This window comes from Macaca thibetana, chromosome 12 (assembly GCF_024542745.1).
Source record: "Macaca thibetana thibetana isolate TM-01 chromosome 12, ASM2454274v1, whole genome shotgun sequence".
Classification (NCBI taxonomy): domain Eukaryota; kingdom Metazoa; phylum Chordata; class Mammalia; order Primates; family Cercopithecidae; genus Macaca; species Macaca thibetana.
Window position 1 is genome coordinate 38,672,592 of NC_065589.1, and position 72,089 is coordinate 38,744,680.

At 38.9% G+C, this 72,089-nt stretch overlaps 1 protein-coding gene across 1 annotated transcript; it reads right to left on the reverse strand.

Annotated features, from left to right (window-relative positions):
- Nucleotides 1-9,552: 9,552 nt before the first annotated feature.
- ICOS (inducible T cell costimulator) lies at nucleotides 9,553-34,945 on the reverse strand. The gene is made up of 5 exons (XM_050750913.1): nucleotides 34,807-34,945; nucleotides 15,155-15,490; nucleotides 14,336-14,442; nucleotides 13,237-13,321; nucleotides 9,553-11,561 (listed from the first exon to the last, which is right to left on the reverse strand). The coding sequence occupies exons 1-5, from the start codon at nucleotides 34,862-34,864 to the stop codon at nucleotides 11,548-11,550; spliced, it is 600 nt and encodes a 199-aa protein (XP_050606870.1). The 5' UTR covers nucleotides 34,865-34,945; the 3' UTR covers nucleotides 9,553-11,547.
- Between the last annotated feature and the right edge of the window lie 37,144 nt (nucleotides 34,946-72,089).

A 72,089-nucleotide genomic window follows, 5' to 3' on the forward strand; every position in this document is an offset into this window, starting at 1 on the left:
AAGCATTCAGCACGGGAGAAAAATGGAGGCCAGAGACTTAGCCAGTCTAGTCCTCCCATGTTCCTCTGCCTGCTTTTATCCTAGTAGTGCTGGCAGCTATGGTTCCCAGATTGAGGGTGGGTCTGCATCTCCCAGTTCAGCAACTCAAATGTTCATCTCCTTTGGCATCACCCTCACAGACACACCCAGAAACAATACTTTGCAACCTTCAATCCAATCAAGTTGACACTCCATATTAACTATCATGGGACCGTCATTACTGTACTAGTTTCCTGTTGCTGCTGTAACAAATTACCATAAATTTGACTAAAAACAACACAGATTTATTAACTTCTAGTTCTAGAAGGCAGAAGTCAGCAATAGGCCTCGTTGGGCTAAAATCAAGGTGTCAGCAGAGCTGCATTTCTTCTCGAGGCTCCGGGGGTCAATCCATTTCCTTGCTTTTTCTGACATTGTCTGCATTCCTTGCCTCATAGCCCCCTTCCAACAATCACATCCCTCCAACCCCTACTTTCATCGTGACATCTCCTTCGTGACTCTCCTGCCTCCCTCTTTTCCTTGTAAGGAGCCTTGTGATTACACTGGGCACACTCAGATAATCCAGGTTAACTTCAAGATCCTTAACTTAATCACATCTGCAAAGTCCTTTTGCTATGTAAGGTAATATACTCACAGGTTCCAGAATTAGAATGTGGACCTCTGTAGGGCGGCATTATTTTACCTAAAACAGCTCTCTTTGTTATTTAAAGTTCTGATCTTCAGCTGGAAGGCCTGCCTAAGAAACATGGTGAAAGCAACAAATACTGATTCACCTACTTGTTCCTAAAATGATGTAATTCTTACTTCAGTCTTACATGAAATATGCCAAGTTGCATCTGAGAAATTAAAGGTCAGGTGAAGCTCCCCGAATTTGCTAAGATCCCCCACCAAAGCTGTAAATATGCAAAGACCCCTGCCTCACAAACTCTAAGAGTATATATACTTGCTCCTGTTAACTGTTCTGACAGAGTTGAAGAGCTCCCTTGGCCCAAGGTATTAAAGCTTTCCAATCAAGGGTCTCAACCTTCATGTATTGTTTTGCTCTAGAAATGGCCCAATGGCTGTCGCCTGCCATTTGGTTAAAGAAGAGTAAGTAATAATGGGTCAAAGGGTGGGAACCTTCCTTGAATAGAGTTCCCTACTCATAAAATATGAGGAAAATGAGATTCTTATTATTATTATTTTTGAGACAGAGTTTCACTCTTTTTGCCCAGGCTGGAGTGCAATGGCATGATCTTGGCTCACTGTAACCTCCGCCTCCAGGGTTCAAGCGATTCTCCTGCCTCAGCCTCCCATGTAGCTGGGATGACAGGTACTTGCCACCACACCCAGCTGATTTTTTGTATTTTTAGTAGAGATGGAGTTTCACCACGTTGGCCAGGATGGTCTCGATCTCTTGACCTCGTGATTCACCCACCTCGGCCTCCCAAAGTGGAGTGCAGTGGTCAGTCTCAGCTCAATGTAACCCCCACCTGCTGGGTTCAAGCAATTCTCCTGCCTCAGCCTCCAGAGTAGCTGGGATTACAGGCACCTGCCGCCATGCCCGACTAATTTTTGTATTTTTAGTAGAGACGGGGTTTCACCATGTTGACCAGGCTATTCTCAAACTCCTGACCTCAAGTGATCCACCCTCCTTAGCCTCTCACAGTGCTAGGATTACAGGCGTGAGCCACTGTGCCCAGCCAATTATCCTGTCTTACATGTGTACATCCTGGTACTACCCTATTTCCATCTATCAAAGTCTTATTCATCCTTTAAGGTTCAATTCACATATAGCTTATTAATTAAAGATTTCTACCTCTCTTGTATCTCCCAGTCTGTCAATACCATATAACAATTTTCACTTGGCCTAGGTTCTTACTCTGTTCAATATTGTCTTTTATCTCTACGAAATTATAGTTCCTTGAAGGCATTAATCAGGATTTGCACTGATTTTGCCAGACAAAGCAAAAAAAAAAAACTTTATTTCACAGTGATGGGGACCCATTGACACCAAGGGCAAGGAAGGCTTCTGGCTAATGTGGCAACTGGGTCTTTTCTTAACATGGGTTTAAACTATACTGATGCTTTTATTCCCCATGGCATCTAGTAGAGTGCCTTGCACACAATAGACTTATTTTTTCCCTTGAATATATAAGAAAATGCTAGGTAAGAGTATGGGAGAAAAGTTTATCATATGGAGGAAAGTTTATTTTGTGTTTCTTTACAATGAGAATTAGAACCAAAGAGCAGTATCACAAGGAAACGGGCTTCAGCTCAACATAATGAAGAGCTTTCCAATATTTGGAGTTGTTCTAAAGCAGAATGAGTCACCACAGGAGAGTGAGCTCTCTGACACTCACTGCACTCAAGCAAAAGCTGAAGGACCCTTTTCCAGGATTTCTACAGAGACAATTCAGACATTGACTAGGAGGTTAGACTAGACTCAATGACATATACCTTTCCTTGCTCTCTGAGTATTTATTGGCAGTTGACCACCTAAACTCTTGATTGTCCTAGACTCATGTTGTCCATTTGTATTTTCTATATTTATTGCCTCAAGCCTGGTCTGCCCTGAACTGTGCATTGACTGGTCCCTAACTTTCTTGTTCCCCTATATTTTTCAGTTACTCAGACTGACCCAGAATATTTCATCAACAGGTGAACTATAAGCAACCAGACATGAAGCAACAGCCATCAAGAAATAGTAAAGCAGAAGTAATTATGCCATGAGAAAACCTGTTACATATTTTCACCTGGACGAGGAGCTGATACTAACCATGGGCAGGCTCAGAGCTCAAGATGGGCCATACTACAATTGGTGGTTAGGTAAGCAGATTTTACCTGCTGGAGTTGAAGTGTCCGAGTAAAATATACAGTCTGATAAGACTGAAGTAGGGCTCTGAAGCTTTGTTGACTGACAAAAAACACTTCTCTTACTCAGAATGCTTATCAGAAGAAACCCTAGGTGAAGGTTAGTGCTGGCACATTCTTTCTTGACTGATGATGATAATTGCACAACTCTCAGGTCTTAGGCAAAAGAGTGAGTAGTAGAGCTGCAAATAAACTAAAAGGATTTAGCAGGTATGAAAGGATAGGATCTGGGTCCCAGAACTCAGGGATCTAGTCCTCATTCCCATGAATGCTTTTATTGAAGCAACAGTTGTTGACCAGAGCTTCTCATGTATGACAAGAACTTGGAGCATGAAGGGCATTACAGAAGTGTCTCTTGTGTCAGGAATGGAGTGGGGAGTTGGGAGAACATTGGTCTTGGAGATCAGACAAGCCTGGAGGTGAAGCAAGTCTTGGAGAAGAGGGAGAAGATTCTCCCACCATTGGCTCTCATCCACTTGCTGACCACCCAGAATCTTTCCCCTGCTTCCCCCTTTATCCTCTTCACAGCCTCCCACAGTGGGTAGAGAAAAATGGGAGATAAGAGAGGACAGTGAATATTTAGGGAGTGAACAAAAAGCACGTGAAGTCAGATTGGGTAGAATAAAGCATGTGGAGAAAGAGATAAGCAAGAGTTTCTGTTCTGCTTCTGACACTGACTAGGAGTATACCCACAGGTAAATCATTGCCCTTCTAGAAACTATCTATGATGTTGGACTGGGGATCCTTGGAGAGTCTGTGGTTGAGGAGCCTCTGTTCTGCTGAGCTTTATAAATACTTTTCCTTGTGATGAGATTTAAGGTCTCAAACCTTGGCTTATTCACATACTGATTATTCCAGACAGTTGAAAATCTGGACAGTTGAATTTCTGTAACGTTTTGCTTGAAATCCAGGATTCCACATAATTGTTTCTTTAGAGTAATAGAGTGGAGTTGGAGAAGAGTGGGAAGGTATTTTGATTATTTTAAATTACTCCTTTGATCCTCACATACTAATAGGATTAACTCTCAAAACCCTGTTTGGGAACTGTTAGGTGGACCCAAGCTTCGACTGGAAGGCAGGCAATGGTTCCCATATTTCTCATGTTCATTCACTTGGGTTTCTTTATGTGAAAAGAGGAGTACTTCCCAGAAATAGCCATTTTTGTTGACTGTTGCTAGGAAATAAATTCAGACACCATAGCATTTAACATATACCATGGGATGGAGGAAATTAGAAGATAGCCACCCTGATTTCCATTAGAGGGGAAACTCTGACTCAAAATAATTTAATTTAGGCTAGCCCACTTCCCATATAAATAAAGTGAAAAAGCATTAAATGTTAATGCCAACTTATTTTAGGATTTTGAAAAGCTTGCCAGATAAAGCAAAACACACACACACACACACACACACACAACTTTATTTCACAGTGATGGGGACACAATGACACCAAGGGCAGGGCAGGCTCCTGGCTCAGTGAGGCAATTCAGTCTTTTCTCAACATGGGTTTAGACTGTACTGATGCTCAAGTATAGTTTGTTCTTCAAGGCCAGAGTGCTTACTTTGATTGACTCACTAGCCAAGAAACCAATGGGGCTGCAGCTCCTTTTGGTGAAGGTAATGAAAAGGAAACTGGAATTGAAGTAATTGAGTTCACTATTATCCCCAGGACTAATGTCCACACTCCCTGTTTTCCTCTACCCCAGCACCTACATTACTAAGAGTAATGAGCTTCAGCTGCCCAGTGGGCTGGAGTCTAAAGCTCTCCTCATGACTGTCAGACTCAGACTTAGCACATGGCCCACTAGACAAATAAAGAACCTAAAAATATCTAGAAATGGGAACTTTCTCAAGAAGGGGTATGGAGTTTCAGAACAAGAGGCTTAGAGAAGAAGGTGGGGAGTCCTAAATATAGAAGCCCAGGTTGGGAGTGGAAGGAAGGGTACATAGGGGTTTCTCCATCCCCACCCCACCCAAAGCCTCCGTTTCAAGGTGACTTTCTCATGAAACTCAAGGTGTAAGGTAGTAGATAATGTTATTTGCTAGAAATCAAATTCAGGGTGAGAAGTGTAATACTTCCCAGGATGGTCTGATAAAATGATTGTGCACATTGGAACCATGAACATGTGAGGAAAGTGGCAAGAAGACATTTAGAGGATGCCTTGCAGTTAGGAGACAGTGGTAGGCTGAATAAGGCCCCCCAAAATATATGCAGGTCCTACAAACAAACATATATGGCCAAAGGGACTTTGCAGATATGATTAGTTGAGGATCTTGAAATGGAATTATCTTGGATTAGTTGATAAATGTAATCACAAATGTGCTTAGAAGAGGGTAACAGAGGGAGATTCAACTACAGAAGAGGAGAAAGCAATCACTATGGCAGCAGGGATCAGAGCAATGTGGCCAAAACCAAGGAATGTTGGCAGTCACGCCAGTGTGGAAAAGACGAGAAAATGGATTCTTCCCTGGAGCCTCCAGAAGGACTGGCCCTGCCAACACTCTGACTTCAGCCCAGTGGAACTAATTTTACACTTCTGGCCTTCAGAACTGTAAGAAAATAAATTTGTACTGTTTTAAGCCACTGACTTTTGGTAATTTGTTATAACAACCCTAGATAAACAATACAGGGATGATGTAAATGAGGAAGGGAGAGAGCATACTATTTTATTAGCTGCTTCAATTAGGAAAATGTGGAGAAGAGATAAAAGAGATGTTCAGACTGATAAGATAAAGGCTTTAGGAGAAGTCAAACAAGGAGATGTTGTTTCAAGGGCTACCTCCAGGTCTGTAGAGGTATTGATAATGAGAAGAAAGGATTTTATTTAATGAAATTTTGCAGCTGGGCATAGTGACTTATGCCTATAATCTCAGCACTCTGGGAGGCTGAGATGGGAGGATTGCTTGAGGCCAGGAGTTCAAGACCAGCCTGTGCAACATAGCGAGACTCCATCTCTACAAAAAGATTTCAAAAATTAGCCAAGTATGGTGGCATGTGTCTGTGGTCCTAGCTACTCTGGAGGCTGAGGTGGGAGGATCACTTGAGCTCAGGCGTTCAAGACTGCAAGTGAGCTATGATCACGCCACTGCACTCCATCCTGTGCAACAGAGCAAGATCCTTCTCTATTTTAAAAAATGAAAGAAAGAAAAAAAGTTTGTTTTTCTGTGCTTTTAAAATGAAACTCATACCCATTCTGGCATGTGCTCAAAAGACTAGGAAAAGATAGGCTTCTCAGTTACAATGTGTTTCTGATGGACCATCATTTCTTTGAATGGAACTCCAAGTAAACTCAGAGGTACCTGGATTTTATACTAGGGATTTTGTGCTAATTTATATGCCATTTTGGAATTCAGCCTCAAGAGGACATTTTCATCATGACTCCAAATAATTGGAAAAATGACGGAAAAGAATGTCACATTCATTAAGCGTCAGCAATAATTGTTTTGGATTATCACCATAAAACCATAAAGAAAAAACAGAAAGAGACCATATTAAGGAGAAATCACATTTTAGAATTCAATATTTTTGTCAAAAAAATATTGTACTTATATGCTATTATAGTATTTATGAACACTGAAGATTAAAACTTCTCCCATATGAAGCTAGAACTTACTTGTTAATCTGTCTCAATGGAGACTCTTTCTTAAGGAGAAAAGAGGTCAATGGCAGACATCCATGGTTTAGTTGAAGGCTTTGGTCAACTGCACTCCCAGAGACTAGGTTCCCAGTGAACCTGCCTGACCACAACTTCTAGCTTCTTGAAAATGAAAAAATGTATAGCAAGCACCATGAAAGAGCCTAAGGGATCTTTTAGTCATGATTAGGGCATGTTCCTGAAATGAGACACAAGAATGGGTAGATTTGGAAAGACTAAAAAAGTGAGAGGATTGGTATTAGAGTTATTGACAGATTTGATGATAGCCTGTCTCACTGCCTTAGAAATATGGCAAGGCAGTAAAGAGTTAAGATTCATACATTGAATTCCTAAGCACTAATCAGCAAGGTAGAGAGGGAAATAAAACATGGCATAAAGTGAAAAACACCAAAGTATAGCTTGCCTTTTTGTGGGAAAGACTTGGAGAATTCACCATCTTCCTCATTTTACTGAGAACACAGACCCTGGAGGAAGGGATTAAATGTTGACACTAATACATTCATCCTCATAGAAAATTCCAGATTCCTCAGTTACTTATTTTCGTCAAACAAAGGTTGATTAGCAACTAGGCTGAGTACAGCCTGTCTTCTGTGGCGCCAAGAGAAATCGTATCCCCCAAGCAAAAAGGAAAACAATGGAGTGAGTTGGAAATGAGAAAGAAAAGAAAACATGGTCCCCTTTTGTGACGAATGTGGACTTCACAAAGAAAAAGACGCAACAAGGCAGAGAACATTAGTTGTCAGAAGCGGAGACTCCTACAGAAGGAGGTGAGACCATGGGAAGACTATAGGTCCCAGGGTCCTGATGTAGAATGGGGATGGAGCAGAAGGAGCCGGCCATATTGTGGTGCAATTCAGTCAAATTCTCCACAGAAATACTTAGTAATTTAAAAAATTAAGTGAAGAGGGCTAATGAAGGGATTGTTTCAAAAGTGTGGAAGGAGTTAAGGGATAAACAAGGAAGGATGAAGCACCAGGGAACTGTGGAAAACCCTTTATTTCCCCAAGGCTTGGAGGGGCAAGGGAGGTGTCTTAGTTTGAGCTCTTCTAGAAACAAGTACTGAGACAAGAATTCCAGGGTGAAAAGTTTACATAGTAGGCGAAGAAAACGCCAGTAGGGACACAGGAAAATGAGACAGGGAAGGAACATCTACCATTAACGTGCATCTAGCCAGTGATCACAGTAGGCAATGGAACTCACCACCACAGCACACTGTGGGATGCGGTACAAAGCATAAGCCATAGGATCATCCACTCTAGCCCAAAGATCCACTGTGACCCTGAGCAGGCCCAGGCAAGGTATGGAGAGCATCCTCAAGAAGGAATGACCCAGCCTGGAGTGTTGGAGCCCAAACAGGGTGAAAAGGGAATCCATGGCGTGGGAGAGCCCAGCAAGAGGAGATACAGTGCCACCTGGGCAAAGTGGGTAACAGGAAAGGGGAGCCTGGAATGAGAAGTCAGAGCAGAGGCAGAGAGAGGAGAGAACCATGTGGGGAAAGAGTGAGGAAGAAGATGGGAGGTGAATTTCATACTAGGGGATTGATTAAATAATGAATGTAGTAAGGATCTAAGAGTGAGCTTTCTCACTGTCAGAAGAAGGATAAATAAAAGAAACGGATAAGTCTGGAATGAATCACCATGTAGTATTGCATCGGAATTAATGGCTTGGGTGTGAACTCATGGATTTCTTGGTAGGATACACAAATATATAGGCAGACTAATGTGTATGTGGATACATATAAACACACATTTACATCTACTTATACATATCATATATAAATACATATTTGTATTCACACATACACATATATGCACACACATTTACATCTGCATTTATATTTTACATATATTTATCTATCTATCTGGATAGATATCTATCCCCAGTTCTGTCCACCCATGGGACCTAGGAGCAGTGAGATTCCAATAGCAATGGGCAGGACTAATGCCTAGGTCTTGGCTTCTAAAACCATCTCTCAAAGAAACTGGGGGTCTTGGAGAAGCAGCTGATTCCAGCACTGGGACAGTGAAAGCTCAAGCTGAGGCTGGACTAGCTCGTTCTGCCAGAAAGCAAAAGAGTGCTGAAAGAACATTGGGGACACGGTGCAACAACACAAGACCCAGTTGAAATGAACTCCTGCTGGCCAAGGATGGGGCAATTTCAGTATGAAAACAGAATAATGACAGTAACAAATTTTTATCTATTGAATAAAGCAGGATGCCATGATGCCATACCGATATAAATGAATAAATAAATTAAAATTTTCAGAAGGAACAGAAGATTTACAAAGTTTCAAAATACTTTCCCATAAAATATTTATTAAAATATAAAGGGGACAAGAGTTACTTTGCAGTGGAGAAGATTGACACACACCACCTTAGTCAAGTGATTACAGTGAACATTATCAGTAATGTAACAAATCAGAACTGTGGGCTGCCTGATAGGAGGCCAATAAGCCAGTGCAATGTCACTTCTGTGTTATTTCTGCCAAAGATGAAGAACCTGATTTTAATCATGAAGAAACATCAGACTGACCCAAACAAGGGATGTTCTACAAAACAACTGCTTCTAATCTTCAAATGTGTCAAGGCCATGAAGTCTAAACTGAGAAACTGTCCAGACTGGACATTACAGAGACATATCAACTAAATGCACAGGGCTAATGTTGAAGGCGCTCTGAGGATTGGATGGTAGCAATGTATCAATGTTAATTTTCTGAAGGCTATATTATAGTTAGGAAGGACGGTGTTCTTGTTTGTAAAAAACACCATTCAGAAGTGACAGGACATTCGATCAGAAACTTACTCAGGAAAAGAATAGTCCTTTTGCTGTGCTTCCAACTGTTTTATAGGTTTGTGGCTATTTCAAAATTAAAAAAAAAAAAAGAAAATGAAGAAAGCAACTGTTCCAAGCAATATAACTATCTTCAAGTACAATATCAACTTTGTACATGCTAGCTAAGGTAATCAATTCCCTACTCCCCCCAAGAAAACACAGTGAGGTATTTCCAGTTGCTGAATATCAAATGTTTATTCTTTCCCTTCTTACTACTGCTAAAATCTCTTTGATAAGTGACTCCTCTTAAAACCGGATTTGATTTCACAGAAATTTTGTCCTTTAATAATTCATCTTGAAACGTCTCATGCTGGGGATGAGGATGTGTCAAGGCATAGCTTGGACAACCAGGCCAGGTTGGCTACCGTGAAGGCTCTCCTCCCCATACCTCAGCCCACACACAGAAACCTGCAAACAACTCAGGGAACACCTGTGCAAAGCCAGCAGGTTGTCCAAGTCAGCTGAAAACAGAACACCATACTAGATTCAAATTACAAGTTCAGTACTGTACTGTACACATCCAGCATTACACATGCTTAAGATAATATAAGTATGCATAATGACACATTAGGTCTCACTTGTAAACTATAAGCACACAGTTACAAAATGTTAAACTACAACATAATCCCAATTTACCTAAAGTTACAAATGTTGTTGCGTACACATTGGCTGCTTCAGAAGCCTTGGGCATGCAGACAGGAAGTAGAGAAAATATTCCAGCTAAGAATAATCACATTCCATGTATTTAAGAATCTTTCTAGCCAAATCACCTTCTAAAGAAGGCTATCTTGAAGGGCCAGGGCCAATTTCCAGGCTGTGTGGTTTTAGGAGAGGGAATTGTGCCCTGAAACATATGTGCTCTTCACAGATCCTGGAATTATGAATGCAGGTAGACCCACTGTGATTCCCAGGGTGACTTCAGCCTCTGAGAGCAAGAATACCTAGTGGCCCCTGGCTCAGGGGAGTCTCTCAACCCTGGAATCCCACCCAGATCTGGAGGGCTGCTCCAGGCTGATGGGGACCATTTTGACCTGTCAAGCCCAGAGGCACCATGGGTATAGTCTGACAGCAACCTACAGTAACTGCAGCTTTCAGGCTAAATGAATATTCTGCTCTACCCCAGGAGAATGCTTGCCCATTAAAGATGATTTTGTTTGCAATTTTAATACGATCTACAAAAAGAGCTAAACTTATAATTAATAGCACCATGAAAACATAGATAATGGTAGAAAATAGGATAATAAAATAAATTTGTTTTCAATTCTGGGCAATGTTTCCCACCACTTACATGAAAAAGTAAACCATTTTAACTGAATTTGAGAAAAGAATATGTCTTTCTGGAGCAAAAATATTCTTGTAGGGAGAAGACAGGCAAATATATTCATTATGAATTTTATATACATATGTGTGTATATATGTATGCACAGATATATAAAACTATTGAGCAGCACAGGAAAGAATGTAAGACATAGCTCTCTATTGAGAGCGGCTGTTGGGCTGTCAAGCAGTCATGTAGAAGTATTTTTAAAAAGAAAACTGAGGGCACAAGAAAGCATCTAAAGTCTTGGTAAAATGGTCAACTGGGGTTCAGCAATTGAAGGAGAGTACTGCGTATGTACTAATGTACAGTTCACATCAACATCTCAGAAATAAAATAGCTCCAGCTTTGTAGCATCTCCCTTGACTGTGTGATTAAAAGAGGAATTCTCATCCCTACAGAAAGAAGAGGTAGTATGATAGTGAAATGCGGACAGATGCTGGTCCTTGGCTGCTCGTTTGCTTTGCAGATTCAGTACCCCTGGCATCTTTAAAACATATTTTTGTAAATGTATTTGTTTTACTGGCTGGTGCACTGCTAGGAGCAGATGTGGAGACAGGGATTCCACTCCCAGTGAGGTCTATTTGTTGAGCACACAGGAGCTGGGCCTTCTCTAAAGCTGGTTTCAAGAGGGTGTTTGTTTTGAGAGGATTCGGCAGTACCAAGGCAGTCTGTTAAAATCCCCATTGACTGATACAGTCACTTGTCCAGATTGAACAAAACACCAGCAGAAGATGTATGTAGTTAAATCAAGTCAGACTCTCTGTGGTCCAGGAAATAAGAGAATCTTGCACTTCAAGTTGTGGAAAACTGGCCAACGTTGTTCATGCCTGGATGCCAGAGTTCCAGATTATACGGTCACATCTGTAACAAAAATTTAGCATAAATTCTCTAAATGCTCTCCATGTGTGAGTTCCCTACAAGAAGCTTTCCCCCTTTCCATTGCCTTTCATACACACACACACACACACACACACACACACACACACCATGCAACCTTGTCTTTATGCTCCAAGACCCAGCACCAGTTCCCCATTTCCAAAGAAGTTTAACTCCTGACTTCTATAACAGACATTATCTGAACTCATCACTTTGAAACTGTCCACCTCTGATTTCAGCTGCTGCTGGGGCAGAAAGCTCTGCAAGGGCTAACTGTTCTAGCACAACAGCCCCACTGCATTTCACTGCTTTTCTGCCCCGGACTTTCGCTGAAGACTCATCCCAAGTAGGCTCATCCCAAATAGAGGCACAGCTCAGGGATGCGGGAAAGCTAATGCCCCCCGCAGGCAACCCCAAATCAGTGAGGATGGAGCCAGTGGTTGCCATCCTTCAGGAGAATAGTTCTGGGCAGCATCTGTACACTTCTCAGAGGTCCAGTGAAGTCAGGCCTCTGTGGCCTGGAGTTGAGACCTTGATAATAACATGCCCTTCATTTGCTTCTCTTTGTTAGCTGTCTCACTCTCCCTGTCCCCTCACCCCTTCTTCCTGGGATCACCTCCCAAATAAACTACTTGCACCCAAGTCCTTATTCAGGTTCTGCTTGTGGGGATCCACACAGACAGAACACATTAAGCAAAGAGATCAAGAGATCATATTTTTTCAACAGCAAAGTAATGAAATACAAGCTCTTTGCAAGTGTCAAAGCTATGGTATTAACTATCTAGGGAACCAAAAGAATCACTGAACACTTTGGGCAACAATTTCTGTCATCTAAAAAATGAATGTGAACTCAAGGAGCCTTTTTAGCTCCCAAACCATGCTATAATTCCATGACAATGCAAGCTATGTGTGTCCCCTTTAGACAGTCTGTAGCCACTGAGGGGTGGAAAAATGCAGTGTCTTCTGTCTCATTACACATCGCACATCATTCCAACCTCAAGGGTATAAGACATGAATTTTCCACAATGGAAGCTTCAAACTTTCTGGGTGCTCCTCAAACTTGGCAACTTTCCGTTTTCTGACTCTTAACACAAAAGATCAAATTCCCACGTTACTGAGACTTCTAAAGCCATTCCAGTTCTCTAAACTTGCACACTCTTGACATCAAAATAACCAAATATCTTCAGCAATTTCTCCTTCTTCCCTCTAGCAGCACCAGCACAGATCTCTTTTCCTAATCTCAGTCCAAAATTAGCATACGTCTGTCCAAATTCCCCAGAGTGCCTCACTCAGTAACTCACACTTCACTGATGATCAATAAACTCTCATCGAATGACTGAATAAAACCTTCAACAAAAAACACTTAGAACCATCCCAACTTTTGAAACATCAGTTGGAAGATTGCCTTGATACAATGGTGGCTTATGAACTGTTTGTGTGTTTAGTTTCAGTAGTGACTTACAAACCTATTGCTTGTTTGTTTTCAATATACTGCAGAAAATATAAATCTAGTTAAAGTGAAAAATCCAGATTTTCACAGAAAATACTAGAATTAGGCCTTGGAGATGTTTTCCTTTCTTAAAAAAAAAAAAAAAATTAACATTGCAGGCTTACTGTGAAGAAAGCTCTTCCCTACCCAAACCCCCAAATGGAATCGTACCTGTGAGTCTAGATTTTTTGGCTGTGTTCACTGCTCTCATGAACATGTATTCACCGTTAGGGTCGTGCACGCTGGATGAATACTTCTGAAAGAAAAAGCCAGAAACATGCTTTGTCATCTTTTCTTCTCCATCTCTTTGTTTTTTGACTGTTTTCTATTCTTCGTTGAAGTGGTATGTGACAAAAACATGGTAATGTGACTTAGGTTCCTGGCTTTAGGCTAAGTAGGAAAACAATATGAAACGGGCTTTACGTAAAAAGAGCTTTCCACTGAACTTTCTTCCTCATTTTTGCCATTATTGTTTCTTTCCCAATAGACTTAGATCATGGGCCCCATCTCATTCTCTTCCTTCTTTATGTCTCCCACAGATATACACTGGCCAATGACCACACCATGGATATACTTGAGTACTGGCATACTCGGGTAATATGCAGAGTGGTGTCAGTTCTTTGATTGAGAACCTGTAATGTGAGAGATCAAAAAGAATATCCCCCAGCACAGGGAGATTTTTGTTGTAGTCATTGTTGTTTATCTTTCTAAATAGCTCCTCAGCGGTTTTCTTTAAAAGCAAGGAGTCTAATAACTTACCATGTAAAGAAGTTGTCAGTTTCCTTCTCAGCTACAATTGACACCTTAGAAGGATTTCTTGCTGACTGTTTTTAACTTACCAGCGAAGCAAAACTTATAACTAATTGTTTCATCTCTGCCCTGCCTCTCAGGAACCTTAGAGTCAAATTTGCAGCCCACGCATAATAATTTTTTAAAAATCAGAGGCATCTATTTTTATGTTTTAACCTTCCTCCTGACCTTTAGTCTTCTCTTGGCCTCAATTTCCTCATCTAGTTTGAACAATAATAATAATAACATAAGTCTCTGTAAGCCATCAAGTCAAGTCTTCTTTGGAATGTGTGGGCTATAAAACAAATAAATAACTTCTGTTCCAAGTGATTAGTTTAATTAGTAGGTATGTCTTGGGGGGAAGGAATTGTCTCCCTGTTGGTCAAACTACTCTGACAAGAGCCATGCATACTTTTGATGAGGAAATAATCACTGATGTACATCAGTAAAGCAGATACAAGGAAAGATAGAGATTGCTTACCTTTTTTGTAAGCCAACAAATAAGTATGCATCCAAAAATGCAGACAACAACAAAGGTTGCACATCCTATGGGTAACCAGAACTTCAGTTGGCAACAAAGTTGTGATTCTGGATTGGAAAAAAAGGTATGTTAATGAAAAATTCTGAGAATCAAATCTCTTCTTTCAGTGCTGAACCAAGAGTTCTCTTACCAAATTTAAAAGAGCTATTTAATCAAATGAAGCTTTTTCTTTACCATAGTCATGAAATCCAGTAAGTGGGCAAGTTATTAGACTAACATCATCTCAGTATTATGGCAAGGATCCAGGAACTAAAACTTAAAAGATTATGCATATAATGTATTTACAAATGTGGTTAATAGAAAGGGCTTTTCTGCCTATATTTTTATAAAAGAGGTAGTAGTAAAAGTAATGTTATAAAACTATGATTTTCAATCATCACACTTCATTCCACAAACACAGTACAAAACCAAACCTTAAATCTTAGGTGAATAGAGATAATACCCCTTATTAAGCCATGAGTTTAAGTATTTGTCTTAATATTTTTCCCGATTTTTAATAGCATATGTGTTTAAAAGGCAATATGATCTATTTCTGACTTAGCAGTCTATGGGATTACATTGCATATTGCTGAATAATACTAATTATGATTAATAGTAAATCATCACCCGTATGTCTTCATTATAAATGATTGCCATCAACTGCATCTAAGTGAACTTCAACACAAAAGATATTTCTTTGTCTAAGTGTTTTCATTAGTGAGAAAAGTTGTCAAAACATATATATACTCTTAAGTTTGGAAGATGAAAGCAATGTCTTACCATAAATATGCAAATATCCTCCCGTAAGAGTTACTTTAAAAGGAGGAGGATCAAAAATTGATAGGTTGCAGAAGTAATAGTTGGCATGAGAACGGTCCAAGTTATATAGAAAAAAAGAGACACTGTTGTTGGATAACTGAGAACGGCAGAATTTCAGACTCTTAATGGACACTGTGTTTCCACTTCCTTTTGTCTTAGTGAGATCGCAGAGTATTTGCCCCCCTTTCAGCAACTGCATTTTAAATTGCTGGACAATGTCAGGATATTTGCATAAAATTTGTACACCTCCGTTGTGAAATATAAACATCTCATAATTGGCAGAACCATTGATTTCTCCTGCATAAAAAGAAAGAAAAAAAAGCAAAAGTGACATTTTATAAATATGTTGCCCTAATAATTATATTTTAACATAAAAGTAATTTATTTTATGCATAAAGTCATCTCTGTTGCACCAAAATGAAACAGCTTCACATTCTCCCTCCACCCCTCAAGAAAGAACATAAGATAAAACTGTCCTAGAGAAAAAAAGAATCCTAACCAGAAACTCACTTGTCATATGTGAATATAGAATATACTAAATATTAAATAATATATTTACATAGTATGAATGAATCAAACAGGTATGGTCTCTGTCCTTTAGTAGCTTTCATATTGGAGGCAGATGGTAAAGGAATAAATATGTAGTAATGCACCATAATTTGTGATAGGAATGGAGTACTATTTAAATAAAGGTGGTAGGGTCAGGTGGGTTATAATTTGGATTATAGAATCAGAAAATGCCACCTTGAGGAAGTGAGTTTTAAAATTAGAATTACAGAATTGGTAGCACTTAGCCAAACAGAGAGATATGGGAAAAGTTGAAGTTTAGGAAAAACTTCATTTATTAGTAGGTATGTCTTGGGGAGAAGGAATTGTGTAGCTGTTGATCAAATTACTCTGACAAGAACCATGTGCACTTTTGATGAGTAAATAATCTCTGATGTACATCAGTAAAGCAGATACAAGGAAAAATAGAAATTGCTCACTTTGTAAAAGTACAAAGTAGTTTAAAAATGAGTAATTGTATATATAATATATGTTATATGTATGTATATTATATATTATGTATTAAAAAATATGTATTATAGGTATATGTATACTACAATATATACAGACTATGTGTGTATTTGTATACAAACAATTGTGTACATATACATACATCTATACACACATACATTATTCCTCCTGCTGGAGAGTAAAAGAACACACTAATCATTTTCAAATGATAGAAATGTATTTTCTCCAAACCTCATCCACTGAGAACCAAATCAAGACCTGATAATAAATATAAAGTCCCAGATTTTTGTTTATTTTTTCACCCTCTTTTCTTTTGTCTTTTCCTTTCTTTTCTTTTCAGAGAAAAGGTTTTACTCTGTTTCCCAGGCTACAGCGCAGTGGCATGATCCTAGCTCATTGTAGCCTCCACTTCCTAGGCTCAAGGGACCCTCCTGCCTCAGCCTTCCAAGAAGCCAGGAATACAGGCACACGCCACCATATCTGGCTATTTTTGAAAAAGAAATTTTGTAGAGACAGGTCTCACTATGTTGCCCAGGCTGGTCTTGAACTCCTGGCCTCAAGCAATCCTCCTGTCTCAGCCTCTTAAAGTGCTGGGATTACAGACGTGAACTACCATGCCCAGTCCCACTTTTTCATTTTCTGAAATAAATTTATGCTTATCGGAAGCCAAGGTTGTTTTTGCAAGCTACACAGGAATCACAGAACGAAAAAACTGAAATCGCCTTGGCCTGGTGGTTGCAGATTCTGAGTTATTAGACTATAAATTCAAACTGCTCATTGCCTTCCCTTTCTTTTTGTTTTATTTTCCTTTTTAATATGACAATTTTTCATGCTGAAATTGTTTAGGAAAATGATTAGCATGCTGGTTTTTTCATAAGTTTTGAAATCTTGGTCTTTGTTTTTGAGAAAACTATAGAAGTGCAAAAAAAATTTAAGGAGAAAAATTACCTAGTTCTACAGTGAAATAGAAATACTCTGTATATTTTTGCTCCTTATCTTTCAGAAACATACTTATTATTTATAGCAAACATATTATTTTGTGTTCTGCTATTGTTATTTTATGTCATAAGCATTTCATTTTTTACATAGTCACCATAATTATCCTTTTTGAGGACTATATTATTGGCCCAAATGTTAATCTATCATAATTTGTTAAACTAAAATACTAATGTTGGATATTGGGATTATTTTCAGCATTTTGCTTTTATGTAAATATTATGACATTTGGTCAAAATGTTTAAAAGTTATAATAATATGTATTGCTATTTTGCTTTCTGAAATTTGTAACAGGATTAGCATTATGCAGGAAGGGCTATTTGTCACACCTCTATGTACACTAGTTGTCTTAATTTTATTTAAGATTCACAATTACTTATATTCTTAATATCCTTAGGCTTCAATTTATATTTCCCCTATATATCTTCAATTTGGGTGATTTGATTGTGAAAATAAACACAAGTGTTCTAGTCTTCAGTTATAGTAGTCCCTATTATTCAAACTAATTCTCACACCAAAACAGCCAAAAATGTTGAACAAATGTCCAAAAATATTATTAAAAGCATTAAAGAGTGACACAAAGGAGGAGAAATTACCTGGCTAAATTTGAAGAGAGAACCAGAACCCCGAGAGACAAGCAAAGCTTGGAAGCTGCTTTTACTCTGAAAGCATTGCTGTTCTTTCAAATTCAAACTTTTGTTTTAAGTCTTAGCTCCCAGAATCTGCAGAGTGAAAGATCTAGCAGAAAACTCTCTCCCCAGTAAGTTGGAATCCCAAAGAGTTACATCCTTGGAGCACAGGTAAACCAGAAATAAACCAGACCTCATTCAGATTAGATGGTCTAGAAAAATCTTCTGGATTTCAGTGGTCTAGAAAATCTCAATCTTTGAATTTTCTTTAAGGAGATTTGCATTATTATTACCCTTCAGCTTTTGAAACTAAAAATGCAAACTATTACAAGAAGAAAAGGTTGACATCCTAGGCCTCAAAAAATTTCCTACAAATAATATTCACATTCAATGGCAAATGCATCATAAAAATAATGAGACATACAAGAAAACAAGGTAACAACAGAAACAACAAACCACAAAAACAAACTCACGATTTATATATTTGAATTATCAGGTCCCCAAGATAAAGTAATTGAGCTTATTATGCTTAAGCAAATAAAAGAAAAACTTGTAATAATATCTGTAGTACATAGGAAAATTTAAGTCAACTAATTTGAAAAAGAACCTGCAAGAATCGGCCAAAAAAAAATGCACTAACTGAGATTTAAAACTCAATAGAGAGGTTTAATATATATCAGACAGAGTTAAAGAGAAAATTGGTGAGCCAGCAGATAGGTTGGAAAAATTAGTTAGAACCCAATCACACTCCACAGATTCAAGAATCCCAACAATTCACAAGCATATTTTTTAAAAGTATGCACACCTACATGTATCTTAGTGAAAATCCTAAAAGCAGCCAGAGAAAAGAGACTGATTACCTTCCAAGGAGCAACTATTAGACTGTTCCAGCATCAACAATAAGAGCCCTGATATGGAGGAATTATAACATATACCTCGAATGTGCTAAAAGATCCATCTGTCAATATAGAGCACATTGTCTAGAAAGATAGTGAAGGTATATGTAATTTGAAACTTTTCTAAGTGAAGTATACATGTTGTGGTTTCTTCCATAATTACTAAAAAATAGAAATAGTTAATATAATCTGAATTAGTATCACAAAATTCAGCCTAAAGGTTTTGTCTAAAGAGGGAGAAAGAGTTGGAATCAGAAGGAAACAGGGGTGCTGACAATCTTGTATTTCTTGACATGTGGTGATTATGAGGGTGAGGTAGTATGCTTTAGCACTATTCATTAAATTTTACATTTTTTTTTCACTTTTCTATATGGATGTTTTGTTTTATAATAACGAGTATTTTTAAAAGCATACAGAAGGAAAATAATACTTGCTTCGTTTTAAAAACTGGAGGGAACAATGTAAACAACAGGCAAAGAAAAAAACTGTTGGCATGAGAACCGGTGCAGTCTACATTAGATAAAAACGTAGGGTATTTTGCTTGGGGCCTTATTTGCCTGACAGTAAAATATGAAATATGTTGCCCCACTGTTGCTTTGATGTGTATGTCTCTACCGTCTGCTGCAGAAGATAAAATCAGTGGACTGGTTCTCGGTTCCTTTAGACATGTTCACAAAAAAATTTCCCAGAGTCTTTAGAATGGCAGTAAGTAAACCACAAAGATCTTGGAGCCAAAGTGTCTGTGGTCACTATGTATACCAGACATAGATGCATTGTCTTCTACTTCTGAAGATGATTTTGTCAGCAGATTTTTCCCCCATTGTGCCCACACTGTGGCAAACACAAGAGGACATGAATGGTTGGCAGTGCAGTGTGGTGGAAGTGCATTGCAGTGGCTCCCAAGGAAACCAGAGGCAAATTCTGGCACTAGTAAGGCTCTGTGGCTAGGGTGCCTCTGTGGAATTCAGCCTCCTCCTCCGTGAAATAAGGAAGTGAAACAAAAACATCGTAATGTTCTTTCTAACACTTGCTTTCTCTGGATTCAGGATCAGAATACATCCAGATAAGACCACAAACAACTGAGAGAGCTAATTCTTTGCTGTTGGGTGAGTCCTCCACAGGGAAAACAATGTTCCTGTTAACCACTTTCAGTCTCAATATCATAATGGGCTATTCCAGAAAGTCAGAATAAATTAAAATAAAGAAGACTATCTTTCTTGCCCACAAAAGTGTTTAGGTAGGACTAGGAATGCTGTGCCTCAATTTTTCTTGAATGGCATGTTGAGAGTGTTTGCCACTGACATCAGCTGAAGATTTCAAAGTATCTTTCTGTTGGACACTCTGCTTTTTTTTGTTTTTGTTTTTGTTTTGTTTTTGTTTTGAGACAGTCTTGTTCTGTCACCAGCAGGCTACAGTGCAGTGGTGCAATCTCAGCTCACTACAACCTCTGCCCCCTAGGTTCAAGCGATTCTCCTGCCTCAGCTTCCCAGGTAGCTGGGACTACAGGCACGTGCCACCATGCCCAGCTAATTTTTGTATCTTTAGTAGAGACGGGATTTCACCATGTTGGCCAGGATGGTCTCAATCTCTTGACCTCATGATCCGCCCACTTTGGCCTCCCAAAGTGCTGGGATTACAGGCGTGAGCCACTGCGCCTAGCCTGGACACTCTTAATTATTCATTTTATTATTTTTAATTTAAAAACTACCTGGATAACCTATTTATTATGAAATGTAGTTATCAGAAGGCTGACTTCAGTTTCCACATATCCAGTGTTTAAACTTTCCATCTGGAAAACCACTTGGCAGCTCTAAGTCTGCAGTTTGAATGTTTTTAACTATAGGATTTAATTAATTACTTCATAACTATGTTGGCAGATATAGAACAGATATGCTTGCTATAACTTGAACGTTTGTCCCCCTCAGACTGACACTCATATTGAAAATTAATCCCCAGTGTAATAGAATTGGGAGATGGGGCCTTTAAGAAATGATTGGCAGAACCCTCACGAAGAGCTTAATCCAATTCATGGTTTAATGGGTTAACAGATTAATAGGTTATCACAGGAGTGGGTTAATTATCATGAGAGTTAGTATGTTATAAACAGCCAGATTGGCTGTCTCTCAAGAACCTCCTCATCATGTAATCCTCTGTAATGCCTTGGGCCTCTGATGAGTGTCCCCACCAGCAAGAGAAGGCCCTCACCAAATTTCACCCCTAGGCCTCAGCCTAGACCTAGGCCCCTAGACCCCTGGACTTAGGCCCCAGCCTCCAGAACTGTAAGAAATACATTTCTTTTCTTTATAAATTACCCAGTCTCCAGTATTCAGTGATAGCAACAGAAAATGGACTAAAACAATGCTCAAAAGACAAATTACAAATTCTTCTTAGCCTTTGGTAACATTTGAAAATAGTATTAAAGGAGACTGCCCCTCATAACCATGACTAAAGCATTTAATGGATAGACAATTTAAGGAAGATCTGAATACGTCAGATTCTTATAACTGCAAAAACAGCTAGGATCTTTTCTCCATCCTTCTTGGATGTTCTTATCTCCAAGTCTAATACTCAATCTGGAATGCTGGTATGATAGCACCACTTTCATAGATAGTGTCTGTTCTGATTGGTGCGGTGTCAAATCTATTTGGTCAATTCTGTTGCCATGCCAGTAGTTAAAAATTGTGAGTGTTTCCCTTACCAATCTCTCTCTTCTTGTTCTTTCTTCCTTTTTCTCATGTTTTCTTTTCTTCTCATACCACCTTTAATATAAAATCTTCTCCAAAATATCCTCTCTCACAGTGTCTTTGATATGCTCCTCCTACTTCCTAACATACCATTTCCATTGTCAATAAATTTCATCAACACTGTTCATGTTTCAGGCATCCTATAAACACCCTCAGCTTTACACCTTTTGCTTCCTGTAACATGATTCAACCTCTTCTCAGCATCATACACAGTCAGACCTGGTGACCTCTTTTGTGTACATACAGACAACCAAAGGCCCAGACAGATTAAATTATTTGCCCGAGGTCACACAGCTTCCTGGGTGCGTGAAAGATTTTTGGCTCAATCCACAGTCAAAGTGTCACCAGCAACAACAGAAGTATAATAAAAGCAGGCAACCACAGGAAGCTAGACAGTGGTCACTAACAACTGAGTTACAAGACCACTGCTAAAATCTGTGTGCAGGAAGAACACCTAATTTCCGGCACCTCTGTTTTATGTCCAACAGAATCCATCCACTTCTCCTCCATCTCAGCTTCAACTGGTCCAAACCATTGTCATCTCTCCCTGGGACTACAAGAACTTCCTAACTACAAAAGCTTCTGCTTTTACTCTTGCCCATTTACAATCCATTCTCCACAGAGAAACCAGAATGACCTTCTTACATACATAATCCAATAGAGTCATTGTTCTGCTTATAAAATCTCCAGGGGCTTCTCATTTCACTTACAGTAAAATCTAACTCCTTACCCTGGTTTCCCATGACTTACATGACCTGTCCTACCTCTCCCCATTTTATACCAGCCACACACTACACCACAGTCACACTGCCCTTCTTTCTGTTCCTCAAACACACAAAGCTGGTTCCCAGGGCTTTTAATTTGTCTTTTCTCCACCTAGAGCATTCTCTTTGATTTTTACATGGCTGCTTCTTTGTCATCGTTCAAGAGTAATGACACTTCTTCAGTGACCACTGGCCACCCAATCTAAAGAATATATCCTGGTCATTGTCTAGTATGTTAGCTGAGATAAAGCATTTATCACTGTCTGAAATTATCTGGTTTATCTGATTGTTTTCTTCTTCATTGTCTGGCTACTACACTCCAATGTAAGCTTTAAAATCAGGGACCTTGTTGGTCTTATTCACAAATCCATCCCAAGTATCTACAATAATACCTGGTATGTTGTAAGCTGCAATCAGTTATTTTTTGGATGGATGAAAGCGTGGTTGGATGGGTGAACAAATGAATATGTAGACGGTGACATTTTAAATGTGAGGAGATGAAGCATAAGATTTATAATATAAGAGCCAAAAGGGTTTCTAGAAATGACAAGTTAAACCTTTCATTTTGCATTTTCCATTTGCATTTATCAAATTAAACTAGAGCCAGAAAAGGTGAATATCTTGCCCAGGATTACATAGCTCATAGCTGGGACATGATTCCAGAGTTAGCTACGATATGCCATGTTGCTTTTCTTCTGGAAACAAGTACATGAAGATACACAATCATGCATACAAGACACTACCCAAACTGAGATGTCATGTTATAATGGAAATTATCTGTCTGAGCTTTAAAGAAAAACTTTCTTTACCTACAAATATCCACTGGGCTCATAAATACTTATTTAGATAACTGATGATTATCTTGGCTCTTATATGTCTATGGAGGGCAGGACAACTTTGTTCCATCCAAGTGAGAAACAAACCTGGTTGCTAACTTGGATGTCCCAAAGTGCAGCCATTACATTTGCCCAATATATGGCCAGGACAAGAACCCCTGGACCAATGGTTGTTCTAATATACCAAGGTGTTTTATAAACACAGCATGTTAGTGATCTGTGATATAAACATCATCCTATATCTTTTAGCACTTAATGTGTTACCAAAAACACAAAAAGAAATGTGTGGTCTTGGATCCTGGCGATGAGTCTTAAAATCTGAATATTAAACATGAGGGTCTGTTTTACTACCATATCTGTTTACTTTTTATTGGAAACCCTAGATTATAATCAGTCTAGAGAACAGGTACTATATTTTCTTCATCACATAGAGTACTGTGTCTAACAGGGCATATTCTTCCCAATCGAGGCTCAAGTCTGTTAACTGACTTTTTTTTTATAGGCTGGGTGCGGTGGCTCATGCCTGTAATCCCAGTACTGTGGGAGGCCGAGGCGGGAGGATCACGAGGTCAAAAGATCGAGACCATCCTAGCTAACACAGTGAAACCCCACCTCTACTAAAAATACAAAAACTTAGCTGGGCGCGGTGGCATGCGCTACTCAGGAGGCTGAGGCAGGAGAATCGCTTGAACCTGGGAGTTGGAGGTTGCAGTGAGCCGAGATCACACTACTGCACTCCAGCCTGGCAACAGAGCAAGACTCCATCTCAAAATATAATAATAATAATAATTTTATAATATTACTGTTGATATCAATAGACTAATGTTTTCAAGAGTAAAATAAAAATCTTTATATTAAGTGATCTCTTTAGGTTTTCAAATTTTTTCCCTCTTTATAAAGCACAAGAACATTTTCATCTTCTTTTGGGGGACGATTAAGAAAATTTCTGAAGAAAAGGTCATTCACCTGAGAACTGCACTATAGTGCAGATGAGTTCATTTGCCAGTTGATGCTTTTAATATCTGAACTACTTCATTTCTCCAGGATAAGACGCTCTTGCCCAGACCCATCCTGCTGGGACTCTTTGCAAGCAATTGTATTGTTCCTGGTTGAAAATCCTCTGGAGGAAACGTTTAAAGAATCCACTCAGTGCAGAGCGTGCAAGATGTCAGAAGTGTAATTTTATTTTCTTTAACTTAGACTTCTAACCACAAACCTCCACAAAGGTCTCAGAGTGATGGAAAGATAAGATCCCCTGAGTTTGTAATCATTGATAGTGCTTATTAAACATACTTTCTGTAATGAAACAATGATAAGTATTAGCTTAGCACAGCACATGAATGTGACACAAGAGGCAAAAGTCTAAAAATTGAAATGTTTATATTAGTTTTGAGTTACTTTTGATCTTTTACTAAGAAATTCTGGCATTTTTTTAAAAAGTGCTTCCTACTACTTTTCTCACCTTTCATAAAAGCAATGTCATGTCTTACAAGTCTACTAGCTAAAACTTTTAGAATCCTGGTTAGTAGATTTTTATATATGCATCATTTCTAAACTTACATTGCTATTCAAAGGCACCCATAATCTAAAGAAGCGACTGAGGCAAAGAAGAGAGAGAGGATAGACAAGATAAACCCGATCTAATCTAAATGCCTAACATTTGGAGGAAAAAAAAATGGGAAGTAGAAAAGTGAGGAGAAAAAGCCAAAACAGTACTCATGTATACACACACAATATGTGCATTGTTTTACTCTCCAAGGAACTCCACAGGGGGTACAAAACACCCTTTTGGTTCTCTAAGTGTATATAATAAGAAAAATGAAAGATTGATTTTCTCCTAGTTAAAACTGATTTCTTCATGAAAAATGAAAAAATCCCAGGGGTATTATAAAACTTCATAGCAATATTCACAAAATAATTAATTTGCAAACAAGTTGTTTTGTTAGTTACTTCTTTGCCTTTGATTTGAAACTATTGTACTAGGGAAATCATGAGATTAAATGAACCCAACTCTCTTCCACAGAGTGGGAGGGAGAGAAGATTTTCTCCACACCTCTGAATACCTACATTGCTTCCCATTGCTCAGCTACTGTGCAAAACTCCTTGGGCACATGGACAGGGTGTTCACTGCCTGAACTCATTTGCACCTATCGTTCCAGCTCTTATGTCTACCCCCAGGAGCCACATTTTCTCTCCAGCCCAAACTTCTAGTTCCTTGTTTCCAAATTCCTTTCAACATCACTATCTGGATATACCCTAACACATCAAGTGTAACCTTTCCAAACCGAGCTCAGTACAGTCATGCACTGCATAAATGACGTGTCAGTCAATGATGGACTGTATATGTGGTGGTCCCATAAGATTATATACTGTAATTTTTAATGTCCCTTTTATGTGTTTAGTTACACAAATATTTACCATTGTTCTACCATGACCTGCAATATTCAGTACAGTAACATGCTGTACAGGTTAGTAGCCTAGAAGCAATAGGCTACTCCACATAGCCTAGGTAGTGCAGGTAGATGATGCCTACTCAATGGTCTCTAGACATCATCTACCATCTAGTAGTCTAGACTAGACATCATCTACCATCTAGTAGTCTAGACTAGACATCATCTACCATCTAGTAGTCTAGACTAGACATCATCTACCATCTAGTAGTCTAGACTAGACATCATCTACCATCTAGTAGTCTAGACTAGACATCATCTACCATCTAGTAGTCTAGACTAGACATCATCTACCATCTAGTAGTCTAGACTAGACATCATCTACCATCTAGTAGTCTAGACTAGACATCATCTACCATCTAGTAGTCTAGACTAGACATCTTCTACCATCTAGTAGTCTAGACTAGACATCATCTACCATCTAGTAGTCTAGACTAGACATCATCTACCATCTAGTAGTCTAGACTAGACATCATCTACCATCTAGTAGACATCATCATGTCAGTACACTCGATGATGTTCACACAACAAAATCACTAAGGACACATTTCTCAGAATGTATTCCCATCGTCAAGTGGCACATGACTGTATTCATTCACCAAACCCAAACCCTGTCTTTTCAGGGAGTCACTAGTCTGACCTTAGGAACCTCAGAGTCTTCCTCATTTCTTCCTCTCTCTGATTTTCATCATCCAATTGGTCACCAAGTCCAGTTGACTCCAGCTCATTAATATCTCTTAAATTCAGTTCTTTATCTCCATTCCCATTGCCAATCCGCACCTTTTTCATGTCTTCCCTTTATCTGTGGAAGCATCCTCTTGACTGGCCTTCTCAACACTGATCTCTCTCCTCCCCATCCTTCCTCCATGCTGCTCCCAAAATTATGTTTCAGAAAAGCATTTCACTCCCCAGTTTAAAAGTCTCTATTAGTGTTCTATTGCTTATAAGGTATTTTAAAATGTATATATCTGGCTTGACACAAAATGCTTTCACAATCTCATAGGCCATCTATTGAAGCCACACTGAATGTTTTGGCCATTTCTTTCACACTTCTGTTCTTTATTGCTCGAATATGCTTCACACTTCAATATTTCTGTTACCATAAACTAAAATATCTGATTACCCATTAATCTGAGAAGAAATTATTATTCATTCTTCAAGAACCATTTTAAATGTCAACTTCTCTCTTGAGATATTTCCAAGACCATAAGACAAAGACTCTTATTTCTACGCTCCCCATAATACTTTGTTTAGGCCAGTATATTTTAGTGCATAGCATCTTGGATCATAACTATTTTTGTATGTCTTCCTCATTTAACCATGAGCTCCACAAAGATAAGGACTGCATTACAGTTGCCTAAACAATCCCAGGACCTTGAACATAGTGAAAGCTCAATCATATTAAATAAAAGAATTAATATTAATAGAATAATATAAAGGCTAAGCATGTTTGGCAAATATCTTTGTAATGGGCCAAGAAGAGGAGCAGGAAAAGTAGAGCAAGAGATCCCACAAGGCTCTTCAACATCCCCAAAAAAATCACACTAGTTCACCAGCAATAGATACAAATCAAGAAGAAATTCCTCATTTACCTGAAAAAGAATTCAGGATGTTAGTTATTAACCTCCTGAAGATTGGGAGATACTTATTTCCCAGTCAAAAAGAAAGACTCATGGGAAAGGGAGACCCTCCTCTCCCAAACACACACTGTGACTGGAGAAGCTGAAGGTCTGTTTGTGGAGAAGTTTCCGACTTTGTCTGGAGGTGAGTCAAGTTAGAGAGCCAAATGGAGCAAAATACAGGGGTAGAGGAAGCTGCAGAAAGGCTCTGGGAGCTCAGTGGGTCCCCAAACAGCCCATTCCTGCCCGACACCACAGGGATCCATCTGGAGGGTGGCCAGAGGAGCAGGAGTAAAACTCCACAGGGAGAAGGAATTCTCTGGCTGAACTCCGTAACTATTTGAACAGGGCAAGAAGTCTCCTGGCCTGAACTGGGGGAGGCCGTGAATCCAGCATGCAGATTTCACATGCAGGGGAAGAACTCAAGTCCTTTTCTTACACAGCTGGGAGGCAGAATGCCTTGGGCAAGTTTTCAAGCCAGTCTCACCCTCCGCCTGGAAACAGACTCGGAGCTGTTGAGGGAGGCATGGTTAGAGTGAGACCGGTCCTTCAGTTTGCCTGGGATCTGGGTGAGGCCTGTGACTGCCGGTTTTCCCCCACTTCCCTGAAAACCTGCATGACTCAGCAGAGATTGCCATAATCCTCCTAGGTACACAACTCCAGTGACCTGGGAATCTCACCCACATCCCCCACAGCAGCCACAGCAAGACCTGCTCAAGGACAGTCTGAGCTCAGACATGCCTAGCCCTGCCCCCACCTGATGGTTCTTCCCTACCCACCCTGGTTAGCAGAAGACAAAGGGCATGTAATCTTGGGAGTTCTAGGGCCCTGCCCACCACCAGACCCTCTCTATACTATTACAGCTGATGCTTTCTGGAAAGCGCCACCTCCTGGCAGAAGGCCAACCAGCACAAAAATAAGAGCATTAAACCACCAAAGTCAAAGGCCCTCATGGAGTCCATTGCACCCTTTGCCACCTCCACCAGAACAGGCACTGGTATCCGCGGCTGAAAGACCCACAGACAGTTCACATCATAGGAATCTGTGCAGACAACCCCCAGTACCAGCCCGGAGCCGGGTAGACTCACTGGGTAGCTAGATCCAGAAGAGAGACAACAATCACTGCAGTTTGGCTCACTGGAAGCCATATACATAGGAAAAGGGGGAGAATACAACATCAAGGGAACACCCCGTGGGACAAAAATATCTGAACAGCCTTCAGCCCTAGACCTTCCCTCTGACAGAGCCTACCCAAATGAGAAGGAACCAGAAAACCAACTCTGCTAATATGACAAAACAAGGCTCTTCAACATCCCCAAAACATCACACTAGTTCACCAGCAATGTGTCCAAACCAAGAAGAAATTCCTCATTTACCTGAAAAAGAATTCAAGAGGTTAGTTATTAAGCTAATCAGGGAGAGACCAGAGAAATGTGAAGCGCAATGCGAGGAAATCAAAAAAATGATACAAGAAGTGAAGGGAGAAATATTCAAGGAAATAGATAGCTTAAAGAAAAATCAATAACAATTTCAGGAAACTTTGTACACACTTTTAGCAATGCAAAATGCTCTGGAAAGTCTCAGCAATAGAATTGAGCCACTAGAAGAAAGAAATTCAGAGCTCGAAGACAAGGTCTTCGAATTAAACCAGTCCAACAAAAACAAAGACTAAAGAATAAGATAATGTGACACCAGGGTCCACACACTTACTTAATCTCTTCCCCAATAATCTAGTCCAACCCCCTCACTGTACTGAAACTCAAGCATCAGAGCTAAAGAGATTTGCTAAGAAATAAAAAAACAAAAAGAAGCTTTTAACATTAAGTTGGATACGAAAATGAATTTTAGGTATTTATTTTCCTTCTAGGTATATTGGATATATTATCACCCCTAATACTTAAAGTAGTATCCACATTGGTGCCACATATGTGTTCTGTGATTGAAAGGGTTATTATACATCAAAAAATTATTTTAAAGTGACTTAGATATGAAATTACATTGTACATAACACACTCATTTCCCTAGACATTTTCATTCATCAGCCATCATGTATTAAGCTGGGCTGTCATTGTACCTGGGTTCTTCTCTGATGAAGTCTAAATTCTTAATGATTTTCCCATCACTTATCTGCCTGTAGAAATGTACAGAAATGGATTCACATATAGAAGAAACTTTCATCATAATTAAATAAGTGCAAATAGGCACATCTATGAGATTTTTGCATTAGTCCTAGATAGTGCAAAGTAAACAGAACTTTAACTGTGAGTGCAGTAGAGAGTTTGTTGTTGCTATTGTTGTTTTTGCATGAACAGATTCTTCGATGCAAAGTCCTAGGAGAACACAAACACAGGCTGTAAAAAAAATCTATTTATCAAATTCAAAAAAGTTACCTTTAAATGATCATTAATTGCTTATTGAAAGTGCTGTGTCTGTGTCAGCATGGCTCAAATAAACAGATCCTAACAGTACTTGTGGTCAACTGGATGGAAACTCCTGAGTCTATCACCCTGTTGGGGGACAACCTGTTTCTTTTTTTTCCTCAAGCAAAGTAGATACAAGCATCATTATGTTATATGTGACCCAGAAGGAAGTTCATATCCCCAATTTCTGACTCTCTAAACTTGCAAACTTTTACCTGTTTTGGTCAACCTTTCAGGCCAAACTAGTGAAAAAAAAAACCGTTTTTTGACTAACGCTTTCAATTTGTGTGCCATATCCCCTACATACTTAAGTTCCACTTTCCAAAATATAATTGTGAATTTTTATAAGAAGATTTCAAATGCCAAGTTTCTTATTTCACTTTGAATGGCCAAAAAGTGCCATTTGACAGACCTAGTTTATTAGAACAGCAGTAGTACTGAGGTGCTATTTACAGAGAAACTGTGACCTTTTCTTCAGTTATTGCAAGCTACAAACGATTATAAAATATGTTTTTAAAACTTTGCAAAGCCCAATAAGTCATTTTGCATATAAAACTCAATATTCTTAGAGTAGGGAAGCAGTATATGTTGTAGATTTTGCTGTTTACAACTGTGAATACTGGGATGAATTTTTTTAAGCCAAATAATGCTATGAATCTTACAGTGAGTAAAAATAAGAATTTCAGTCCCCCCTACACGCCTACATTTTGTTTCTACCAAGAAATGGGAATATGCTACTAGTAACTTAAAACTGAAATATCCATTTCATCTGAAGGAGTTGTGGTTAGCAAACAACAGCAAGTTGTGAAAGCAATTTTGTTCACAAATGATGAAAAAATAAAGGACTCAAGATCTTACATGAGAATAAGAGACATTTCTAGAAAGAGTGGGGAAAAAGAGGATAAGGTATGATTAAACAAATACTAGGAAAAAATGACTGAAATGAAGAATAAAGCTCGAGTCTAGAGATTGAAAAGCTTCACCCAGTCTTAAAAAAAAAAATCAATAGAAGGGCTGGGCGCAGTGGTTCACGCCTGTAATCCCAGCACTTTGGAAGGTGGAGGCGGAGGTGGGCGGATCACGAGGTCGGGAGATTGAGACCATCCTGGCTAACACGGTGAAACCCCGTCTCTACTAAAAATACAAAAAAATTAGCCGGGTGTGGTGGCGGGCGCCTGTAGTCCCAGCTACTTGGGCGGCTGAAGCAGGAGAATGGCGTGAACCCGGGAAGTGGAGGCTGCAGTGAGTCGAGATTGCGCCACTGCACTCCAGCCTGGGCGACAGAGTGAGACTCCACCTCAAAAAAAAAAAAAAAAAAATATATATATATATATATATATATATATATATATATAAATATATATATATATATATGTAGAAACACACAGAGAGGGAAACAGAGGGAGAGAGTTACACATATCCTGGAGGAATTCCTGAATTCCAATATGGAAGTAAATAGCTTTTGAGATTATGAAATTCTCGAGATTTTTTTTTTAATTACTTACAAAGGAATGAGAATTAGACTACCATGAAACTCTTCACCCACAACCCTAGAAGCCAGCAGATAGTGGAGGAATATCTGCAACCACTAAGATGAAAGGCTGCCACCCAGGACTCCTATTCCCAGGAAAGATATCAGTCACCCATCAAGGTAAAAGGAAGACACCCTTACTTGTGCTGGAATTCAGAGAGTTGGGGATATTTAAGGAAAATAAGAGAAATCTTCTGATCATTAGATCAGAACAGATCACAAGACAGGAGCAGATGTCCAGAATGATGTTGTCACTGAACGTATGTGATGTAAGTGTTAAGAAAGGATTCTTGAAACAGAAGAGAAATACTGTAAGAGGAAACCTAGCAATGATCTGCCTCTATAGGTTTAAACTGTTTCCACAAAACCCATGTATGGAGCAGGGTGCACTCTGGGGGCAGTGTGAGAGTGGGAAAGGAAGAACATTCTTAAGTTCTCATACCAGTGCAGGGGATGGGGACTAGGCACATCAGACAAAGGCATTTTCATTATTTTCATACAACAATAAACAAGTAGACATTCAATTAAGATTCTCTGAACGTGATAATTACTTAGTAAATTAAGAACTGTAGACGACCTTCCAAATTAATCGGAGGCAAAGAGGAGAGTCAAAAGAAATTTCATCACACCAACAAAAATAAAAGAGAAAAACAGGATACAACAAAGAAAAATAAGTAGTAAATAAACCTAGAAATAAAAACAAGTAGAGGCTTATGCTGACTGGCAATGGCCTGAATTCATCTATCAAAAGAAAAAATCGACAACTGGGATTTTTTAAAAATCTAGCAAGAACGCTGGAAGGGGGCGCTTCCAGGAGATGACATTTCCTCAGTCCTGGAGAGGCTGAGAGGGGCTCCAAGGTCAGCCATCTTCACAGACTTCCCTCAGACGCTGGAGACACTGAGGGGCTCTTTTCCCGAGTGGAATTTAGGAATCACTAATGGAATGCCTCAGTGACAAAGGAAGGCTCAAAATGGCCTTGAGGGCTATCTTCCCAGCTTCCTCACAGAACACATCATAAGACATGAACAGCCCTTCCTACTCTGGTGTATTATCCACACTGTTTTTAAAGTAGTCTTTCTAAAACCAGAATTCATCCCATCACTCACCTGGTCCCTGTTGCCCATAGAGTCTACAAAGAGGGTCTCCAAAATGTAGTTAGATATTCACATTTTTCCTAGATATTTTTACAATTAAAAGCTTCCTATTGTTCCAAATTCATTGAAAAAAAAAAAGGCTTTGTTAAATTCTACATTGAGATCCATCAAAGACTGGAAATCACCAAGATTTCCATCCTTCTGTAATTCACAACCAAATAACAAAGGTGACCAGAATCATTGAGATTTACGTTCCTTTAGATTTATGTTACGCCTCCACTACTTCAACACAGTTTACAAAGAATATAGATGTTGGAGTCACAGTGGAGTTCTAATTTTGGTTCTGCCACCAATTACTATGTAACAAATCACTTAGCCTTTCCTGGTTGGAAATTCTTCAAACACTGACTAAAGGTAAGAAAGCCTACATCTTCAGGGCATGAGAAAGCCTACGTAAATTGAGAGGATTGAAAATACGACAGAGGACAAGCAAGTGCTTAGTTTACTTGAGTTTGGCTCTTTTTGTTTAGAGCTATTAAATGGCAGTTTCTGGATACATGCATTGTGGAGATATTTTGAATAGGATCGTTGTTAGCAGATTTATCGTTACCATTTAGCCACTCATGCCTCAGTTTTGCCACATGTCAAACAGGATGCCACGTCGCATGGTTGTCTTTATAATGAGAGTGAACATTGGCTGTATTCATTTAGAATATACTATGAATGTTATTCCAGAATACAAATTATTCACCAGCTTAATCTGGCAACTTGAAATAATCCTACCTAAGGCTGGATGTCACCTTCTACAGAACTGACACCAATGCTACTTTAATTCTCCTGAGCATAATACCACAACCAGAACTGCCCAAATTGGTTTGGCCTAGTGGAATGATTTTTATCAATACAAACAAACCCTTCCATGAATGGTACAAATGTTCCTGGAAGAATATCCAAAATCTTGAATATAGACCATATGGTCTGAATGGTCTGGCCTCTGCTTTCCTTTCCAGCCTCATCTTGGACCAACTTGGACCAGTTGGTCATCTTGGACCAAGTTCAGCCTCTCTGCTCAGGCACATCTGTCTGCCTTCTTCTAGTTCCCTAACCTTACCTCATTCCCTCCTGCCACAGGCTCTTTTGTACTTGTTCTTTCCACGGGATGGAATGTTCTTCCCTACCTTCACACCATTCTCCTCATTGATTCCTACTTGTCCTTGAAATCTCTACTCAAGTGCCACTTGCACAGGAAACACTTCAATGAACCCTGCTCCTCAGCTCCACCTCCACACCCACCTAATCTAGTCAAGCTCCTTGTTACATTCCCTCATAGAATTAAGTTTTGCCTGTAATTATCATTAATCCATGGGATTATTTGATTAATATCTCTCTCCCTACCATGCAGTTACCTTCTGAAGAACAGGGGTTGACCTGGTTTTGCTCATCCTTGTACATACACCATCTGGCACAGTGCCCCATGCGACATGAGTAAATGGATGAATGAAGAATGAATACGAATTCCAGAGCTGCTCATGTCATTCATGCTGCTAAAGGACTTCATGAGATTCTAGAAAAGGCATAAACCAGCAAGTAGCCCAAAACTGTCCTTGGGCTCATTCTACATTCCTCAGTCCTCTTTACTTAACAGCACTTAACTCACTTTGAGCCAGCACAAGATGAAACATTTGATTTTTTTTAAATTTTTTGTAAAAACAGTAAAGTCTATTTTTTTACCACTGAAAAAATTATCCCTAGATAGGATCATACCTACTAAAAGTTCTGCCTTCACTTTTAGTTTATTTGATTATTTAAGTTATTTAATATAACTTCACTTTCCTTTTTTCAACCTCAAGCAGAGGGCTCAGTGTGAAAGAGAAAATAAAAGTAGTGCAAATTATACACAGTAAAAAGCAGCAGAAACACATATATTAACTTACATTGTGTGTAGTATTATTTAAATTGTCCATATAGAGTCTGCTATATACCATTCAAGAGAAAGAATCAGGGACTCCAGAATGATCTTTTTTTTTTTTAAGGTCTACAGGGGCTAGGAAGTATTTTTACATTATCCTTTCCTCCTTGGCTTTTTAGGGTGAACTCTGATACTTAGTGTCAATAAAAACTCTATGGTACCCTGGACGTTTCAGATAACAGATCATCCAGGTAAGATTAAAATCAAAATCCTTCTTTTCAAAGCCTTCCCATTTTATCTTCTGGCACAGAAAGAATTCCCAGTCCAAATGCCAGAGCTATTTAATTTTCATTCTGTTGACACAAGTCATTTTGCCTTTCATCTTTCTGTAAGAACAGTAAGCCACTCTGCTACTTTATCCACTGACAGGTAACTCCAAGCAGGTGATTTAAAAATTTAATGGTCTGATGAAACACTTTTTTCATCTCAAGACACAGTATCAAAGGCAGCAATGCAAACTCAATGCCATCCACAGTGACATGAGTGACATGGTGCCCTTGGCCATATCCTCGGGCTGTTCTGAAACTATTCCTACTTTCAAAACCCAAAACCACTTTCTTTTGGGTGCATAATTTTTTACCTTTGCTTTTTCTTAATGTTTCCTTGAATTATAACTTAATAAGAAATGTTCAATAGGCCACTTACCTGTTAAAACTTTCATGTGCAAGCAGAAGAGAAAGAAATACCAGAGGCCTGACTTCATGTTTGCCAGAAACAGTTAACAGTCCTCGTGTTCAGTGTTAAAGCTGACAGTGAATTCAGGCTCTCAGTTGTTTTCTATTTGCTGGAAAGGAAGTGGGTTTTCTGGGAGTTTATGTAGTGTCACGCTTACCATCAAACCAAGGGGGTGTCTCTTCTTTGATGCCAATGGCTATGTGAAAGGCATTATTGCTTATGACAGTTAAACAATGCATGGATTATTGATGATTTTGAAGACAGAGGAAAACATTACCCTTATTCTGGTTCCTACAAAACAGGTTAAAGAGATTAATGCCTGTATTTTTCAGAATCACCATACTTCTCTGAATCAATAGTTATTGGGGATAACAGGACCCACGGATACCCACATGATGAATAAAACATACATTTTGACACATTTCTATCTTATGCTAGGTGCTCCAGAGATAAGAAAGCCTTTGAAATAGGACAAGAAACAAACAAAATTATTATAGAAATTGAAATGAAAAGATCTGAATCATAGGAATCTGAGAGATGATATTTATGTGGCATTCATTGTAGATTGCAATGTTTCAAGTGATGGGGTCAGTTTTAAACTAACTTAAACCCTGCTCCTCATATTACAGCAGTCTGTAGGAACCAGGGATTCATCACCTAGGGCTCAGTGAGACCAAGAACGTTTAAAAGCCTGCTGTGGTCTCTCTATCCCTGCAGGGAGGTAAAGTAGACAATAACAACAATAAAAGTAATAATTACATAAATAATGATATGTATACGTACTTAAATGCTTTATAAAGAAATAATATATCTTAATGCAAAATGTAAAAAATTAAATGTAAAATAATATATTTATATATAAAATATTCATATATACATATTTTTATATATGAATACAGCTAATATTACATTTATATTGTTTTACATGCATGCAAATGGTTACTGTTTATATACATATTTACATTATGACTATAGTTTATACATATATTAACTTATTTAATCTTTTTAATCATCCCAATGGTGACCACTAACCTCCCATTTTACAGATGAGGAAAACTGAGGCAGAGAGGAAAAGAACCTGGCCCAAGTCACATAGTAAGTGTCAGTGCTAGGATTTGGAGAGTCTGGCCCTTAGCCAAAGCAGGTAGAACCACCTATACCACGGCCTGCTGATCCCTCCATCCAGAGGTCTGAATGGGCTTCCAGGATGCTAGATCCAGGCTGGACTTCCCTTAGCCTGGAGAGATGACATTTAGATGAGAAGCTCAAATCAGCTGGCCAGGGAAACCAAGGTGTGAGTCCAAAAGGTCCAGGCTGTGAAACAGATTCCAGGTTTGGGGCTTTAGGCCAGCCACTAGGAATGCCAGACCACAGCCAAGGAGTCTGCAAGGTAAGGAGGAGGCTGATCCTGCAGGGGTCCCCCTTGCTGCTGACGCTTCCCCTAGCTACCTTCTATAGGGCTCCTGGGTCTCAGCAGTTGGTGTGAAGGAAGCTGTTTGAGGGACTGAGCTAGCCTGAGCAGTAGAGCCTGGGCGGCCAGGACCCCTGGGACCTTGCTACCCCAATCTCCTCCCTTTTCACTGAACTCCCTGTAGCATCATGAGGAGAGGCTTCCAGCCCCACGGGCACTGTACCGGAGCCCGTTTCCAGCACACAGGCAGGCAGTGGAGAGCAATTGACTTCTTCCAACCTACTTGAGGCCTAGCTCTGGAACTGAGTATAGGGAGCTTTAACTTCACTTGAGCAAAGCTGTCATAAGTTCTAGAGCTCAGGGTTGTTGCACAGAGAAAAATACAAGGCAGGAACCTAATAATAAACGTGCAGTGAGGACATAGTGTGTGCCAGACACCGGGCTCCACATGCATTGTCTGATTCCATTCTCAAACAACTCAATGAGGGAGAGTCTGCTATTACTTTCATTTCATAGATGAGGAAACTGAGAGAAAGATTAAGTCATTTGCCCAGGGTCACAGAGCTGATGAGCAACAGAGCCTGTTCAAATCCAGACGGTGAAACTCTGGATTCCAAACTCTTAACTACCCCACCATACTCACACGCTTATCCTCATTTATTTGGCTAGAAATTACTGGAAGCATTACTTTTTTTGCTTTCGTATTTTCATGGTGGAAGGATGCTTAGGTCCTAAAGGAAATTCCAAGATAATTTAAATGCAAAAAAAAGATGTCCTGGTCAATTGGAGGTGTAACGTTTCTACCTCAAGGGGAGAAAAGTCTCGCAAGTTAGGTTAAATTCAGCTTTAGTTCAACTGGATATGTGCGGTTTTGTTTGAGATGAATCTGTTTGCTTTTTCCCAACCCTCTCGCTTCTCAGTTTGTCGGACACTGGGTGGTAAACTGATCCCATGGTGGAGCAGAGCTCGCTTCTATGTAAATGATGTTTTATGTCAAAGTCCTGTTTCAATGATCCTTCCCGTGCCTCGCCTTCTCAAAAATCTTGGTCAAGAATACAAGTACTTGTGGTTTTAAATATTCAGAACTGCTTTCACGTGCCTGGAAAATTAACTGGGCAAAAATTTCCATTCACCTCACAGGAAGTACTTTTTGTTTGCTTTTACATTTTTTTTCATTCCATGACTTAAGAGGGTTTTGATTTGTGTATGCAGATGCCTGGGGTGAGGGTGGGGCATGGAAAGTTGGTTACATTAAAAGTGTTTTTTATTTCTTGCCTCCTGGGCACCAGAGTTCATCATGCAGCATGCTTGCTTTTCTGAACCGCTGTAGCTGAATGTCTTTCTTTTGCTTTGCTTGAAACTTACCGAAAGCAACATTTGTCTGAGTAAAGAAGCTCAGACACCAGCATGATTGAGTCCAAGCAATAGGGTTAGAAAGCACCCCCCACATGTCTGTGCTTCTTCTGAGCTTGGTTTGCCATTCTGAAAGGGACAAGCGTCAAAAGTGAGAGGTCCTTCCTAATCACAATTGCTTCTCCTCCTACCTTGCTATACTGTTGGGTGGTACCACCAACCAGCCTTCTCCTTTCTCCTGCTGATTCACCAATAAACCCCAATTACTCTACTTCTTAACTGTCTCTCAAGTACTTTTTCCTCCTCGCTTGCCAAGGTCACTGACTTCGAGTCTGTCATTTCTGTTCCCACTCTTGTCCCATTTCAGTCCATCTTCATGCTACAACCAGAGTAATCTTTGTAAAATTTAAATAGAATTCATCTGTGTCCCCACCCCTCCCAGGATCCTCCACTGGCTTCCTCTCTTAGATAAGGCCCACACCGCTTCAAGACTCCTTATGAAGGGCAGCTCCTTCTCCAGTTCAGCCTCATCTCTTGCCACATTTATTCTTTCTTCCTTCTGTACCAAATGTTTCCGTCACATTGAATGACGTGAAGTTCTCTAAATTCCCCAAACTAACTCTTCCTTCTACTGCCAGGAGCCATCATTTTGTCTGTACTTCCCCTCCTCACCACCCTAGCCTACCTTCTTTGGCAGATATCCCACCATCCTTCAGGCCTTTGCTTCCATACCCATCAATTCATCAAAGAAATCTTCCCTGACCAATGTCATTCACTCCCAACCACCCCCATAACTAGTGTCCATTTAGTGGCTTTTCTGCATCCTCCCAACACTCCTCTGTGTCCCCCATCCTAGAAATCATTAGGTTACCGGTGGAAGGTATCTGAGTTACCAGCAGAAAATCCGTACAGGAACCTCATTTCTTGCCTCTTCAGAAAAAAGAATTCGACTGAGAAACATAAGGCGGAAAAAGAGACCGAGGCAAGTTTCAGAGCAGAAATAGAAGTTTATTTGAAAAAGCTTTAGAACAGAGAAAAAAGGAGAGTATGCTTGGAAGAGGCCCAAGGTCAAGTGCGGGGTTTAACCTTGATTTTAGGACTTTATAGGCTGGCCCCTTTTACAGGATTCTTCCCTTAGGGTGGGCTGTGCGCATGTGCAGTGCCCTCCTTACGCTTAGGAGGTGAGCACGTGCAGTGTGTTTAGGAAACTGTAGGCCTGCTCATCTGAGGCTTTCTTCCCTTTTCTGGTGGTGTGCCTCCACAAAGGTCATACATACTCTGCCATTTTGTCTCTTAATGCACAGGCCCAGGAAGTTACTTCTACCTGGTACCTGCATTCAAGTAACACTTTAGTGCAACAGGTGTGGACCATCAGGAAATGACCTCTCCCTGGCACCAGCTGCCAATTTATCACTTTTAGAGAGGCAATGTGATAATTGCCAAACCACCACCCAGCATTCCTATGAGTGGGGGAATTGCCCTCTCCCGCCCAGCTCATGCTTGTCTAACTACCTGTAACAATTGTTAACAATTATACCACTGTAATGGCCTGTTTGCTTTCTGACAGCTTCTACTAAACTGAGAAACATCAGAACAAGAACTGAAGATGCCTTCGGTTTTGTTGTTGTTGTTGTTTTTGTTTGTTTGTTTGTTTGAGACGGAGTCTCACTCTGTCATCAGGCTGGAGTACAGTGGCACCGTCTCGGCTCACTGCAACCTCCGCCCCCCGGGTTCAAGCGATTCTCCTGCCTCAGCCTCCTGTGTAACTGGGGCTACAGGCGTGCACCATCATGCCTGGCTAACTTTTGTATTTTTAGTAGAGACAGGGTTTCACCATGTGGGCCAGGATAGTCTCGATCTTTTGACCTCGTGATCTGCCTGCCTCAGCCTAAAGATGCCTTCTTTGCAAGTTTGTTTGCAATGCTCCACAACTATTTATTGAATGAACAAGTGTTTGAAGAATCCTTGACTTTTGGAGGAACAATATGACCTTGGGAATTCTCATCAATGACAATTTTTCACTCTGAATCATAATGTGAGAGCAGAAAATTATCAAAATGTGTTTGTATTTCACATTGAAATTAATTGAATAAATATATAATTCATCATCCTGATTCATCTCTCATCTGATCACTTGCCCATCTCTAATCATAAAACAAAAGTATATTCCATTTTGACAGCCAAATATTTTCTCATTTAAAGTTATTAATTAATCCATAAAGCCCAGAAAACTAATTATATATTTCCATGAGGGGTGAAAAAAAATCAGCATGAGATGTGACTGCTAAATGATATGATTGATATTTTTAACAAATATACTGCAACTTATTCATGTTGGCCTTCATTCCAATGATAGTATCATTCCTCAAAACATCAGTAAGGCACCTCTCTGGATCCCGTTCCTTCCGGCCTCTGCAGAGTTCAGGCTCCCTTAGTTCTGTCTTTGGCTCCTGAATCACCATTCTACAGCTCTGTATTCGTCTGCTCTCACATTGCTATGAAGAAATACCTGAGACTGGGTAATTTACAAAGATAAGACATTTACTTGACTCACAGTTCCGCATGGCTGGGGAGGTCTAAGGAAACTTACCTCATGGCAGAAGGCACCTCTTCATAGGGCAGCAGGAGAGAGAATGAGTGCCAGCAAGGGAAATGCCAGATGCTTTTAAAACCATCAGATCTCATGAGAACTCACTCACTATCATAAGAACAACACGGGGGAAACCGCCCTCATGATTCACTTACCTCCCATCGGGTCCTTCCCATGACACACAGAGATTCTGGGGATTACAATTCAAAATGAGATTTGGGTGGGGATACAGCCAAACCATATAGCCAAAGCCGCCCCTGGCCCTTCCCAAATCTCATGTCCTCACATTTCAAAATATCGTTATGTCTTCCCAACAGTGCCCCAAAGACTTAGCTCATTCCGGCATTAACCCAAAGTCCAAGTCCAAAGTCTCATCTGAAACAAGGCAAGTCCCTTCCACCTATGAGCTGTAAAGTCAAAAGCAAGTTACTTACTTCCTGTATACAATGGGAGTGGTATGGTTTGGCTGTGTCCCCACCCAAATCTCATCTTGAATTGTAATAATTCCCATGTGTCAAGGGCAGGGCCAGTGGAGATAACCGAATCGTGGAGGTGGTTTCCCCCATACTGTTCTCATGGTAGTGAATAAGTCTCATGAGATCTGAGGGTTTCACAAATAGGAGTTCCCCTGCACAAGCTCTCCTGCCACCAGGTAAGACATGCCTTCACTTCTCCTTTGCCTTCTGCCATGATTGTGAGGCCTTCCCAGCCATGTGGAACTGTGAGTCCATCAAAACTGTTTCCTTTATAAATTACCCAGTCTCAGGTATGTCTTTAGCAGCAGTGTGAGAACAGACAAATACAGGGGGTACAGGCGTTGGGTAAATACACCCATTCCAAATGGGAGAAATTGGCCAAAATGAAGGGGATACAGGGCCCATGCAAGTCCGAAATCCAATAAGGCAGTCATTAAACCTTAAAGTTCTGAAATGATCTTCTTTGACTCCATGTCTCATATCCAGGGTCTGCTGATGCAAGAGGTGGGCTTATAAAACCATTAGATCTCATGAGAATTCACTCAATGTCATGAGAACAGCATGGGGGAAACTGCCCCCCACGATTCAATTATCTCCCACTGGGTCCTTCCCATGACACATGGGATTATGGAGATTACAATTCAAGATGAGATTTGTGTGGGGCACAGCCACACCATGTCAAGTTCCTTCCTTACAGTTTATAACCAGCTAGAATCTCTCCAATCATTCACACACACTCTCTCTCTCTCTTTCTCTCTCTCTTCCTCAGACTCTGCAAACCCCACCATCTTCTCTCTCTTCTTTCTTAGTAAAGAGAAGTCCATAGTCGGCCTCTAGTCTTTGTTTTTTCTAGTTCTTCCTCAACCCACTGTAGATTGGTTTCTGTCTCTGCAGCTGTTTTTCCTAAGCTCACCACTGCAAAATTCCAATGAACACACTCCATCCTTACCATCCTTGACCTGTCTGAATTGTTTGATGCTACACTTCATGTTTGATGTTACACTTATACTTGACCTTGAAATGGTACCACCCATTCCTGGTTGGTGATCAGAACTAAGAGTTATCCTGTTAATCGTAGGTTAACCTTCATGCTTCTACTCTAATTTATTCTGTATTAAATTTAAAGTCTAATCCTCTGATGGAAAACTTATCCGCCTAATTTCAAACAACACCTCATTGAAGCCCCTGTATGATCCCCAGAAAAGGTCAGAATCATTGTTTTCCTTTTCTTTTTTTCCATCTCTCAGACCCCTCTCTCCTCTTGGGCTCCTTTGTCAGTTCTCTAATTCCTTTCTCCTCTGACATGTTGATGTTACTGTTCCCCAGATCTCGAGCTTCAGTTCTCTGCTCTGCTCATTCTGTGTACTTCTCCCAAGTACTCAAGTAGATGATGCCACTTGTTAACTAAACAATTAAATAGGCTAAAATATTGACACCACTTTTCTGGTGTGACTCTTAACGCTATTCAAAAGTGTTTTGAGCCATAATAGCACAATTGAAATGAGTATATAATCATTCCCCCAAAAAACTGCAACCCCAAAGACTCACAAACTTACACGCACACAGGGCCAGGTACATAGAACAAATGGATGACATGGACCAAGTGTAAGGCAGTAAGGAGCAGTGGACAGTGGGGCCAAATGGATAGCATACAGGAGACGCCACCAAGCAGCTCCAGCTATCCATCGCCGCTAGGGAATATGAATCCAGTGTAACCATCTCTTCTGATTTTTTCCAAAGACACATGAAATTCTAGTCTTTGTGGGAAATATCCCCATTTTTAAATTTTGGAGCTTATTCAAAAAATTTAAAATACATTGTGAGCCAACATTATGGGAAACAAACAAAACATATCTAAAGACCCACTTTGGCCCATGGACTATTCATTTTTAACTTCTGCTTTAAAGGATGATGCTTAATTGGCAGTACATACATATATATATATGCACATAAAATTCAAATACCTTTGTTTTAGACCTGACTCTGTCACTTACCAACTGTGTGGTCTTCAGAAAGATGCCTAACCTCTGTGAGCGAAAGTTCACTCATTTGTAATCACAGAGAATCCTTGTGAGGACCGAAAGGTAATGTTTATGAAAGTTCTTAAAAACTATTACATAATGCCAAAAATATGGTTATTATGATTTTAAATTTTCATGACTTTTTAATCATCATTTGATATTTTTTAAATATTTTATTATGTTTGGACTCATCCCAACTTTTTGTACACAGGATTAAGACTGGTGACCCTCTTTCAGAAAATCATGAAAACAGTAACATTGGTCTTCTTTGAGTGGCTATTCAGAGTAATATTTTAAGATTTTAAAAGCCTCTTTCCAGTAATTGATGTATTTTTACAAGATAAAATGATAACTTCAAACTATGCAATGCATTCCATTTCAAAACTGCTCTCTTTTTTTCTTTCTCTGCAAGCACCTTAAATGGTAAAAATAACCTCTTCTTCAAATTCAATTGAAAGTCTAAATGGCCTTCACCCAAGGAGCTTAGATAGGCTGGAACACTATGCTAGAATTTGGTAGAAATTATAGAGATTAAGTCAAATTATATTAGGTTTCTTGGGTTATGCTTTGTGTGAATGGATGACACCTACTGGTATAAACTGAAAATTGGCTTTCTCTTTTCAAAAAGAAAAATAACTGCTCATCTCTCAGATCAAGAAGGGAAAAAAAATCACCTCCAGCAGAGTCCAACACTGTTAAAAGTGTAATCACCAGATGTACAAGCCAAGGATTTTGTGAAATCATGAGAAAACGTTCATGGTACAGTATATTAAAAAAGCAAGCTACATGTACAACATATATATAAGTTTAATGTTTAAAATTTTATATAAAAATCTATAAAGAAAAATATATAAAAACAATACATAGAAAAAGGGAAAGGATAGGCACCAGAATGTTAATTTGCTAATTAATATGCTAAGTATAACTAATGATTATTTTTCCTTTATGTTTTCTGCATTTCAAAACCTTCCCCTATGTCCATGTAACAATTCAGCAAACAAAAGTCACGTGTAATTTTGTTTCCATCAATCAGATGTGCCAATACCTCACTTGCTTTTGGAACTGCATTAATGGCAGAGAAGTGGTAGACATCTATTTTGCTAGCACAAATGGTCACAGCAGGACAGTCTTATAGCCAGTTGATTCGAGACATGGCAGCCTCTAACAGTGGTCATGACAGCTTTTATGATTATGACAAAAACCATGTAAATCTGGGGGCTGGGAATTATTTCTAAAAGCTAAGACCAAGAATCTGCTTCTCCAGCCCTGCCAAATATTTTGTAATATCTGGTAACAAATCCTTTTCTGGTTAAACTAGAGAGAATGGTTTTAGGTTTCTTGGGTTTTTTATTAATTTATTATAACAGCAATAAACATATACTCTATGTGTGAGTGTGTGTGTGATTGTTTTCTCTTCCATAAAGTTTTACAAAATTACCTTATGTATGAGGAAGCGGAATATCTAAAGCACAGAGAATGAAAGTGATAAAATAACTCAATAAATTATAGCCAGACAATGCCCTTGTTGGTGGTGTTTTTTAAAAATATCTATTGTCACCTAATGTTTTTTCCAAATGAACATGATAATCATGTTTAAATTTTCACAAGTTCTCCCTGCCCAATCTTTCTGCTCTCCACATTCCACTGGAATTTTGATTCTATACAGTGCTGAGTGCCTAGACTTCTACATTACTACTTGGAGATCCCAACAGCATCCCACAGCCTAGTAATTCAGAGCATTTACAAGCCATTTTATTTTAAAAGTTAGATGAAGGTTTAACAGATGCCATTATAAGTGCTATAAGAATGTGCATATGTGAAACTAACCTCATACTTTTTATCAATTTCCACCTTTATTTCTTAACCACTAGTTCATATCTTGAATAGACTTTGGTGTCTTTAAGAAATTAACATATAACAAGAATTGTCCCAGCTGGGCGCGGTGGCTCATGCCTGTAATTACAGCACTTTGGGAGGCCAAGGCAGGAAGATCACTTGAGGTCAGGAGTTTGAGATCAGCCTGGACAACATGGTGAAACCCTGTCTCTACTGAAAATACAGAAATTATCCAGGTATGGTGGCAAGCGCCTGTAAGCCTAGTTACTCGGGAGGCTGAGGCAGGAGAATCGCTTGAATCTGAGAGGCAGAGGTTGCAGTGAGCCAAGATTGCATCACTGCACTCCAGCCTGAGCAACAGAGCGAGAGATTCCATCCCCGCCCCCACAAAAAAAGAATTGTCCCCATTCTTAAGATTGAACCACTCGAGAAGAGGGGCAAGGATCTCACAGACACTAGCAGGGTTTGATAGGGAATTATAAGAAATGATGACTGAGGTAAGTAACTGTCCAAAAAAAATAGAAATGGTTGAAAAGTTTAATGGAGAAGATGGAGTGACAGATCACAGTGGCTTGGTGATTAAGGCAGGTAAAAGAGATAATAAAGACAGAAAATATATTAACTCACATTTGTATGGGATGGTACAGTGTGCATAACACCTACACACATTATATGTTAAAAACCAGTGACTTGCACAGAATGGATATTATCACCTGCATCTTGTTAGAATGGAAACCTAAGTCTCAAAGAAGTTAAATCGTTTGCCCAAATTAGCTAAGCCAGGACCAGAACTCATATACACTCACTTCTAGATTAGTGCTGTTACAAGTGTCCAGAAAGAAAAAGAGAAACAAAGGTGTTAGATTTGCTGAAGTTTATCCTGGAGGCTTGGTTCTATCTCAGACTCTCTGAGTTTACATTTTCCTGTGCCTAATGAATACAACTGTAAAAACTACTAGACACAGCCTCCCGTCTGTTGGTTATTGATCATTTCCCAAATTAGAGAAGCACTGAAGTGTCCAGACCTCTCTTATTTTACCCTTTAATAAGTCATTTGATATAAAAAATAAAAACAGTTTTGATAGATGTGGTTATAAAGCCATGAAAATTAACATCACACTCTATTATCCAAACCCCCACCTTAAATCTCTAGAATTATTTTATAACAGGTACACTAGATTTACTATCAAGACACTGTACACCCAATCTGGACCTCCAGCCCAGAGGATGAGCAGTTTCCTCATACAGCATACTGAATCAAAATCTCCAAGGGACACAGGTCGAGTGAGAATTGTCAGAGTGAAATTAAAGTTCATCCAAAAGAGAACATTTTTTTAGGAAAAAAGAGTAAAGACGATTACTAGATCTGCCACACATTAAACCATATTATAAAGTTATAATAATTCAGTCATTTTAGGCTGGAATGAAGACAGACAATTCAACAGAATAGACTATATATCCAGAACTAGGTATTTGTGTATATAAGAATTTAATGTTTGATACTATCATTGCACTGGATGGGGTTCAGTTGCAGATAACAGAAACCATTCTCTCCAGTTTAACCAGAAAAGGATTTGTTACCAGATATTACAAAACATTTGGAAGGCCTAGAGAAGCAGATTCTTGGGCTGAGCTTCTAGAAATAACTCCCAGCCCCCAGACTTACATGGTTTTTGTCATAATCATAAAAGCTGTCATGACCACTGTTAGAGGCTGCCATGTCTCGAATCAACTGGCTATAAGACTGTCCTGCTGTGACCATCTGTGCTAGCAAAATAGATGTCTACCACTTCTCTGCCATTAATGCAGTTCCAAAAGCAAGTGAGGTATTGGCACATCTTATTGGTGGAAAAAAAATTACATCTGAAACATAGCTGCAAGGAACCCCAGGAAAGGTCATTTTCAAATTTTCAGCCTCTATAATATAGAAAGGCTCACTTGGACATTAGAGTGGAATTTGAGCAAGTGAATTCAAAATAGCATTTCACATCAGCTAGAAAAGAAGAGTTATTTAATAAATGATGACAAAGCATTTGGGTAGCTAGTTGAAAAAAGATGTATTTAGATCTATACCTTACACTCTACATCAAAATTAATTGCATATAAATTAAAAAGTTAAATTATAAAAATTCACATTAATAAATGAAAGAACATAAAGAAATATGTTCTATGTACAAAAGAAACCTTGCAGAGAAATGTTAATAGACTGGATCCAAAAGGAATTTTGTACACAACATACAATGATTATAATCAAGACATTCAAGACAATACTTACAGGAAAGAGGCAAAGAATTAATATTTGTCATATTTTAAATCCTCATGCAAATTGACTTTCAAACATTAAGACCCCATAGATAAATATGCAAAGCACTTGAATGTTAAATTGACAAAAAAGGGAAAAATGTAAAAAGATGTGCATGAATATGATAAATAGTTAAAAATAGAAAGAAAAATGGGTCAAAAGATAATATCAAGGAAAAATTCAAGAAAAAATGATTTTATATTAATAAAAAGCATAATTCACAATGAAGCTTTACTAGCTGCATTTATATTTGTATAATACATCATTGAAATCTCTGAAGTAAAACTACCAGAAATATTTGTAAAACTGATGGAAACACAATCATTATGAGAGATTGCATTAAGTCTGATAATTCGCATAAGCAAAATGTACAGAGAATTTGAATAAAAATGTAAAAATTTGATTAGATACATATTAAAATTCTAGTTTATTAGAAAATATATCTACTTTTCCAATACATGGAACATTTATGAAAAGCAATTATGTATTAGAACTCAAAGAAACCCTCAATATAAATTCAAAAGCAGGAAATTTATATCTTTATTGATCACTATGCAATAAACCTAAATGTTAGTAAGAAACATTTAAGTGTTAAAACATAGCTACTTGAAAATTTCAAATATCCCTCTCTAACTCTGTGATCAAGAGTAAATCGGCTGGGAGTGGTGGTGCACACCTGTAATCCCAGCACTTTGGGAGGCCGAGGCGGGCATATCACTTGAGGTCAGGAGTTCAAGACCAGCCTGGCCAATATGGTGAAACCCCGTCTCTACTAAAAATACAAAAATTAGCCGGGCTTGGTGGGGCATGCTTGTAATTCAAGCTACTCAGGAGGCTGAGGCAGGAGAATCACCTGAACCTGGGAGGTGGTGCTTGCAGTGAGCCAAGATAGGGCCACCACACTCCAGCCTGGAAAACAGAGTGACACTCCACCTCAAAAAAAAAAAAAAAAAAAAAAAGTAAATTGCAATTACAGACTACTTGGAGAAAGTAGGATAGTGAAATATAACTTACCAAAACAAATTAGATGTGGCCAGTCCAAGTTATAATTGGGAAAAAATGTATTCATACACCTTTGGTTCTTTATATTATTTAACAAGAATGAAATGACATAATGAGCCAATCATTTAAATCAAGAGATACAAAAAGAAAAACTAAGTAAGCCTTTAAAAAGTAGAAACGTAGAATTAATATATATTTAGAAATGGAAAAAAATACTGAGTTAGAAAATAGAAAAAATGTAACTATTAAACCAAAATTCCTGTTTTCACTTTTAAAAATATTAATTTGAACAAGACTCTCTTAGCATAAGGAAAAGGAAAATATATATGTGCAATATTAAAAGAGAAGGAAATAATACAGATACTGATGAGATTTTTTAAATTTTAAAGAAAATACAACACAAAATACCATGTAACTTTTAAAAACATGGTTGAAATGGCCAATGTTTTGGGACACAGGAAACTGATACAGAAATAAAAAACTGAACAGAGTCATAACCTTGGAAGAAAATAGGAATAGAACTAAGAAACTAACTCATACAAAAGGGCTGAACCCTGACTATTCTACAAGTGAATTATTTAATGACTCAAAAAGTAGAAAATTCCTGTGCTATTTAGACTAGTCTGAAGCACTAGAGGTAAAAATAGAAATTCTTCAGGTTATTGTGTGAAGTTGATATAATGTTAATGACAAAATCTAACAAGCTTACCTCAAAAAAGATTAACAAACCAATCTCACTTATTAATATAGATACATTCTAAATTAAATACTAAAAAATCTAGTCCAGTGGTTTCTTAAGGAAATAATTCACTGATAGGATTTACTCCCAACAAGCAAGGATTGCTTAAAAATAAAATGTCTATATCTCAGTAACTTTGCATGATTTTTAAGAAGAAAAATCTGTGAATACATCAGAACTAGAAGGATATTTCCTAGCCTGATGAAAAGTCATACCACACATCACCAGACATTGTCATGTTTACTTATGAAACACTGAAGGGATCCCCTGAGGTTAGAAGGAAGGCACTACCCCTGTTGTTTTTCAATATCCAGAAAGATATTTAAAAGAAATAATTGTTATACCTTTTTAAAAAGAGAAGAGACAATTATCAGATGTTTGCTCTGATGTCACTGATTACCAAGAAAATCCAAGAGAATGAACTGGAAGGGGGTTAATAAGAAAGTTTAGTAAGGCAGCCAAGGACAAAGTAAATATAAGAAAAGCCACAGCTTTTTATATGTCAGGGGGAAAATGAATGGTTAGAAAATTATAAGGGGGAAAATAACAATAAACAAGCACAGTTTATGAAGAAAGCTATGAAACTTTCAGAGGGACATTAACAGAAGATTTCAATAAATGTAAAGGCATACAATGCTTCTCAGTGAGAAGACGCAATGTTATAAAAATATTAATTCTCTCCAAATTATTTTATAAATATAATATTTTTACAACCAAAATTCCAGTTGTATTTATCACATTTGGGAGTCTGACAAAATGATCCAGGAATTCTTCGGAAGAATGAAGTTGAGAATCACCAAGACAATTAATGGGCTAGAAGAAGAAGTGATGAGTGGTTGAGCCTACGAATAGGCATAAGAATTAAACTGAACACAAAATCCAAAACCAAATCCTAATAATATTTAGTATTCAGTAAAATGACAGATGCATAGAATTTCAAGTCTGTGGGAAAAATATGTATTTCTCATTAAACAAAGTGTTAGGAATAATTAGCTAACCTTTTGGGGAAAAATGGAATTAGATCTCTACCTCATATAATACGGCAAAATAAATTCATGAATCAAGATGTAAAAAACTGAAATCATAAATAAATTTGAAGAAAATTTAGATTAGAAAGTATTCCCTAGTTGCTTGGAAGGATGAACTCCTTCCTCACTATTTCTCAGACATTCTCCTTATCTGTATTGATAGCATCTTTTTTTTAAGCCTTAATCATGTGCCAAAAAAGGCATATTTAAGAAAATATATTGATAAATACTTCATCTATATATTTCAAAAGGTATTTTGAAACCTAAAAACAAAGGAAATTTGAAAGAAAAACCTTGATATACTTACTTCCTAAAAACTCTCACATTTTCCTGCATCAAAAAAATTAAAACTAAAAGTAAAATGGTGAAGGGAGAAAAAATATTTGCAACTTATATGATGGCCAAAGACCAATGTGACCAATACATAAAAATTCTTACAAATTATTAATAAGATGAAAAAAGTTTTTTAAATTAAAGTCTAAATAGGCAATTCACCCACACGCATAAAAAGCCTAAGTCAGCCATTCACAAAAGAAGAAAGGCAGAAGTCCAAAATATACATTAAGACAAAGAAATTTCAAGCTCACTAGTCAGCAAAAATGAATGAGATACATGAAACCACAAGGTTCATTTTTTCCTACCAATTTTGGAAAAAATTAGACATTTAAATGATATTTAAAAGATATTCAATGATATTCCAAGGATATTAAATAAAATCTAATGTTCAGTTTTAGTAAGGAAATAAGTAATGGACATTTTTGTCCACAGCTAGCAGGAGTGAACATTGATACAACCTTCTAAACAGCCATTTGGTAACAAATATCAGAAGTCTTAAACCACATCACCTGATCTCCTGACCAAGCAGCACCCTCCCAGGAGGCCTGGCCCATCACTTCATCAAACATTTCCAAGCAGGCCAGGGTCCCCATTAAAGTTCTAGTTAGGACTCCAACCCCATATACATACATGCATCTATATCTATAGTATAAATTATCTTTACAGACGTTCCCGATTTACAATGCGGTTACACCCAAATAAACCCATTGTAAGTTGAAAATATCCCAAGCTGAAAATACATTTAATACACCTAACCTACCAGGCATTGTAGCTTAGCCTAGCCTACTTTAAACATGCTCAGAACACTTATATTAAGCCTACAGTTGAGCAAAGGCGTCCAACACAAAGCCTGTTTTATAATAAAATGTTGACTATCTCATTAAATTTGTTGAATACTGCACTGAAAGTGAAAAACAGAATGTTTGTATATGGGTACGCACCATTAACATACACAGCTGCAAGCACACTGGGACCTGAAGGAGGTTTGAGGCACTGAACTAGTTAATTGCTGGATGGTAAGGATGCTACAGGAACAGGTCATCAATTCCTCTCTCTCCTGCTGAGCCTCTGTAGAAGGCAGTGGGGCATTGACACTTGCTGATGGTTTAGCAGGCACAGTGTTTTTCAGAAAGGCATCAGGAATCGGCTGCTTATCCTTGAGACAGCGTGGCTGACTGGGAGTTGAGAACTGCAGCCTCTGCAAAGCATCACGAAAGAGTACCACATGTGGCTGGCTCCAGAAAAGATCAAAATTCAAAATTTGAAGTTAAGTTTCTACTAAATGAGTATGGGTTTTGCACCATCATAAAGTCAAAAAATCCTAAGTCAAACCATCCTGAGTCAGGGACCATCTGTATAAACATCAGACATCCATATGTTGTCTTACCTCCCTCACAGCCATGTGGTGGAAGGTACCTTCCAAATGACTGAATAACTTTTTTTTTTTTTTTTTGGAGACAGTCTTGCTCTATCCCCCAGGCTGGAGTGCAGTGGCATGATATCGGCCCACTGCAACTTCCACCTCCCAGGTTCAAGTGATTCTCATGCCTCAGCCTCCCAAGTAGTTGGGATTACAAGTGCGTACCACTGGCTAATTTTTGTATTTTTAGTAGAGACAGGGTTTCGCCATGTTGACCAGGCTGGTCTCGAACTCCTGACCTCAAGCGATCCACCAGCCTCAGCTTCCCAAAGTGCTGAGATTACAGGCATGAGCCTCTGCACCCGGCTAAATTTTATTTTTTTTAAGTGTTTAGTGTCTGATGGACAAAGCCTGAACAGCATGTGCCAGAGTACATACCTATTCCAGCTTTGAACATTTGTCCTGGAAGTACCCTTAGAAACATATTGATAACCTGAAAGAGAATAACAGCAAAACAAATAGAAAATGTAATTGGAACTGTTCTACCTATCCTTCCTAGACTGAGGTAAAGAGATCCTGAAATATATTTAAAATAAAGATGTATAAGAAACAATAGGAACTTCTAAATGTGCTATATTTGTCATTGCTCTAGTAGTTTTGTTGCTATTATATAAAAACTAAAAAATTAATGCTGTGTGTTCCTATGGATGGGGATGGCCTGTGTCTGCATTTTGCATTATTTTATCAAACGAGTGATTTTTTTCTAATTTTTTTTTGAGACAAGATTTCACTCTGTTGACCAGGCTGGAGTAAAGTGGCACAATCTTGGCTCACTGCAACCTCTGCCCCTGGGGCTCAGGCAATCCTCCCACCTCAGTCTCCCAAGTAGCTGGGACTACAGGCATATACCACCAGACTCGGTGAATTTTTTTTTTTTTTTTTTTTTTTGGTAGAGACAGGGTTTGGCCATGTTGTCCAGGCTGGTCTTGAACTCCTGGGCTCAAGCGATTTGCGCACCTCGGCCTCCCACAGTACTGGGATTTCAGGCATGAGCCACTGCACCTGGCCAACAAGTCATGTTCTTTACAATTGATAGATGGCTTCAATTCCCCCCAAAAGATGCCAGTTGACAGCCTAGAAAGCATTTTATTTTTCTGCTAATGAATGTATTTTCAACAATGCTAATTCTCATCAGGCAACACAAAAGCACCTACTGAACCAAGGCTACATAATGATAAACAAGATGTGTAGAACCCAACATAAAGCAATACTGACTTTAAGATCACAGAGAATATATTAGTTACAGATTTCCATTGTAAGTGATCAAAACCCAAATGACTTAAGAAAATGAATTATTGACTCATGAAACTTAAACTCAGGAAAATCTATCTTTAGGTACAGCTAGATCCAGAAATCTCTCTTTCCTTATATCTCTTTTTTGCTGTTTTTTGTGTTGACTTCATTCTGAAGCAGGTTCTTCCAAGAATCTCTATGCTTCTCTCCTCCCAGCTTTGCAAGCTCAACAGCTAATAAAGAGTATAGCATGCCGGGCGCAGTGGCTCATGCCTGTAATCCCAGCACATTGGTAGGCCAAGGTGGGCGGATCAAATGAGGTCAGGAGTTCAAGAACAGCCTGGCCAACATGGCAAAACCCTGTCTCTACTAAAATTGCAAAAATTAGCCAGGCATGGTAACAGGTACCTGTAATCCCAGCTACTCAGGAGACTGAGGCAGGGGAATCACTCGACCCCGGGAGGTGCAGGTTGCTGTGAGCCAAGATTATGTCACTGCACTCCAGTCTGGGTGACAGAGTGAGACTCAGTCTCAAAAAAAAAAAAACCAGTATAGCATTGGCTAAAGGCCTAGGTGTGATGCATTGGACAGATACAGTTCACATGCCTGTTTTTGAAATAATCCCAGTAGCAAAAGAGATGCAGAGCTCTGTTCAGCTAGGCCTGCCCATGTGCCCATGCCTGGAGCCCAGGAGTGAGGTCTGCTCTAAGCCAACCACATGAACTAAGAGACGGGAATAGTGGCCCCTAAAGGAAAATCTAGGTGCTATTACCAGAAAAGAAGGAAAGAAATGTTGAGCAGACAAAAACAGCAGAGGTCTGCACAGATGGGAAGATGCTTTCTTTATGTTGACACTGAGGATAAAATAAATGCTCAAAGAAGGCACAGTACAAAAACTTACTGAGGTAGGATATATAGTGAAGCTTTTAGACTAAGTCACTGCCAGTGACTAACATAAGCTTTTTCTTAGTCATTTCATCTTTCAAAATAGAGGGGAAACTGGGAGTCTGGAATTAGCACTCGTTGTTTGACTGTTCAAAGGCCTGGTATAGTGTGATGCTCAGGTACCTCATATTCAACAAGAAATGAAAACCTTGGGGTGAGAAGGACCCTCTTTCACCCTCCTGTGTGCTGTGGGATGCCGAGGCTTACAGAGCACCTCAACTCCCCCAGCCTCTGGCTTCCGCTTGCTCTCAGCTGCTGGAGTTCTGGCTGGAGACAGGAGGGCAGGAGGAAAGTGAGGCTGGAGTGTTTGTTCCCGAGGCGACCTCCCTGCAAAACCACAGCTCCTCTCAGGAGCCTTCTCGCACAGCTACGGCGACCCTTGCAGCTCTGCCTGGGTTCTGGTAAGCATTCTCTCCCCGAACTTCAGATCTGGAGGTGGGAATGGCTTCCTGTTGCTTTCCCTGGAATGCTTCTGCACCTTCTGTTGATTTTCTTTAGCCCTGCTCACACCTTGGTTAATCATCATTGATTACACTCTCCTCAGTCACCCGAACTTGAGTTTACTGCCTGCTTCCTTGGAGGGGGAGAGTGGCCCAACTGAGTCATAGACCAATTTTGTAAAGATAAATATAGTAAGTGCCTGGCTATCTATTGTTATTTCAGGGATGAGGCAAGACAAAGGTCTTTAGCTCACTGGCCTTCTCACCTATTGATCTACTCACTAATATGTGAATTTCCTTTAAGTGGAAACAAAGCCTTTCATTACACTGCATTTACATAGAGTGTAAACTTCCCTGACTTCAAATTGCTGCACTATAGAAATGACTGATATCGGATTCTTTCTTGAGGAATAGCATTCACCATAAAGGGAGATAGAACAGTGAGGCTCAGAGTCTGATAATGACAAACAAGATGGTGATGACCAGGCACGGTGGCTTACGTCTATAATCCCAGCACTTTGGGAGGCCGAGGCAGGAGGGTTGCTTGAGCCCAGGAGTTTGAGACAAGTCTGGGCAACATAGGGAGACTCTGTCCTTACCAAAAATCTAAAAATTATCTGGGTATGGTGAGGTGCTCCTGTGGTTCCGGCTACTTGGGAGGCTGAAGTGGGAGGATTGCTTGAACCTGAGAGCCATGCTTGCACCACTGCACCCAGCCTAGGTGACAAAGCAAGAGCCTGTCTAAAAAAAAAAAAAAAAAAAAAAAAAAAAAAAAGGTAGTGACAACACAGTGAAGAAAGGACCCAGAAAAAACCTACAAGACTATGCATACCAAAGAAAGACTATGTATACCAAAGACGGACTTTTTCAACTCCTAAGTTTGAAGGCTGGCTCTAAAGCTAAGCATCTCTTCTTTACCAACCTAGGACAAATTAGATTACCCACGATATGGGCTGAATCCTGTCCCCCTCAAAATTCCTATGTTGAAATTACAAGTCCCAGTACCTCAGAATGTGACTGTATTTGGAGATAAGGCCTTTAAAGAGATAAAGAAGGTAAAATGTGATCATATGGGTGGGATCTAATCCAATATGACTGGTGTCCTTATAAGAAAAAATTAGTATGCACACACACACACACACACACACACAGAGACCATGTGAAGAACACAGAGAGAAGACGACCATGTACAGCCAAGAAGAGAGGCCTAGAACAAATCTTTCCCTCCTGACCCTCAGAAAATCCAACCTGACAACACCTTGATCTTCAACTTCTAGGCTCCAGCATTGTGAGAACTTTCTGTTGTTTAAGCCACCCAGTCTGTAATACTTTGTTGTGGCAGCCTAACAAATTAATACACCCACTCCCAAAGTTCCCAAGATAAAGACTTACTCAAAGAGAAAGAAAAAGCTGAATTTCTCCGCCAGACCAAGAAAACCAAAGCAATTCACTGTGTCAGCATCCTGAAGCTGCAACTTGTGTATATCAACCTAAGGCGAAGTCATGGCCACTTTCTTTACCCATCCATCAATAGATGCCATCAGATGCATCTTTTGGGACAGCAAAATAATTAGCACATTTATTTGTCAGCCATATGGGGGAACTGACGTATGGTTGGACCACTGACTCTTCTACCAACTATTAGGACAAAGCTTCGTTTATAAGCAAGAACTTGGCATTTTAGAACTCAATATGTCATCTCATCTTGCACAATGATACTGTATTAAGGTCTACTTACTTGGTAAAGAGGTATGGAAAGTCACTAATAAACTCAACTGATTGTAAAAGAATAAGAACTCAAATTACAACATGAGGTAAGACAAGATCCCTGAATCACAGAGGTCAGTTCCTTACCTGACCACTAGGTATTACTATGCCAACAAAAGTTATTGATAGATCCTTACTGGAGACAGCTGGGTCTCTTTGAAGCCGTAGCCTGACCTAACCCAACCACTTTAATTTGCACGATCTGCCCACTAAGGTTTAGCCTATTCAGTTTGTTGTTGGTCACTGCCCTATAGGAACAGGGGAAGTTTAAAAAGTAGTGGAGAGCAAAGCAAAGAAAGAGCCCCAAACAATCATATTTATTATTTTTCTCTCCATAGGAATAAATACTATCCAGATATCCCCTGTTTCCATTGCAATTACTAAAAGGTAGTGGAATCTTTTGTGAAATTTGTGCTTGGGAACCCACTGCCTTAGAATAAAAGCATCGAGTAGGCTTGGGAGTAAATCTAGAAAATAAACTTAAGAAGGAAAATCAGGCTGGGTGCAGTGGCTCATGCCCATAATTCCAAAACTTTGGGAGGCCGAGGCGGCTGGATCACCTGAGGTCAGGAGTTGGAGACCAACCTGGTCAACATGGTGAAACCCCGTCTCTACTAAAAATACAAAACTTAGCCAGGCGTGGTGACGGGCACCTGTGTCCCAGCTACTCGGGAGGCTGAGGCAGGAGAACTGCTTGAACCCAAGAGGCGGAAGTTTCAGTGGCCAGGATCGTGCCACTGCACTCCAGCCTGGGTGACAGAGCAAGACTCAGTCTCCAAAAAAAAAAAAAAAAAAAAAAAAAAATCAAAACCAAAATTGCTGAAGTTCTAGAGATCTCAGACTCAACAATAAAAAGTTCTGGGTAATAAAAGCCCTGTTAATGGAGTCATTTGTTTTATATTGTCTCATTTTAGTTTCAAGTTCCAAAGATGTTCATTTTTACTTAACTCACTGAGGAACTGTGTTCCTAACCATTATGGATACAAAGGAGTTTTTCCTTCAAATATATAAACTGAGAAGTTTTCCTGCATCCTTACATGTGATTTTTATTAGACCCAGTGCCCAGGAATTCTTCCAGTGAAATCCAACTTGATTTCAAAATAGAAAAACTGGATTCCCTTCACAGACTCTTGCTTGGCTACAAACTGTTGAAGCAACTGTGCTTCCTTCAGAAAGGCCGAGTGTCCAGTGCAGAGATGAAGAGCTGGCTGCAGAGACAGGCCTTTCAGGTTTGAATCAAGCTCTGCAGTCTCTCGAGCTGCAGGTTCGTGGGCAAGTGAGGGAACCGCTCGGGGTTCAACGTTCTCATCTGTAAAATGAAGATCATGACAGTACCTATCTCCTGTTAGTCTGTTGTGAGAACTGTGTTAAATAAGTTAACATAGTAAAGCATTTCAACTAATGTGCTAACATAAACCTAGTATGACATAAAACCTAATGTTTTATTTTCTCAATAAGTACTAGCTGCTGCTGCTGCTGCTGCTGTTGTTGTAATAGAAAAATAACACCTAACTTCTCGCCTCTTATCCAGCAAAGATGCCTCAGCTCTGTTGTCTACGCCATTCAAACAAACAATGGACTTGTAATCAAAGTGTGAATCAAAGGGTGGCCTGTGTGGTTAGCTGGTAAACAGCTCGAGCTGTCTGTCAGGGTCCCCGAGCTGGGGCTGTGGTGGTAGTGAGGTTTTGTGGCACAAGTTTTCTCAGTGGGTTTTGCTCTGAAGATGCAGAGGTTGTTTACCTTTAAAAAAAAAAAATCTTTTTCTTGCTCTCCTTGTAAGATTTAGTAAAAACTTGAAACTATTTGTGACTTTGTGTGCTCCAAAAGCTAAATATAGAAAGAAGACAACTAATATTATGAAATGTGAGGACAGAGAAGAGGTGTGATGAAGCTTAATGCAGAACGTGCCATTATTTTCAGGTTTGAGGTCAAAAAAGTTTGCTTACATTACCTCCTAGTGAGATAAACTCCCCTAAACCTTTCCTTCCTATCAAACTCCATCCATAACGATGGTGGGAGAGAAGGAAACCGAGTAATTACTTTCCCTCAAATCGTTTCCAAATTGCTGTGTTGGACATATTTATTTAGAGTTTCAGTGGCAGTGTTTTTCCTAAATGCCCTCAGAATTTAATGCAATAATATCAGCCTTTCAAAGGCATAAATTACTCAAGCCAGATTTTGGAAGTTTCATTTACTGCCTCATCAGTGCATAAAATAGCGAGAACCGTATGCACCTGGAAACTCCCCCATCTGGTCCAAGGGAGTCAAGGGTAGAATGACGTGGGAAAGTTTCCTTCAGTAGAGAATAGTACCCTTCAATTGCCCAGAATTTGACCCAAAAATTGTTAAAGAAACCGTGAAGGGATTCCAAAATATCCAGGCAAATGTCCTGTGTGTACACGGGTCCTGTGAAAACAGCTGCAAGCACAGGTGTCAGATGCTGCACTGATTGGTCAGACGCAGAACGCCCAAAGTTAGAGGCCAGCAGTGATCGGTGAGTGAGGAGAGCCGAATGTTGGCCAGAGGTAGGGAGGTGAAAGAGGAAATAGTGAAAGGGAGCAGAGAAAGGACAAGAGGGACAAAAATAAAGGAGAAGAGAGAGAAAGGAAGGAGAAGGAGTAGGAGAAGAAGGAAGGACTGTGAGAAGAAATGCAGTCTTACTAGGGAGAGATTTAACGAGGGGGAATAGGTTTATTGAGAACACCCAGGCTTGTTTTCTTAGCGGCTTCTATAAGGCGACATTTCTGAAACTGAGAAGTGATCTCCCCAAGTTGCAAACACTGTCATAGTCCCTGAATGATTTTAGTTTCTTTGCTTTTTGGTGTTATTTGTTTTTGCTATTTTCCAGTGCCACTTGGACTATGATTATCTTAATAATTGTATTTTTAATAAATGTGTCCTTATATTTATATTTTAAATAAATTTTAAAACTTTCATATCAGTAATTGAATGGAAAGCCAATATTATTTGCCATGAATAAAAGGTGATGACAACAATAAATTAGAAACAAACAATACCTTAAATTCTATCCAGATCCTAATAACAGACAGAGAAGAGACAGATATATATCTATATATAGATATATATAGATATATATCCTAGTGTGTTAGGGAGGCATTAAATGAGTATTGGTCTTTAATATAATGAAAAGAAAAAAAGAGAATCTAAATGAGAAAAAAATTTTCACTTGGTAAGTGAATGTTATTTAATGCCCTATCCAAGTAACACCTGAAGTCATTTTTCCTTAGACTTCCAAAAACAGGTGTTATCCATTTCACATTTTAGAAACTGTTGGGTTTGTGAGCATTTTATTTCATAGAAAACACCATGCTCTTAATAAATTAAGCCATTTTTTTCATAGACTAGTCACCAGTGTTACTGGAATTTAGTTAATCTGAGCACCCCCTCCAAGAGGATAATCCCCTCCGGGCATACTAAGGCTTTATGGGGGGAGGACCAGAACCAGAGCCAGGAAAGGAGTCAACCCAGAAAAATGCTGTCAAATAGTCACTGGGTCCCTGGATGAGGTCCTCACCACTGCATCTGCCCCTGGGACACACGTGGCTTCTGGGCACTTGCGAGTGGCCAGTTCAAACTGAGATGCACAATGTAAAATACGCACCAGATTTTTGAAAATAGTACAAAAATTTTAAATCTCTTATTAATAATTTATGCTGATTTTATATTAAAACAATTTTTAGATATATTGCATTAAATAAAATATTAAAATTAAATTCACATTTTTTTACCTTTTAAATTATTTTATTTTGAACCAATTTTCAACTTAAAGAAAAAATGCAAAATTGTGTAAGTTCCCATATAGTCTTCACTTAGCTTCCCCTTAAGTTAATATCTCACATAACCACAGTACAATGACCAAAACCAGTAAATTAACATTGATACATTAGTATAAACTACAAAGTGTACTCAAATTTCACCAATTTTTCCACTGATGTCCTTTTTTCCCCAGGATCCAACCCAAGATACCACGTTGTATGTAGTTGTCATGTCCCCTTAGTTTTTTCCAATCTATGATTGTTCCTTGGTCTTTCCTTGCATTCATGACCTTGACACTTTTGAAGAGCACTGATCTGTTATCTTGTAACATGTCCCTCAGTTTAGGTTTGTGTAGTGTTTTCTCATGATTCTCATTTCTTATGAATGAGTGTGTGTGTTTTTGGCAATAGAAATCACAGACAGAAGTGCCCTTCTCAGTGCATTCTAGCAAAGGGCTCATGATGTCAATGTGTCTTGTTACTAGTGATTTTTACTTTTATTTAATGTGGCTACTACAAAACTTTTAATTACATGTGTGCCTCACATTGTAATTCAATTGGACAGTGTTGGTTGACACCATACACAGGTAAAATAATAAGTATGTGACTTAAAAGAACATATTCATAACAAAATATATGGGTTTAATCATCAATATTTTCCAGACCCTTTTCATGTATTTCAAAACCTTTTAATACTAATGACACCAAATGTTTACTGAGAACTTACTCTATGTCAGACTCTTGTCTAAACACTTTGCATGTGCTGAGTCATTTAATCCTCACACAACCTGATAAAGTAGATGGTCCTATCATCCCTGCTTTGCAGCTGGGGAACCTGAGATGGTAAAGAGGGTTTAAGTGGCGTAAGGCCCTCACACAGCTTGCTAAATGGCAGATCTAGAATTTAAACACAGGAGGAGAATTCCAGAGCCCAGGCTTATAACCACTACATTTTTAAAAGGTACAGCATCAGTTAAATCAGGGGACCCCAACTCCAGGTACCAGTCTGAGACCTATTAGGAACCGGGCACACAGCAGGAGGTGAACAGCCTTGCGCTCTGCCTGCTGTCAGATCAGCGACAGCATTAGATTCTCATAAGAGAAGCAACCCTATTGGGAACTGCACATGCAAGGAATCTAGGTTGTGCGCTCCTTGTGAGAATCCAGTGCTTGATGATCTGAGGCAGAACAGTTTCTTCCTAAAACTATCCCTCCCCCAACCCCTTACATTCGTGGAAAATTTGTCTTCCATGAAAACTGGTCCCTGGTGCCAAAAAGGTTGGGGACTGCTGAGTTAATTCGAATTCCACAGCTCAAGCTTCGTAACTCAAATTCCACAACTCAAGCTTTGTAATTCGAATTCCACCACTCAAGCTCTGTCAACTGTAAACTCTCTGTTTCAACTTTTCTCTCTTTTCCTGCATTACACAGTGTGGGAGAACTGATGTTTATTAAGTAAGCTTCCATACACTGTACTAAGAATTTAACATACATCATCTCATTTAATCCTCATAGCAGTTCCGTTTTACAGATAAGAAATCTAAGGCTTAAAAAGTAGCAAGTGGCAGAGGTTGAAATCCATTTATTTGACTCCCTAGTTTTCCATTATATGCACGTGCTCTCCAATTGTCCCAACTGCATAAGTGTTTTTAATGTTTACTAATTTTGAAAAATCAGTGCTCTGCTCTGGGGATTCCATCAATCAGCAACACTTCAGCCCATTATAGAAAAACATTATCAATTTTCCTAAAAAAAAATTGATAATGACCCTGATGTGCCTTTTCAGACACCAAAGGAAGAAAACTATATCACCTTAGTACAAATTACAAAATTGGTTAGGTTCCAGGTATGGGAAGCCCGGTCATTTATGTAAGGGATATAAGATAACACTTAATTACTCAGAATATCTGATAGAGAAAACAGAGCATTTGACCTCCTTGAAGTTAGCCAACTTAATTCCTTTCACACGTACTACAAATGCTTAGTATCCATAGCCTGGAAAAACTGCGTGTGGTTGAACGCAGAACCAGTTCTGTTAATCGATACTCACTCCAGTAGATGAATGACAGAATCTTCTTCAATAAAAGAGTAGAACTGGGCACCACTTCTGGAATGGTGCCAACTAAATGGAGACAGGCAGAAGTGTGCCCCGGATGGAATATTCCAATGACTCCGGAGACCAGGCATTACAGAGTTACGAAATGCAGATGTTTATTTGTTCACTTGGGTTGCCAAAATTGTTTTTAAAAAGTAATGGGATGATTACAATTTATTGAAATATGGAGAAATGTTCCATGAAACTAAACATCTTTGAATAAGGTAGGAGTGAGATATCTCATATTATTATGGATTACAAAGAAAAGAAACCAATTATTTCTCAGGATTTCCTGCTCTGAAATCCCGATTCCTTTGCCTCAGAACTTTCTACAGTTCCCAAATACGCCAGCAGAGGGTGCTGCTGAATCATACTTCATTCCCCAAACCCACAGCTGTACAAATGCTTTTGCTGCTTCTCTGAAAAAATAAAAATAAATCATGAACTGGCCCCATAGGCATGCGTGCAATGCATTGTAAGGGACAAGGTTTTTTAAAATTCTTTTTTTTAACAGTTTTTTGCACAGGCTCAGAGCAAACGTAGTAAATTACTGTATTGCCAACAGTAGCAAGTAAGTCTCAGCAAGAAGAGATGGACAAATTGTCTGATGTGATGATGTCTGCCCCATGAATTGTTCTCTTGAGAGAATTTTGTGTTTGCATTGAAGGAGATGCCTGTCTGGAAAGCTGCATTTTTATTTTTTAGCGTGCATGTGTGTGTGTAGCTTTGCTTTAGAAGGAAGGAAGTGAGAGAGTTTCCATGCAGAGATTTGAAAAGGAAACCGATGTCCTTGGAGGATTGCAATATCCTGGAGAGGGCAAGAAAGTCAGCTGGAATTGATATACATCATCTCATCTTGGTCCCATTCCCACTTCCTCTAACTGTAAACACACATCACAGTCATCCTACAAAGCCTACTGAACTAGCAATAGATCCATGCCCCAGGGAGCAAGATGAGTAACTTTTAAATAAAATATCCATTCCCCTTTACAGGAAAGAAACAAAATGAGGTGGCAATGGCTGTTGACAGCAAAGCATGACCCCAGCACCTGAAGAGAATGGACAGACAAGATGCAGGTATGTTCCAATTCACAGTGAACTTGGGTTCTGAACGTTTGTTGGCAGGCCCATGTTTGGAATCGAGAGAATTATGAAGGCTGGGTACAGTCCTAGGACAGCCAAGCACATTCAGTCCATTGGCTGGACTATAACCCTGGCAGGGAAGCAGCCTGCTCTGAGCACCACCCTCATTCACTCTCAAAGGAGTGCTTGAAAGTGGAGATTAGCCCCATTTCACCCATGAAGACTGGGATCTAGTCAGCTTGTGGGTTGTTGGTGCAAAAGTAGTTGCAGTTTTTGCAATTACTTTTGATGGCAATAATAACTTGCTCAAAGTCCAACAGCCAGCAAATGGTGGCACTCAGTCAATTGATTTCAAAACTTGTGCCCTGTCACTTCACTCACTTAAACTCACTGAGGGCTTTCAGTGTATCAGGCACTGCTCCAAGTGTGTCACATGCATCATTTCATTACACCCACAATAGGAGTAACAAACAGGTACTCTTACTCCCATTTTACAGATGAGGAAGCAGAAGCACAGAGAGGTTTAGAAAGTTGTCCGTGCTAGGAAGGGATGACGCATGGTTTAAAAACCAGGTCATGGGGCTCCAAAACTGTTGCTCTGAACCAAACCAACACCCAGGGGATCCTCCCAGACCCTCCACAGGTGCTCAGGCATTTACAGAGTTACAAATCTTCAGCCCAGAGGCCATAACTGCCAAAGGGGAAAGAACAAAGGGGTGCCCTCCCTGTACTGGACATGAGATTGGGTAACACTTTCTTAGAGCCTACGATTTTCCAGGTTCCATGTTTAGTGCTTTATATATATGATATCATTTGGTTCTCACAGTAGTCCTGGGAGAAAGGAATAGTTGGCCTCATGTTTAAGTAGAGAAACTTGTGCCAGAAGTTACTTAACCTACCCAAGGACATGCAGTTAATAAATAGCAGGGTGGGACTAAAATGTAACATCTGTTTAACTTGGAGGTATTTCCATGAAATATTATTAAAGGAGAAAAGCAAAATGCAAAAATGTGCATACAATATACATATATAAAGAAATACATTATTATCAGAAAGGTACAGAAGGATACATTTAAGGCTGTTAATCAGGGATATGGGAGAAGGTGGGGTAAGGATGTAAAAAGTACATACATCACACATTTAACATCTGTGAAAATATGCATGTGTGTAAGTATATGTACATATAAAAAGTTACGAAATTTATGCAAAAGTTATAATAAATAGAAATAAATTAATTTTGACTAATTAATAGACATTTGATGAAATTCAATAGCCATTTCTAATAAAAGTGCTTAGTATACTTTATTGTTATGGGTGTGTTGTTCTAATCCTGGATGATTAACAGAAGTCAAAACTAAGCATTGTATTTAACATTAAAACTCTGGGCATGTTCACCTTAAAATCAGGAACAAGGCTAGGAATCCAACTATCATTCTCTGTAATTCAACATTACTGTAGAAGTTCTGGTTCATACAATACAAGAAAAGGAAGTATGAGGTGAAAACTTTAGAAAGGAAGACACAAAATTACCCATGCGGATAATAATGTTATTAAAAACACATCTATACACACACTTACATATATCAACACAGAGCTACTTTCATACAACATAGGACCAACCATGGGTGTGTCAGTTAGGGTTCCCTGGAGAAACAAAACCAATAGGATATATGTAGATATACAAAAGGAGATTTATAATAGGAATGGGCTCACACAATTATGAAGGCTGCAAATTCTCAGTATGCCATCTGCAAGCTGGAAAACCAGGAGAGCTGATGGTATATTTCCAGTTCAAACCTGGAGGCCTGAGGGCCAGGGGAACCAATGGTATAAGTCCCAGTCTAAGTACACAAAGGCCGAAGAACCAGGAGCACTGATGTCTAAGGGCAGAAGAACATAGATGCCCCAGCTCAGAGAGAGCAAATTTGCCTTTCCTTGTTCTCCTCCTGCCCTCAATGAATTGAATGACACCTATCTGCACTGGTGAGGGTGACCTTTCCTATTCAGTCTACCAATCCAAATGCTAATCTCTTCTAGAAACATCCTACAGAGACACCTAGAAATAATGGTTTACCAACTATGTGGCCATCCCTTAACCCAGTCAAGTAGACACGTAAAATTAACTAGTACACTTGGATATCATTTTTAAACTGGCAAAAATTATTGGTACCGTTTTACCTTCCTTACTATCTACAACCTACTAGTTTCTACCTCCCCAAGTTTAGGGCTATTACATTCCCCCAAACACTGAAATTACCATATTCCTCTTTTTTCTACCCATAATCAAAGCTATTTTCCCTCTAGGTAAAGAAAAAATGGCCCACCCAAACTTTTGCACAAGAAAGTGTGAATAGCCATTAAGATCTTCTTACTTTCCTAAATGTTTCTGTATATTTGGTTTTTTATTAATAATAAATTTTATTTTTAGAGCAGTTTTAGGTTCACAGTAATATTGAGTGAAAAGTACAGACAGTGGCCAAATACCCCTGTCCCCACACATATACAACCTACCCTACTATCAAGATTCCCCACCAAAGTGGTACATTTGTTACAATCAATGCACCTTTATTTGACACATCATTATCACTCAGAGTTCATGGTTTACATTAGGGTTCACTTGGTGTACATTCTATGGGTTGGGACAAGTGTATAATGACATATCTCTAGCACTGCAGTTTTATGCAGAATAGTTTAACTGCCCTAAAAATTATCTATGCTCTCCCTATTCATCTCTCCCTCCTCCAACCCCTGGAGACTACTCATCTTTTCACTGTCTCTATAATTTTGCCTTTTCCAGGATGTCACGTAGTTGGAAGCACACAGTAGGTAGACTTTTCATATTGTCTTCTTCCATTTAGTCATATGCATTAACTTTTCCACCATGTCTTTCCATAGCTTGATAGTTCATTTGTTGTTAGCACTGAATAATATTCTACTGTCTGTTTCCCAACAAGAGCAAAAAAATAAAAACATTTCATTGTCTGGATGTACTATAGTTTATTTATCCATTCACGTAAAGAAAATCTGGTTGCTTCCGAGTTTTGGCAATTATGAAGTAAGCTGCTATAAACATTCATATGCATGTTTTTGTGTGAACGTAAGTTTTCAATTCATTTGGTAAATACTAAGGAGCATGATTGCTGGATCATATGGTGAAAGTGTGTGTAGTTTTGTAAGAAACCTCCAAAATGTCTTCCAAAGTGGCTGTACACATTTTGCATTCCTACCATCAATGAATGAGAATTCCTGGTGTTCTACATTCTCACAGCATTTGATGTTAGCAATGTTTTGGATTTTGGCCATTCTAATAGGGATGTCATGGTACCTCACTGTTGTTTTAATTTGCTGCTTCCTAACAACAGATAATGTTAAATATCTTTTCACATGCTTACTTACCATCCATGTACGGTCTTTTGTGAGATACTGTTCAAGTATTTCATACAATTTTAATTGGGTTGTTTATTTTCTCATTGTCAAATTTTAAGAGCTCTTTTGGATAACAGTCCTTTATCAGATGTGTCTTTTGTCAATATTTCTCCCAGTCTATGGCTTGTCTTCTCATGCTCGTAACATTTTTTTTTCCACAGATAAGTTTTGAATTTTAATGAAGTTCAGCTTTTCAATTATTTCTTTCATAGATTGTGCCTTTGGTGTTGTATCTAAAAAGCCATAGTCATACCCAAGGTTGTCTAAATTTTCTCCAGTGTTATCTTCTAAAGGTTTTTTAGTTTGTGTTTTGCATTTAGGTCTATTATCCATTTGAAGTTAATTTTTGTGATGGGGGAGACCTGTGTCTGGCTTCAGTTTTTGGTTTTTGGTTCTTGTTTTTTGCATGTAGATGTCCAGTCTTTCCAGCACTATTTATTGAGAAGACCATCTTTGATTTGTTAGATTATCTTTGCTCCTGTTAAAAGAAGAACTTTGACAAATTAAACTTAACAGAGTTAATCGGGCAAAGGATGATTTGTGAACAAGAGAAAAAAAGAACACTTCAGACTCTATAAAACTTTTACTGGCTTGCCTGATGAATGTTTACCAGCTTTGATCATTATGAACAAGATAATCATGCAGTAAGTGAAGTCAACAGAGCATTGAAAATAAACACTTGTCCAAACTCATAGAATACATAACACCAAAAGTGAATTACCTTAATATAAACTATGAACTTTGGGAGTTAATGATATGTCAATGTAGGTTCATCAATGGTAACAAATGTACCCCTCTGGTGGGGGATGTGGATTGTGGGTGGGAGATCGTATGCATAGGAACAAGGGGAATACGGAAACTCTCTGTACTTCCCACTCCATTTTTCTGTGAACATAAAACTGCTCTAAAAAATACAGTTTATTAGGAATAATTTTTTTTTTTTTGAGAAAGAGTCTCACACTGTCTCCCAGGCTGGAGTGCAGTGGCACAATCTTGGCTCACTGCAACCTCTGCCTCCCAGGTTCAAGCAATTCTCCTGCCTCAGCCTCCAGAGTAGCTGGGACTACAGGTGCCTGCCACCACACTCAGCTAATTTTTTGTATTTTTAGTAGAGATGGGGTTTCACCATGTTAGCCAGGATGGTCTCAATCTCCTGACCTCATGATCTCCCCACCTCAGCCTCCCAAAGTGCTGGGACTACAGGCGTGAGCCCCCACTCCCGGCCAGGAATAATATTTTAAAGTGGCACATAGAAGGAACAGTAAAAAAAAATAATAATAATTTTTTAAATGAAGTTGTTTAAACTATGAGCATTGTTCTTTCTTGTCATGTTTTTGTTGGTTGAAGCACATTTTTCAGGCCTATGGGTCAGTACTGATTTATAGACTTTACTTGATAACTTGGAACATTTAAGAGCACACACACAGTGATGTAAAAATCACATGAGACTTGTGGGTAGGTCATCAAAATGTTTTGTAATCAGATAGCTGGAATGACTACACAAAGGTTACCAGGTCCAGCCTCAAAACTTGGGCAGATGTGCGTTGACATGGCCAGCATTCTATGGGGATGGAAACTCCAAGCTGGATCTGGGTAGACTGTTCCAAGGTTAATAACTGCTCCATTTTATGAATTCTTTATTGTTGCTCAACCAAATGCTCAGCAGCTATAACCCAATTCTTTCTATTTTGACCACTAAAAGTATTTATGGTTCATGCTCTTCACATTACGACCTCTCAATTTTTGAGGAATGATATTAGGGCTCCAAGTAAAGCAATCCAAATCATGCAAACTATTTTCTAGTTCTTCCTCTCCACAACATTTTTCTAGTTCGTAACAAATAAAAGAGTTAAGGACACAAGCTGAAAAGAAAAAGAGAAAAAGGAAGATAAGACTAGGAAGTAGTAAAGATATAGGTAAGGTGACTCTGCAGAGCCCTAAAGGTATAGTAAACACAGCTAACATAGCTTCTACTTGTACTTCCTAGACTCTTGAATTTCACAAAGTAAACTTTCAAAAATAAATAAATCCATCAGTAGACATCTTTGTTAGCTTTTCACTTTACCAAGTAATGGCATTAAAATAAGTAAATTTTTAAAAATAACAGAGATCTTAATATAAACTACCATGATAAATTTATAGAAAGAAGGAACATGTTTAATATCAAAAAGTAGGATGAATCTATTCTCAAAAGAATGATAGTTCTTTACATTGAATTAAAAGGGCACTACATCCACTTTCATCACTACATGAAAATGTTTTTCTCATTTTACTACAGATGAATGAAACACTGTCAAAGAAAAGCACTTCTCCTCCAGGGTCTGGCATTTAAATGCCCCCAGGCTACTCCATTACAAGCATGAAATGAAACAGAAAAGCCCAAGGTGTTACAAGCAGAAGATGGTTTCATAATGCTATGCAGGAAACATTCTGGCATGTGTAGCTCTACACAGTGAGCAGACTCTTCTTCATTTAAACTCCCATCAGAAAGTCAAACTACCAACCTTCGCCAAGCTTGAGTAGATACAACTGATTTTTGTATATTGATCTTGTATCCTGCAACCTTGCAAAACTCATCTGTTAGTGCTAACAGTTTTGTGTGTGGATTCTTTTTTTTTTTTTTTTAAGACAGAGTCTTGCTCTTGTCTCCCAGGCTGGAGAGCAATGGAATGATCTTTGCTTCCTGCAACCTCAGCCTCCCGAGTAGCTGGGATTACAGGCATCTGCCACCACATCCAGCCAATTTTTGTATTTTTTTAGTAGAGACGGGTTTTCACCATGTCAGCCAGGCTGGCCTTGAACTCCTGACCTCATGATCCACCCCGTCTCGGCCCCCCCAGTGTGTGTGGATTCTTTTGGGTTCTCTGTATATACTATCATGTCCTCTGCAAATAGAAAGTTTTATTTCTTCCTTTCTAATCTGGATGCCTTTATTTCTTTTTCTTGCCCTGGCTAAAACCTTCAATACAATGTTGATTAGAAATGGCAAAAAGACCTATCCTTGTATTGTTCCTATTCTTAGAGGAAAAGCTTTTATACTTTCACAATTATTAGCTATAAGTTTTTTATATATGACCTTCATCATATTGAGAAAGTTCCATTCTATTCCTAGTTTGTTGAGTGTTTTTTATAATGAAAAATGTTAAATTTTATCAAATTTTTTTTCTGCACCTATTGAGATGATCTTTTATTTTATTAATATGGTGCATTACATTGATTGACTTTTGTACATTGAACCAACCTTGCATTCCTGGGATAAATCTCATTTGGTCCTGTATAATCCTTCTTAATGTGTATAATCCTTCTTATATGTTGCTGGATTTAGTTTAGTATTTTACTGAAGATTTTTGCACCTATATTCACAGGGGATATTGACTTGTAGTTTTCTTTTCTTGTGATATTTTTGTCTGCTTTTGGTGTAAGGTAATACTGGCCTAATAGAATGAGTTAGAAAGTGTTCTTTGGGGAGAAACCACAGCACAAAACAGTGAATAAACAACAGAAAGCTCTCAAAATGAGTCAGAAAAATCAAGAGAAGTTGTGTCTTATTTAAAAAGTAACTGCATCAGGCATTTTGTAGGCTATATTGTAAACAAATGCATTTGCAGGCAATAAGAATTTTACTCAATTGTCAGATACAAGATATAAGCTAGACACGAGGAAATGACCATAGTAACACAGAAAACGACCAGTATGGCCCAAAAGCTAATTCCTAATGGGGAAAACTGAAGTTCAATTTAAAAACCTCACTGTAGATTATTCATTATTTGTTTAATATAATTATCCTTGGAGTAAAGCATAATTGTAAAAATGTATAACATTTTTATTTCATAGTCACAGTTTAGTTGTTCTCAAAGAAACTTTGTGACAGAAATTGTGAATTGCTTCTCCATTATCTCCTCTCTTTTTCTTCTTTAGTAATAGGAAGACTTAGCTGGACACATAACTATTCAGTCAAAGACTACATTTCTCAGTCACCCTTGCAGATAGGTGTGAGTAGGTTCTGGCCAGTAGGAAGTGGAAAAACACGATGTGCAACTTTCAGGTCATGTCCTTAAAAGACAGGAATTTGCTCTTCCCTTTTCCCAGCCCCTGCTTGTGAGAATGTGGAAGTCATAGTGGAAGTTAGAGCAGCCATCTTAGATCACAAGATGGAAGCCACATGTTGAGCATGGCAGAGCAAAAAGGATCCAAACCCCCAACTTCACTGGTCTCCTTCAATCCTTTCACTCAAGTAGTCACTAAGTAAGAGAGAAATAAATTTCCATCTTACTGACTGCCAATTTGGCCTTTGTTACAGCAGCAAAATTATTAATAGCATCATAACTAACACAACCTCTGTCTAAAATTGCAGGTTAAAAAAATAAAACCTGGAGATACTGTTGAAGTCTAATATTTTTTATATAACAGGCTGTAGCTTTCAACTATAGTCACAATTTTGTACTGTAAAACAAATGAGCAAAAACATTAGATAATTAATATCCTTTTTCTGTAATTTATTTTTCTCTTCTCAATCTTTCTTGAACATACTTTAGTCAAGTCTATTCTTCACAGCCATCCACCAAAATTACTCTTGCCAGGATCAACAGTGACCTCCAAATTATGAAATTCAATGATTAACTCTCAACCCAGTTTATATTTGACCTGTCAGCATGGACACATGTGTATTCTCTCCTCTTTGAAACACTTAATTTTGTTTGCAGAGCACCTTGCTTTCCTGGACTCCCTCCATCCTCACTAACTGTTCCTTTTTAGCCTCTTCCTCATCCCTGCTTCTGCACAGAGTGCTTCTCAGCTCCTAGAACTCTCTTTCCTATCTGCATTCACTTCCTTGGTGATCATATATAGTCTCATATCTTTAAATATCATACAGACTGTGCAACTCCAAAACTTTATGTTCCACCTACTACAGTGTAAACCCTCTGAGGACAGGGATCCTTGTCTGCTTCTTCCCAGAGATAGTTTGTATCTTCAGTGCCTAGAACTGGGCCTGCCACAGACAGGTGCAGCAAGTAAGCTAACTGTGGAATGAATGAATAAGTAACTAGAATCTGTTTTGCTTCCTAACTAATCTCTTTAAAGTGCTTAATACTTACTTTCCCCCTTGAAAGTTTTACTAGAGGGCAAGGAAAACCCATATCCTTGCTTGGCATATTGAACATATGCAGCATAAATTTCAACTCTGAATTCCTGGGGGCACAGACAAGCTGTGTATCACTCTCACTGCTCTTGCCAGCTATGCAGAGAGGGTGATGATGATGTTCTGTGTTGGTTTGAAGAATTTATAGCACTGCAGAATATGGAAAGATATGCCAAAGTCAATAACAGGCTTAAAGAAAATGAGTGCTTATTAGTATTCAGTTCTTCACGTCTGTGAATTCTAATCCTCAATACAGATTCTTTTAGGATCATAAACAATCCTCAAAGATGAGCACTTTTAAAGGGCGTTTACAGGGTCTGCTTTGTTTCTGGGTGTAGTTAACCACCAATTATACTCAGTGAGATAGTAGGGCACTCAGAAAAGAGCACATGTGTCTAATTAGAAGTATTATCAGTTAAATGCAGGCTCAGTTAGTCCCAGTACAACCTGTGCTTACCCAAAACTGAGCCCAGGGACTGCAACAAGCTCTTCCCTTTAAAAGCCATGCTAATAGCATGCACAAGTTTAATCTCTTGGATTCTGAGGGGTCTCTGAATGAGCAGCTTGGTGTAGGTGTCTCTCCGTCTATGTGTCAGTGTGCTTATTTGTGTATTTAAGTCTGTGCCCAAGAAAGTATGTCTGTGTCTATGTTCTGAAAATATTCTGCTCAGATCTCCTGGGTAAAAAGAAGAGCTATTAGCTGAAAATCTGTCTGTGAATAGATAAAGCAGAATGCTCAGGACAAAAAAATATCTCCCCTCTAGGAACCTAGATTCTCAGAAAAGGTATCCTCAAGCTTATACTTGACAGATCATTGCCAATGTTTCGATTTGG

Excerpts from the sequence above, each read along its gene's own strand:
- ICOS (XM_050750913.1), bottom strand. The coding sequence starts at position 34,864 with ATGAAGTCAGGCCTCTGGTATTTCTTTCTCTTCTGCTTGCACATGAAA. Across the intron at positions 15,491-34,806 it reads GCACATGAAAGTTTTAACAG|GAGAAATCAATGGTTCTGCC; the intron begins GTAAGTGGCCTA and ends CTTTTTATGCAG. Across the intron at positions 13,322-14,335 it reads TTTGTTGGCTTACAAAAAAG|AAGTATTCATCCAGCGTGCA; the intron begins GTAAGCAATCTC and ends TTTTTCTTTCAG.